Below are 62,750 nucleotides of genomic sequence, written 5' to 3'. Positions count from 1 at the left end.
TCCTGACCGCTGGTTTCATCGTCTTCTTCTTCCTCCTCAGTATTATCTCCATCAAGTTCTTCCTCAACTTGGGAGATGAAGTGGTCATCTAACTGGACCTCAGGTTCCTCAGCATCAGTACCTTGGCATTGAGTGAAATGAGAATCACCCGGTACAATAAAGTCGGTTGGTATGACGTCCAGAGGTGCCAGTGTTGAAGGCTTTTGCTTCTTCTGAGGTAGCTCAGCAGCTTCCTTAGTTTCAGGCTCATCTTGCCTGGTTCTCTTTTCAGCTGACTTTCCAGCTGACCTCTGTCTCTTAGCAGGAGACTCAACATTCGATGAGGGAGTCTCAGTAGACTTTCTCTTGCGTGAAGCTGGGGCCTTAGTTCTTCGCCCTTTCTTAGGCTCAGCAACTGTCTCCTCAGTCTGATCAGCTTGGCCAGCGACGGCAGCAGCAGTTTTTCCTTTCTTCAAAGGCTGCCCATATTTTAGTGCCCTCAGCGAGGCAGCTGTGATTTCGGTTCCTCTGAAAGATTCCTCACCTTCGAGGTCAATCTTGTGGTCAATAAGAATGCGTGTGATGATTGACCCAAGCCTCAGCGTACCCGTGCTGCGTAGAAACCCAGCAACCAAGAATACTGGCATGTTGATGGGGGTGTATGTGAGCATGTGCCATATGAAGCACTGTTCAAAGTTCGTTGCTGAGGTCGTGCAGTTTATCTTAGGGTAAATGAAGTAGCTCAGCAGGTAGTGAGCCATCTTTTGGTGCTGTCCCATTGAAGATGCTGAGATCTCGCCTGAGTGACCCTCAGGTTTGCAGAAGGTATGGACATAGTCGGTCTTGTCCTGATCTCCAGACTTCCTCAGCCTGACTCCCTCAGTTTTGAGCTGGAGGAGGTTTCCAATGTACAGAGGGTTGATGAAGATCGTCTTTCCTCTTACTTTAGTGCTTAGATAGTCAGGGGAGTCACTGGCAACCATGAGATTGTGGTAAAACTCCCTTACCAGGTCAGGATACGTCTCATCTTGGACAGAGAACAACCCAGTCCATTCGTTCTTTGTAATCCATTCGGCAAACAGTTGTTCATGTTGGACGAAGTGCTCAGAAACCCATCTGGAGGGCTCCACTTTCCATTCGAGGACACTTTCGAAGACTTTAGAGTAGGTCCGTATCTTCACAGCTTTCTCTTTTCCAGAGTTTTGGTCAGTTTTACCCTTGCTAGAGGTGGAAGGGTTTCGTGAAGGTTCATCGGAGCTGGACTTATTTTGGCCGGCACCGGAGACGTTGAAAGATAGCTTAGTCATTCTTCTAAGATGGAGAGAATAGAGGTATTTGAGAGAGAGAAATTTGAGTAATTTCTTAGCCTTAAGAATTTGTTAAGCGTAAAGAGTAAAAGATGGGGAAATGCCCATAATTTATAGACGAGTTGAACGGTGTGGATCTTAACCAAATCCATGTGTCAGTTTTGCCTTGGGATCATGTATCGACAAGGATCCTGGCATTTATGACACATTACGGCGAATACGTCATCCTAGGCTATACGCGTGCTTTGTATGTATGCTAACGGATTAATCACTCAGTATTTAGAATGTCAAGTGTTTGATATTCTGAGTGGTCAGTGCATTATTTAAGGATGATTTTAAGTTCAAGTTCTAAACTAATTTACTCAGTGTGCAAGTTTACTCAGTATTGTATATTCAGTCAGTTTCAATGAGATACTCAGCAAACAATAAATCATTCAGCATGTAATTCACTCAGCATTCAATATTCATTTAGCACAGGAATTTACTGAAGAGGATTAAACATACCAATTGCTTCTCTCAGTATGCTGAACTGCTCACGAGCCAGTGGCTTCGTAAAGATATCCGCAAGCTGTTCGTCTGTTGGGACAAAAGTCAGCTTGATCTCACCCTTGAGTACATGATCTCTAATGAAGTGATGTCTGATGCTGACATGCTTCATTCTGCTGTGTTGAATTGGGTTCTTGGACAGATCAATTGCACTTTTGTTGTCACATTTGACTTCAATTGTCTTCGTTTGAACACCATAATCTTCAAGTTGTTGCTTGATCCATAGGACCTGAGCGACACACTGACCAGCAGCAATGTACTCAGCTTCAGTGGTGGACAAGGCTACTGGCGCCTGCTTTTTACTGAACCAGGATACAAGGCAGCTTCCTAAGAAGTGGCATCCTCCAGAGGTGCTTTTACGTTCCAGCTTATCTCGTCCATAGTCAGCGTCAGTGTATCCGATGAGTATAAAATCATGAGTATTTGGATACCACAACCCTGCGTTCACTGAGCTTTGCAAATATCTAAGGATTCTTTTTACAGCAATGTAATGAGATTCCTTAGGGTTAGATTGATATCTAGCACAGTAGCATACTGAAAACTGAATGTCCGGTCTACTGGCTGTTAAGTAAAGTAGAGAGCCTATCATACCTCGATATAACTTGCTATCTACTGACTTACCATTCTCATCAGCGCAGAGGACAGTGTCAGTGCCCATAGGAGTGGATATTGGCTTGCAATTTTCCAAGTCATATTTCTTTAAGATCTCCTTGGCATATTTGGCTTGACTGATGAAGATGCCATTCTTTCCTTGTTTAATTTGAAGACCAAGGAAGAAGTTGAGTTCTCCCATCATAGACATTTCAAACTCAGTCTCCATTTGTTTGCTAAACTCCTTGCATATTGATTCGTTAGTTGCACCAAATATTATATCATCAACATAAATTTGGGCCAGCAGGGTATCTTTACCCTTTTTCTTAATGAATAAGGTTGTATCAGCTTTACCCCTGACATAATTTCTAGTCAGCAGGAAACTGGTCAGCCTCTCATACCAAGCACGTGGTGCTTGCTTGAGGCCGTACAGAGCCTTTTTGAGTTTGTAAACATGGTTTAGGAACTTAGGGTCCTTAAAACCTGGAGGTTGATTTACATAAACCTCCTCGTTTATAAACCTAGGTTCGTACTAAACAAAAGCATTGAGTCCTAACCCACAGGTCATCTCCATAATGAAATTAAAAAAGGCAATAAAAACGGGATAGTTGAAAATTTGACGAGAACTTGAACGTACACAATTAACCCGAAATTTTGTGAGGTAATTTTGAGCCTAAAAGAGTTCGTACGAGAACTCTATTTCTTTCACAACTTTTTGAGAGCTTTGACTTCACTCGACTCATAGAGTTTGCACCTAATACTGGGTTAAGTACACTTATTTTGGTTAAAATGGCAATAGATGATAAAACGAATCCACTTAGTCTAATTCTTTTCTTAAATTATTTTTCTCATTTTCATCAACCTCTAGGAAACCCCCTCGAGCATATTAACCGACTTTTCTTGTTAATACCCCTTTTAACAATTAACCCTTTTTCCTCTCGTTTAAATACCAACAAAATCAAATCGCACCCGAAATAAGCCAAGACCTTAATAAGTAAGCACCATAAGCTTTCGAAATTGTTTTTGTGCCGCTCTCCAAACAAAAAAAGAAAAAAAAAAAAGAAGAAAAACACAATAAAGAGCAAAAAGGCATTCTCAAGCTCCACCCGAGCAATTTCGAGTTATATTTTATGAACTTACTAAGGCCAAAATAAAAGCACGGTGCGATCATCAAAATGGTGTTTAAACTCGAGTTTCCAAAATTAACCACTAAAAAGCCACCCACATTACAACCCCCCTCCGGGTTCATTTTTAATGTTGCCTAGACCATATCATAGGAGGAAAAACCCGGATGAAAATGCAAACTCAAAGTGACTTCGAGTAAGTGCAAAGAAGAGTGCAAAAACACCGACCCACCAAAATTTGAGCGTAAGAGTGAAATCCCTTGGTGAGGTACTATCGGATTCTCAAAAGATAATCGACCCCCGTTAGTATTGCCTATTAAATTTGATCATGGAGGTTTCAAACTAGTTTTGGTCACTCATTTTTTTGCGTAGGTACTTGCCGAAAACTTTGCATAAAACTTTAGCTTCGGAATCACGCACTTGGTAAAACCAACCGACATTTTGTTTTTTAATAATCTCAATCCCTTGTCTTTCGATTTCTTTTACTTGAGGACAAGTAAAACTTTAAAGTCCGAGGAGGTTTGATAGGGGCGTTTCGTCCCTATCTTTTAGCGTGATTTACGGATTAATTTTAAGAGAAATAAATAAGTTTAATTGCAAAAATAAAGTGTTTTTAATAAAATAGCAAAATAAAAATAAACTCCGTACTTTCGGTTAATTTTCCTTATTTTTGATTAATTTAGAAAATAAAACGTCAAGTTAACTCGGCTCTCGAGAATTGTATTTCAGGTATGGGCAAGAAGTGAAAATCTACCAAAATACGCGGGGCGTGGAACACTTAGTCAGAAATAATTGCCCTATCCACAGGTACAACGTAGGATCCACTCAACAATACGCGAGGCGTATCAACAACCATGCGAGGCATGGAACATGTGTCAGAAATGATAAGCCTAATCCTGAAAGTCAGACTGCATGGTCTCCCTGAGTCAACTACCCTACGCGGGACGTACCACCTTACACGCGGGGCGTGTAAGGAATTTCTTCAGTACAAAAAGCTCAGAGACTCATTTACGCGGGGCGTGCCTCAGCTACGCGGTGCGTAAATGACCCAATTCAAGCAATAAAATCTAAGAAACTCAAACACGCGAGGCGCATCCCAGTCTACGTGGGGCGTGGTTGAGACAACAAGATCTGGATTTGGTCCACATGCAGAAGATTTCTGACGGAATGGGCAAATACGCGGGGCGTACTCCACCATACGCGAGGCGTATTATGGAAAATCTGCAGAAAATCATGTTCCTCCATGCTTGTATCTTATGAAATTACAATTTTGCCCTAGTTTGATGTGTATAAATAGGAGTGACTAGCACTCATTTAGACACCTTATCTTAGACCTTGTATACACTTTTGATATATAATTCTTAAGATAGTTCTTGTTAGATAGTTTGAGATTTTAGTTTACATAACAATTCTCTTCCACCTTGAGAGCTTGTTCGTTGATCCCGGCATTCCATCAAAGTTCCGTTCCATCTCCGTTCACCAAGCTCGAAAGCTCCACCTCCAAGTCCTAAGAGACGGCCTTGAGTCCGGTTAGCTAGTTCCGAGGGTGGATTCTTCCCTTTTCACTTGCTAATTAGCGTGTACTCTTCCTATGTACTAGGCTTGGTTGTATTTCACATTTACATCCTCCATATTTATGATTTATGATTCATAATCTCTTTCTCTATATTTGTGTTAATGTTTGCTACTTGTTTTGATACTCGTAATTGATTATTGTGTAGGAGAACGCGATTTCCGATGCCATTCGGGCTATCTTTAGGGATTCATATAGGTGTTGCCTTACCGGAAGTGACGCTCCGGAAACTGTAGGAATTGACAAACCACGGAACTTACGGGCCCTAATTTCTGGTCCCAAGCATTAGACACGCCTTGACTAGGAACCACATAGTCTAAGTACTTCACGGATCGGTCACACTACATGTAGTCCTCATTGCAAGAGTAAAACATTAACCGTTTATATATTGAGAGTCATTGTTTGTCATATTTATAACTTATCGCCATCCATATCATTTCGTAGAGTTTTGTTATATAAACTTGTCTCACCCGTAGTTAGGAGTAGTTTGTAGTTGTTCCCCGAATCAACTCAAAGTATTCACCGCCTAGATAACGTATAAAACCGAGTCGCCTAATACTTGTAGTTATAAATCCCGTGGATTCGATACCCGGTCTTAACCGGATTATTACTTGATACGACGGGGTACACTTGCCCCTAAGTAGTGGCGTCTAGTAAAGATAGAGCATTTAGAAAGATCACATCCATAGTCGTAACACACTTAACATAAGACATATTTCGTCGTTAAAGAAGCTCTACCTAACCGCACGCCCCATCACTCCCCCAAGTGTCGGACTTGAGTTTATTTTATTTGCTCATCTAAGTTTATACACTTCACAAGATCATTTCTCATCACTGAGTTAGTCATCGAAGTGGGATCGTCGATTCTTAGATCCTCTTTGACCACTTCTTTTATCTTATTTCATGCATCTTAAGAACTCGTCAAACTTGTTTCAGATTCCCTTTCTCAATTATATTTCTTTCGTACCATGTGTTTTTAATTCCACAAATTAATGAGGTTGTCCGGACTCGAACCCTCAACTGTTTGGTTCAAAAGACTCTGATACCATATCATGGAACCAATTTAAATAAAAGCTCAAGTTGATAGTTAAGGCTCAATCATAGATCTTATATTAATCTCTGACAACACGTGCATTTGCGTAACCGTTAGCATCCAACACCGTATGAGAAAGTAAAAAAAGGTAAAAAAAAAATTTGAATGTTTATGATTCCCCATTAAATGTAACCGTCAGAACCACATGAACCAGTAAAAAGAAGTCTTAAATGTAATGCATATTTTGACTCACATCCAACACCATAATTAGCGTAATCACATGTGTATCCGTTGTAATCGTCATTGACCTCTTAATTAAATGATACCACGTGCTCCTCTATTCATATTTACGGTACACATTCTACATCTTCTGTAAATACAAGGTACACAATACTCAAAAGGTATTCAATTCATTCTATTTTCTCACCTAAGTTTATATATTTCATAGTATCATTTCTCGTTACTAACTTAAATATCAGAGTGAGGTGACTGGTTCCCGGCTCCTCTTTGATTACTTTTCTCTCTTATCTCAAACATGTTGAAAAATCATCAAGCTTGGTTCATATTCTCTCATATCAATTATATTTTCTTGAATGCTAGTTACCAAAGTATCTCGCCTCTCATGATTGAAGCCCTAACCCCCTCGCCGGAACTGGTTTCGCAACCAGCTAACTCAGCTACACACAACCTGTATCACCCTACACCTCCTAACCCTTGCTCATCACCCCTCCTCAACACCCCAGCTCCACCTCGCTTGTATCGTGACTCAGTTGCAAAACCTGGCGGCGAAGAAACTAAACGCCCATTGATCGACCTCTGCGAGTTGGGGCTTGGCAAAATTGAATTTTTTAATGACAACCCGCTCCTCCCAAATATCACCATTGCCTCACATCTGGTGGATGAGTGGTCCACTGCCTGGTCGGATGCATTAATTGTCAAAATTTTGGGAAGAAACGTTGGCTTCATTTCCCTCCGAAATCGTGTTCGGGAACTATGGAAACCCAAAGGAACAATGGACATCATGGAGTTAGGTTACAGGTTCTATCTTGTCAAGATGGAACTGACTGAAGACAGGGAACGTGTTATCCAGGACGGTCTGTTGATGGTTCAGGGGCATTATTTGACAGTTAGAACCTGGACTCCTTCCTTCATCCCATCTGAAGCCACAGTGGACTCTTCGATTGTCTGGGCTCGATTCCCTGAGCTCCCATTACACTTTTACAATGAAGAGTGTCTCCTTCTCATTGGTAACTCATTCAGAAAGGTTGTCAAAGTTGATAAGAACACATCCTCTAAATCCCGTGGTAAGTTTGCTAAGGTTTGTGTTGAAGTTGATCTGTCCAAGCCCCTGGTAGCGCAGTTCTGCCTGAATGGAGAAACCTATCACATAAAATATGAAGGGCTATACATTGCCTGCGCCAAGTGTGGGCTGTACGGTTATATGATAGACACCTGTTCTAGTGCAATTGACAATTAGAAAGTCCATGTGAAGCCAGTCCCACATGACCGTGAGCCTCAAATTCAAGACACCACCATGAAAGCCTCGCATGACAACAATGCTAATGGAGAGAATATCCCCCTGGAGGGTACGGAACCTGCTTCAGTGAAGAATCTAGAGGATGATGAAACAGGTTATGGAGTATGGATGATCGTGCCCAAATGCCCGTATAAGCCTAGACAGAAGAAGCCTGAAATGCAGATCATGACCATCCCAGGGGATCAGAGAGCTTCAGAGGAAAGTCTTCAAAATACGACTGGGGGAGCCAACCCAAAAACTGGTCTATCTCGGGATCCTAAAGGCAAAGCACCTGATATCCCAATTAGCTCTTCGCATAATCCCTTCACTTTTATCTCGAACAAAGTCACAAGATTGGGCCCAGAGCGCAGGAAGAAACACCCTTAGGGGAAAGCAACAACAGGTTTGACAGTTTAAGGCTTGAAACAACAGAAAACTCAATGGAGATAGATGCTAATGACAGAAACAAAGAGAATATACACCTAGAAGGAGATCATTCTAGTAGACATAAAAGAAGATGTGCTGGGACCAGTGCCAGTGCCCCCCTTCAGCAACATTTTGGGTAATGTAGTTCCAACTACAGTCATAAACTCTTTGAGTAATGTGACTTGATTCAACTTGTTTCTCTTCGTTAACTCTTACTGTCTGTAATTATGTTTATTACCTAGAATTGCTTTGGAGCCGGTGGTAATAAGTTTCACCGGGCTCTCAGACACTTGATCTCGTCGTTTAGGCCGCAGGCTTTTTCCCTTCTTGAACCAAGGCTACCTCGTATGCGTGCTGAGGAACTGAGAAAGAAAATTAATTTTGATTCTATGGAAGTGATTGATACTGATGGGTTCAGTGGTGGGATCTGGTTATTCTGGAAGCAATCACAGCTTGACATCTCTATTCTGAGCAGAAATCGGCAATTTCTCCATACTAGAGTAACTTTTACTGGTGGTCAAAGGCATGGCTTGTCGTTCTTGGTCACGTTTGTTTATGTTCGTCCCCAGATGTGGTTCAAATGGGAATTTATCTCTGACATGTTAGCTCTGCAAACAAGTATTAATGATCCGTGGGTGGTCCTCGGGGACTTTAACTGTATCAAAAGCCCTGTGGAAAAATTTGGTGGCTCGTCTAGTGTGCTGGATAGATGCTCTTTCTTCCTCAATTGGATTAACAATATGCAGTTTATCGATATGGGTTTCTCGGGGCCCGCCTTCACCTGGTATAGAGGTTCCTCTCCCAGAACTCGGGTGGCCTGCCGGCTCGACAGAGCCCTGTGTAATACACATTTCAGAAGGCTATTTCCTAAGGCTTCAATCCGGCACCTCCCTCGGAATTCCTCAGATCACACCCCAATTGAACTCTCCCTGTTTCCGTGTGCTCCACGACCTGGTAACAGACCTTTCCGATTTGAAGCTGCCTGGTTTCAGCATAACCAGTTCCATCATTTCTTTAGCACTGCTTGGGATAAATCTCTTCCAATTGATACTAGTCTTCAGAAGTTTACTCTAAGCATCGGGCAATGGAATAAAGAAGTTTTTGGAAATGTTTTTTACAACAAGCAGCTGTTTGGAGTTTGTGGAAGTCTTGACTCTAAATCCTTGCAAGGTGATAGCTTGAGATTGAAATGAGATTTCTCTTAACCTATCTAATTGGAGTTGACTCGGCCAGAATAAGTAAAATGAACGTCTCGCTATATGTGACTTGACATCACCCATAGTCATAAGATTCAGTTCAAGGACGTAGTTGATAAAGGATCGAATTATACCGTAACTAATACGGAAAGGTCAACGACAGAATCAACATGTCTTCTTATAGCTCTAGGGGAATGATTACGGACTTGCTAATCGCATACTCTGTACATCATTCCGTTATGCAAAGATTAAATATAATTCTTTGAAAGTTATTTAATAACGTTGCATACGGCTAGAAGCGATAAGAACCTAATGGGTCATACATAAGACTTGGAACCCAAAAGAGAGACAGATGTTAATTAATTGATGGAAGCCCAACTAAGCCCAATAGGGCCCAGTAACCAAGGGGGGCGAAATTTATGTAGTGAAATACATAAATGATTAATTTGATTTTATCAAATCCTAATTAGATTAGGATTATGAATTAAATTAATTAAAGGATAAATAAGTTAGGAGTTTTAATTAGATTATATTACTCCTATTATTATCCAATAAGGTTATCATTATTATCTTTTATATTTAGATATATTAATAGATAATAATTAAGAATTCTATTCCGAATTGAATTCCTATTAAGTAACCTAATTCTATCTAACTAGGGTTTAGATACAAGTGATTATAAATACCCCCCTACTAAGGATTTTCGATATCCACTATCAATTCCAGGAGAGAGAATTCGAACCCCCCTATCCGAGGACGAGTTTTCACCGCTTCCATCCGTTCAATTGATTTTCATCTCTTTCTCTTTATCCTTGATCTTGTGTTGATTAATTAGAGACAATCTACTTTGGTTGTTATAAACGGTTGATTCTTACTTGATCTTCCTTTGTTTTGTCTTGTGCTCGGGAACTCGAAGTAAGAGTTGTGGGCACTTCGTTTGCAACGGTAGATAGAACATCTAAAAGGTATTTCTTCTTATCCCTCTTTGTATGAAATAACGATTAACGGATCTTGGGGTTAATGGAAATAGGTTAAAATTTTTATATTTTCGCTGCTATACGTTAGCCTATTTTCCTTCATTGGTATCAGAGCCTGCGTTAAATCCGTTATTTCATATATGAAAATTTAGAAGTTTTTTCAATCAGATTGAATAAATATTTATAGTTAGGTTGATTAACAAAACTGTTTTGATTAATTAGTTCTAAAAGATAAATAAGTTTTAATTAATTGTTAATTAAAATAGGTTATGCACATGTTCCTAATAATTTTGGTTGATAATCATTGTAACAAAATCTATTAGTTTTATGGTTAGATTGATAAAATCAATTTTATTCCTTCTAAAAGATAAAACTGAAAATCTATAATAGTTTTTCCTATTTTCTGAAAATCGTTTTAAAACTGATATATATATATATATATATATATATATATATATATTTTTTATAAAAAAAAATTACAGCAGTTCGGGTCACGCCATACGGTGCGACCCGACTACTGTCGCGGTTGCTGCCGCGCGGCAGCAACCGCGCGCGGCGCCTGGCCACCGCAGCGGCGGGTCAGACGCCCAGGGCTGCTGCCAAACGGCAACAGCCCAACCTCGGGCCCGGCCCGAGACCCACTTAGTTTTGAATCGTTTAAAAACTAGTTTTAAATATATATATGTATATGTTTCAGAAATTAATAGTTTTCTGTTTTGATTATCGAATGAAAATTTATTTAAAAGTTTGTTTTACCTATTTGTAAATCAAAAAGGTTTTAAATGAATTAAAATCAAAATAATTAGGACGTGCATAATTGAAAGTTTTATATAGTTATATTAATCTAAAAGTTTAATATAAAAGGATACGAAACTATTAGAAGTAAAATTGGATGAAAGTTAATTTGTTGAGTTAATGTGATTAACCTAAATATTACATAAAATACTTATGTAATCAACCAATTAAATTTATTTAATTGAGTCTATGCATGTTTGGAGTTATGGACATATTTGGACCCTCTTTAGTCTTTTGGTATTTTTGAAATAGGGCCTGCGAGTCATGCCTTTCTACTATCTATTGTAATTTTTCCTCTCATCTAATTCCCTTCAATTCAATTGAAGTTTTCTTTAGTAGTATAGAAATTAATATGTAATTTCAAGGCGCCACGGAGAAGACGGAGTACCTAAAGAGAAATATGTAATAGTTAGTATTTCCTTAGGTTTGCCCTTTTATTCCGTCTCTGGCTCGACGGAATAATTTAGATGATATGTCCATAACGCCAATGTATGTGTCTGATGTATGCTAAAGCAAATCAAGACTAAGTTAGATTATGAGACCTAAAATAAAATCCCTCATTAAAAAGTTAAGTAAATAAGCAAGTTATTAAAATCGGTTGCCCCTCCCTAATATTATAATTCAGCCGGCAGTACTGAGGGCCTTTGGGTTGTTGAGTAAACTCAAGCTCGGGGTCTTACGGTAACACTTGAATTATCGAAAATCATTTTTCATGAATATGGGGTAATACTTAAATTAGATTATGATAATTGGATGAGTAAACTCATGTTTTCATAAACTAATGGGCAATACGGTTGGGATTAATATGAATAGCATATTAGTTACTAATGTAGTTAGTAACCCAGTAACCTAGGAATCACATTAAAGATGTGATTGATTACATGAATCTACCTAACGAATGAGACTAGCTTGTTGAGTAAACTCAAGGCGAAATCTCAGGAGTTAGGATCCTGGCTCACTAAAGGATTTGTGAAATTCTTCGAATTAATATGGACGGCTATTAATTTGGCAAAATAGTGGGAGCAATCTAAAATAAACAAAAGACCTATAATTTTAGATTGATATACTTTAAAGCAAATGAATAACGTACGTTTACTCTTTCTCACTCTCAAGTTTTAAATTAAAACACTCCTAAAATCATGACTAACACCAATCTGCAAAATATACTTACCGATAACAAGTTGAACAGTTCAAACTTCACCGACTGGTATCGCAACCTCAAAATCGTTTTGAAGTTCGATAAGATAGGGTATGTACTTGATACAACGATACCCCATATCCCTGCTGATGATGCTCCCATCGAGGAAATTGATGCTTACCAGAAGCACGAGGCTGATGACGATCATGCCGGATGCATCATACTTGCATCGATGACACCGGAATTACAAAGGCAACATGAGGAAATGGATGTCTATTCCATCATCATGCACCTAAAGGAATTGTTTGGGAAACAGACTAGGTGCGAACGCTACGAGATATCCAAGTTATTATATCGTTGCAGGATGCAAGAGGGCACATCTGTGATGACACATTGTGTCAAGATGATTGGCTATATTACCAAACTTTCTAGTATTGGATTCGCGATGGATAACGAACTAAGCATAGACTTAATTCTTCAAATCCCTCCCAAAGAGTTATTCACAGTTCATCATGAACTGCCAGATGAATGACTTGCAAACCTCTTTTGAAGAGCTTGCAAATATGCTCAAGTCAGTTGAGCCCAATATGAGAAAGGACAAGGCAATATCAGCTCTTGTCATAGAGGGATCTAAGAAAAGGAAAGGGAATTTTTCTAATCCTAAATATCCCAAGAAAGGCAAGGGACCTATGCCCACTAGAGCTAAGGGAAAGGAAGTGAAGAAGCCCAAAGGAGAGTGCCACTTCTGTGGTGAAGACGGGTATTGGAAAAGAAACTGTTGGTGTACCTAGCCTTCCTCAAAAGGGGAAGAAGACGGGACTTCAACATCTGGTATGTTTTATATTGAAATTTCACAGTCTGAATCTTTTGGTACTTGATACCGGATGCAGCCTAAGGATATTCCAGGAATATCTAGAAATATTATTTCTATTAGCCGTCTTGTTGACGACGGCTTTCATATTTCAATAAAAGACAAACATTGCGATTTCTATAGAGATGGAATTTTCTATTTTTCAGGAATATCACAAAATGGGATTTATGTGCTAGATGACAAAATTTCTGTTTTCGCAATTGATACCAAAAGACATAAGCTAGATAATTCAACTTACTTGTGGCATTGTCGTTTAGGCCATATAAACAAAAGACGCACGCTTAAGCTACATCAAGATGGGCTTATAAATTCAATTGATCCTGAATCATTGAAAACATATGAATCATGTTTAAAAGGTAAAATGACAAAGACTCCCTTTAGCAATAAAGGTGATCGTGTATCAGACACTCTAGGACTTATTCATTCAGATGTATGCGGTCCTATGTCAGTCTAAGCAAGAGGAGGATTCAGATACTTCATAAGCTTCATAGACGACCATATTAGATATGGTTATATCTACTTGATGAAGCACAAGTCCGAAGCTTTTGAGAAATTCAAATGCTTCAAGAATGAAGTAGAAAATCAATTAGGAAAGAAAATAAAGACACTTCGATCCGATCGAGGTGGCGAATATCTTTCAGATGATTTTCTGAATTATCTAACTGAATGTGGGATATGCTCATAATGGACACCTCCCTATACACCACAACACAATGGTGTGTCCGAGAGGAGGAACCGTACCCTACTAGATATGGTACGATCCATGATGAGCATAGCATTACTTCCAAAGACATTCTGGGGCTATGCCTTAGAAACCGCCCTCTTCACCCTAAATCGAGTACCAACTAAATCCCCTAGTTCCACACCATATGAATTGTTCATTGGTAGGAAACCCGTGTTCTCATTCATGAGAGTATGGGGTTGTTCAGCATATGTCAAACGCATCGCGTCCGACAAACTAGATTCTAAATTTGACAAATGTTTCTTCGTTGGATACCCTAAGGAAACTATGGGATATTACTTCTACCATCCAGATGATGAGAAAGTAATAGTATCCAAGCATGCAACCTTCTTAGAGAAAGAGTTTCTCGAAGACACAAAAAAGGGAAGCATGATTGAACTTGATGAAGTTCAAGAACAAGAAACACCAACTGAAACAACAGAAGCGATTAAGGAACCCGATGAAGTCCCATTAGATGAGACTTAAGTGCCACCCCTTCGTAGATCACAAAGAGTTCGTGAACTCCCTATTAGATATGGTTTTCTAGTGGGAGATGATGATGAGGTTCCCGTGTTAGACGACGAACCCGAAAACTACGAAGAGGCTCTTAACAGTCCAGATTCTAAAGCATGGCTTGAAGCCATGGATTCTGAAATGGATTCCATGTATACCAACCAAGTGTGGACTTTGGTTGATCCACCCGAAGGGATAAAACCCATTGGGTGCAGATGGATCATCAAAAAGAAGACTGACATGGATGGAAAGTTTAGCACCTACAAAGCTAGGTTAGTAGCGAAAGGATATCGTCAGAAGCAAGGAATTGATTATGACGAAACTTTCTCTCATGTGGCTATGTCCAAATCAATCAGAATAATGCTTGCTATTGCCGCTCACTATGATTACAAGATTTGGCAAATGGATGTGAAAACAGCTTTCCTAAACGGAAACCTGCTTGAGGATGTATACATGATGCAACCTGAAGGTTTCATATCAAAGGATGCAAACAAGGTTTGCAAACTTCAGAGATCCATTTATGGACTCAAGCAAGCATCTAGAAGCTGGAACAAGTGTTTTGATGAAACCATAAAACAATTTGGTTTCGAACAAAATAGCGAAGAAGCTTGCATTTACGAGAAAGCAAGTGAGAGCTCTATTGCATTTCTGATATTATATGTGGATGATATATTATTAATGGGAAATGACATAGCTCTACTACAGTCGGTAAAAGTTTGGTTATCTGGTAACTTCTCAATGAAAGACCTCGGTGAAGCAGCTTATATACTTGGCATAAAGATCTACAGGGATAGATCAAGAAGGCTCCTTGGTCTTTCACAGGCTACATACATTGAAAAGGTGCTAAAGCGGTTTAGCATGCTTGAATCGAAACGAGGTAACTTACCCATGGTACATGGAGTAAAGTTAAACAATCATCAATGTCCTAAAACCGATGATGATAAGAAGCGCATGGCTATAGTCCCGTACGCCAGCGCAATCGGTTCGATTATGTATGTTATGCTATGCACTAGACCTGACGTAGCGTTCACGTTATCTATAACGAGTCATTACCAAGGAAATCCGGGAGACGAGCACTGGATTGCCGTCAAAAACATTCTTAAGTACTTGAGAAGAACTAAAGATATGTTCCTAGTGTACGGAGAAGGGGATCTGAAAATAGAAGGATTTTCAGATGCAAGTCATCTTACAGATGAGAACGATTTTAAATCCCAATCAGGATACCTGTTTATCCTAAATGGGGGCGCGGTCAGCTAGAAGAGTTCCAAGCAAGGAAGCGTAGCTTTCTCTACGACCGAGTCAGAGTATATCACTGCTGCGGAAGCAGCAAAGGAAACAGTTTGGATTAGAAAGTTCATTACTGAACTTGGTGTGGTGCCTGACATTGTAAATCCCATTACACTGTACTGTGATAACAATGGAGCCATTGCGCAAGCAAAGGAACCACGGTCTCATAATGCATCCAAGCATTACCTTAAGCAATACCACATTATAAGAGAAATTATGGCAAGAGGAGATGTGAGAATAGAAAGAGTACCTACAGAGGACAACGTTGCAGATCTGTTGACAAAGCCCTTAACCCAGAAAGTACGTGATCGTCATCTAACTTTTACTGGGATAAGTTGTAGAAACAATTGGCTTTAGTCCAAGTGGGAGTATGTTGGGGTTTAGTGTCCTATAGACAATTGTTCTAGGATACAAACTTAAATGTAAATGAAGTGTTCTTTATATCATTTGTTTTAATGAGATATATGTTTTATAACTATATAAAGGCAAACTCTTTTAAGCACTAAATAAAGTCTAATAAAAGGAAATCTGTAAGTTTGTTTAAAGTGATTATAAAGTGTTCATACAAGCATGAAGTGAAACAAAACTTTATAATAAACTAATAAACTTAAAACCACCCCAAGTCAAGCAATATGTTTAGGATTGACATATCGCGGTTGAGACTTGCATGTAACAATGTCTTTTGTTCGACAGAAAGCTGATCTCACAAGCTTCATATATATAGATATTTGGACAGTTACATGGATCCGATGAAAGGTAGTTCATTAGGATTGGGGACCCGACTTGAGATAACAGGATGGGTAGATTCTTCCTTGTCACTTGTTCATCTCATTGGTATTAATAGGTATAAATAATCCTCAGACTCAAAGGAATGTTAATTGGTATTCTGGATTACGGAATGTGACGCTTTGACTCTGGTGTAACACGATCCTTAACAGAGATGACTCTGGGGTGTGAACAGCAGACGTTGGGTATCACAGGAAGTGATTGCGGGATTGTTATACATTGGATTGAGCATTTATCACTCCCGATGATGAAATCCAGAAAGCTTTGTTTGACATGGCTCCCCTTAAAGCACCTGGCCCGGATGGGTATCAGGCAGGCTTTTTCCAGCGCCTCTGGTCCTCTGTCGATGCCCAGTTCTGCTCTGTTGTTATGTCCGGTTTAGCAACTGGTGAGCTCTCTCCTGGTTGGAATGACACTCTTATAACCACTATCCCAAAAGTTAGTAATCCGGAGGAGATCTCCCAGTTTTGCCCGATCAGCCTGTGTAATGTTCTCTATAAAACTATCACAAAATGCATAGTCTACCGTCTAAAACCTCTCATGCAGACCTTGGTGAGCCCGATGCAGTCTAGTTTTGTTCCTGGTCGTCAGATTACTGATAATGTGGTTCTCCTTCAAGAGGTAATCCATAATTGTAAGAGGAAAAAAGGTAAACATGGTTTTATGATTATGAAATTAGATCTTGAGAAAGCCTATGATCGTATTTCTTGGGATTTCCTTAGAGACACCTTGGTGAAAGTTGGTCTCAATTTAACTATGGTTAACCTCATTATGAATTGTGTTTCTGGTTCGATGTTGAGTGTCATGTGGAATGGGGAGAAGCTGCAGCAGTTTAAGCCTTCGAGGGGTCTGAGGCAAGGTGACCCCCTCTCGCTTTATCTGTTTATGCTCTGCCTGGAGCGGTTAACTCATATGATCTGTGAAGCGGTTGAGGATTCTTCTTGCAGAGCTAGTCGGCTTTCCCGTCAAGGACCTTTGCTTTCTCACATCTGCTTTGCTGATGACATCATCCTCATGTCGGAAGCAAGCACTGATCAAGCCATTATCATAAGAGACATCCTTCACCGGTTCTGTGAAGCATCGGGGCAAAAGGTCAGCTTTCAGAAATCCAGGGTCTTCTTTTCTGACAATGTCTTGGATTCTGCAGGAAACGGTATTTGTGATGTGTTGGGTATCTCCTGCATCAGGAACTTGGGTACCTATCTTGGGGTACCACTTCTTCACGATCATGTCTCTAAGGAGACCTACAAATACATCATTGACAGGGTTCACAACAGATTGGCTGGTTGGAAATCAAATTGCTTGAACTTTGTGGGAAGAGTTACGCTTGCGAAGTTAGTCTTAACCACAATCCCAATATATACTATGCAGACCACTATCCTCCCTAAGACAATTTGTGAGAAAATTGATAAATACAGCAGGCGCTTGATATGGGGCTCTTCTGTCACTAGAAGAAAAATGCATCTAGTGAATTGGGACACCGTATGTCGTAACAGAATGGACGGCGGTCTTGGAATCCACACAGCTCGGAAAATGAACTTAACAATGATAGTGAAACTGAGCTGGAGAATTTTGGTTGAGCAACAGCACCTATGGATCCGCACTGTCAGGGGGAAATATGGTGGAAGCCGGGAAGAAATGGAAATTTTCAAGAAAAATCCGACGAATTCTCACACTTGGAGAAGTATAGTGGCCGGGAGTGCCGTCCTTGAGCCGGGTATTGGGAAGCAAATTTTTAACGGGAGTAATACCTTGTTCTGGTCTGATGTTTGGTGTGGAAAATATAAATTGATTGTTGTTGTCCTTTATCCAGTCCCAGATTGGTGTTTGAGACTGAAAATTGCCGATTATTGGATCTTTGAGTCGGACTGCTGGAATTGGGAGGCCATCCGCCCATATGTAAGCACCTCAACTCTCTTGAAGATTGCCGCTTTTGCAGTCTGCCCCTCAAGCAGCTCGTCGGATGTGTGGTATTGGACAGAAAGCGCCATAGGAGATTACACCATCCGCACTGGTTATAAAATGCTGAACCACTACTCTCAAGATAATTCTGAGCCAGTATGGGATCACATATGGAAGCTCGACGCCCCGAAAAAAGTAAAATACTTCCTTTGGCAATCGGGGCACAATAGCATCCTCTGTAATGAGAATTAGACTCGCCGCCACATCTCGTTGAACCCGTGTTGTGACCGCTGCGGACTGGTTGAGTCGGCTATTCATTTACTAAAAGATTGTCACAGAATAAAAACAGTCTGGACCGGAATCATCCCTGAATCGATCAGAGCTCGGTTCTTTCAAGCGGATCTAAGTGCCTGGTTGTTGTTGAATTTAAAATGCTCCGAGAATTTCCGTTCTGTCCCGTGGGCGCTCTTCTTTGTCTGCTGTGTGTGGTGGATCTGGCGCTTCCGGAATGAGAGGGTCTTCAAAGACAGGGAGCTACCTGACAATTATATCAATACTGCACAGAGTTCATTAAAGCAAAGAAATCTCTCATTGGAGAGGTGTATAGCAACAGGCAGACCGTGTGGATTTCCTTGAATCCGCCGAATGATGGATGGGTAAAACTTAATACGGACGGCGCCTGTAAGGGAAACTCGGGCCTAGCGTCAGCAGACGGGATCATTCGGGACAACCTAGGAAGATGGTGTTGTGGTTTTGGAGCTAATATTGGCTATTGCACATCCTCCGTGGCGGAACTTTGGGGACTGTACTTTGGGCTTCAAATGGCGTAGGCTAAGGGCTTCAGGAGAATAATAGTTGAGCTCGACTCAAAAATTGTCCCCATTTTCATGACGGGTACTACTGATATTCACCATCCCTTCTCGTGGTTAATTCATAGGTGCATATCATATCGGGACATAAATTGGGAGACCATTTTTATCCACTCTTATAGGGAAGGCAACCGTGCTGCTGACTGACTGGCGAACTTCGCAAGTTCTTGTTTCTTGGGCCACCATGAGTTTGGTGCGCCTCCTACAGGCCTCCAGGATATCCTCTCTAATGACAATCGGGGACTAGCACTCAATAGAAATATTCAAGTTTAGTTAGCTCTTTCAGTGTCTTTCTTTTTCCTTTGTTCTCTGGGCTCCTAGCCTTCCTATGTTCACCAAAAAAAAATTATATTTTCTTGATGTAAACGTTAGAAACCTAGAATAAATATAAGGATAAATATAAAGATTCCTAAATTGACTTAAACTATAACTCTAACAATATGTAATCCAAAAATGTGTATAATTTTATCCATAAAAATAGATATTTTCCAACCATAATACAACTTGTAAGGAAAGTTTATTGATATTTTATTATGATATAAATAGAAACTTTTTAGGTTTAAAATAAATTAAAATTAAAGATAAGGGATTAGACCAACCAATCAAAATCAATTGAACCTTATTTTTAATTAGTGGACCTATCAACAAATTGTCCTATTATAATCTGGGGAAAATTACAATACTGGATTAAATTTGGGGTTCATTTGTATATTTAGATCAATTATCCAACATATTATATATTTAGACTATTTATTTGTGATTTTTCCAAAATACCCTTAGTATATATATTATGACTTAACCAAAATATGTTATTAATCTGATGGGTTCGCAGTTCTCGATTTTGCTTCGCAGTGGAAGAAACCATTGGTTCGCAGTTCACACGATTTGTTTGGTCCAGCTGTTCGTTAATAGTCATTATTGTTGTTAGCTGTTTGCTGTTGTAATTAGCTATTTATTATTAGTTGGTTAGTTATTAGTGTTTGGTAAAATACGAAAACGTAAAAAATGCTAAAACACAAAAATGTGACAATACCTGAAAAACGCGATAAACATGAAAATGCAAAAAACGCAAACAAAACACGAAAATGTGAAAACAATATGAAAACACGTGAATAATACGAAAAGTAACAAAATGTGAAAAATACAAAAACACGAAAAAAAACGAAAAAGGGAAAAACCGAAAAACTAAAACGTGAAAACGAGAAAAAAAAATACAAAAAATACAATAACGTGAATAACACGAAAAATACGACAATATGAACAAACGCAAAAAACAAGAAAACTTGGAAAACACGAAAAAACGTAAAAAAAATGCAAAAAACATGAAAATATGGAAAAACGCAATAAATGCATTTTTTATATTTTCATGTTTTTAACATTTTTTTCAAGTTTTTGTTTTTTTCGCTTTTTTCACATTTTCATGTTTCCCCACTTTTCATGCTTTTCTGTTTTTAATATTTTTTTAATTTTCGTGATTTTCGATTTTTTTCACTTTTTGTGTTTTTACGTTTTCGTATTTTTAACAAATTTTCACTTTTTTTTTGTGTTTTTTTGTTTTCCATATTTTTTGAGAGTTTCTTGTTTTCCACATATCTTTTCACATCTTTTTGTGTTTTTTTTACATTTTTTTTTTGTTTTCATGGGTTTTTTCTACATGTTTTTCCCATTTTTGCGTTTTCATAGCTTTCCACATCTCTACATTTTTTTTTGTGTTTTTTCATGTTTTGCATGTTTTTTTTGTGTTAACATGTTTATATGTTTTTCGCGTTTTCACCATTTTCCACTTTTATTTCGTTTTCTTCTTTTGTTTTTGTGTTTTTAATATATATATATATATTTTGCACTTTTACATTTTGTGTTTTTACTGTTTTCCACCTCTCTTTTTCGTATTTTTTATAATTTTTCTGTTTTTATTGTTTTTTCGTTTTTAATATTTTTTTTCTATTTTTCGTGTTTTTTTCCGTCTTTCATGTATCCGTTTTTCTGTTTTTTTATATATTAAATATTTGAACAATTTATAGTAATAATTAAAATTTTAACAGAAATAAGTCATTACACTTTGTCTTTTGAATAAAAAATAATTTATTCCATTATATTTTATTCCACCAACCAAACATAGGAATAGTTACTCCTAAGAATTTCTATTACATTCATTGCTATTCTATTCTTTTATAATACCCATTCTATTCCATTCTATTCGCGAACCAAACGACACCTCACTCTTATTAACCTCCCAATTGGACATTTTGAACAAGTTGAGAGATTTATCGGAATACTTTAAAATTTTAGGGGCTCAATTAAGATTTTTGGATAAGTTCAAGGGAGAATAAACTATTAATCCAATAGAAATCCATAAGAAAATCTCATTCATATCTAGATGCCATTTTGAATTTATTAAACTGAATCACTTTATCCCGTATTTTTATACTTTTTAATATGTCAGCGGTTTAATTTCAAAAAAAAAAAAGAAAAATATGTCAGCGGTTTATAAATTTAGAATTGTATATATAATTATTTTGGCCAAAAAAAAAATTATAAGACGTGAACATAATTCTAATTTGACATATTACACGTGTCAGGGAACTAATTAATGAGGTTGTCATGATTCGATCGGTCGTTTGGTCCAAAAGGCTTTGATACCATATCATGGAACCAATTTAACTAAAAGCTGAACCTAATAAATAAGAAACAATCATAAATCTTATATTAATCTTTGGTAACACGTGCATTTGTTTAACCGTTAGCATCCAACACCGAATTAGAAAGTAAAAAAGGTAAAAAAAACGTTTAATGTTTATGATTCTCCATTAAATGTAACCGTCGGAGTCACTTGGACCAATCAAAAGAAGTCTTAAATGTAATTCACATTCTGACCCACATCCAACGCCGTAATTAGCAGAATCACATGTGTAGCTGTTGTAACTGTTATTGACCTCTCAATTAAATAATACCGCGTGCTCTTCTATCCATATTTACGCTACACAACCTAGATCTCCTATAAATACAAGGTACACAATACGCAGAAGGTATTCAGTTTATCTATATGCTCACCTAAATTTATATCTTCATATTATCATTTCTCGTCACTAACTTAAATATCAGAGAAAGATCGCCGGTTCCCGACTTTTTTTTTTACCACTTTTCTCTATTGAGAAATCATCAAGCTTGGTTGAATTCTCTCCCATCAATTATATAATTTACATAATTATGAATATGTTTATCTTAACTTTTGTTTTTAATTTTACTATTGATTTTTAAAATAATTATTTTATTTCTTAATCCTTATAAAATATTTGCTTGACTTAAAAAACAAAAATAAGTAAAAAAAATCAAATGAACACTATAGGTTTGTTTAATTCAGCTGTTCGTTAGTCATTATTGTTGTTAAATGTTTTAGTTAACTATTCATTATTAGCTGGTTAATTACTAATATTTAGTAAAATTATGATTAGCTATTAATACGTAAAATATCTAATATGAACATGTTTTTAAATTAATCAATAAATAAATTAAAAAAAATAAAAATTATATATACAAAATAATAAAAATAAATATAACTAAACAAAAATTAAAAATAACAATTTATTTAACCGAGTAAAACTTTATTCTTTATGCAGTAATATTATAGATAGGAATAACGTTAAGAAAAAATGTGTTTTATGGAAATAAAAATGATAATTTTATCAACATCAAATAAATACAAACAACTATTCATAAAAAGTTCTAAAAATGAGTATTTCATGAAAAGCTCTATGAACTAAAAGTTGTTGTTGTATAAACCTAACCAAACATCATATTTCATACGATTGGGAGTGAAACGTTAAACACTGTTTGGAAAAGCTGAAACAAACACCCCATATATATATATGAAATGCAATAAAATGATGGTCGAGTTTGTATTGTAAATTGAACTGATACTCATTGAGGTTTAAGATTAGTTTCAAAAAGGTCATCAAACTTTGTTTTGTTTCAATAAAATCATTGAGTTTCCTAATAAGTTCTTTCCAATGTGATTGTCATATCACTATTCTAGTATTTTTTTTTTCCTTTTCAATTTGTTAGAATGATTGTTTTTTTACAATAAAAGAAACCAATAGATAAAGAAGACTACACATTAGAGAATTAACCACTCACAAGAAACAGTCAGCATAAGAGTCGGGTACCCAAACATAAGAAATGGTTATCGAGTTCGCTGTTTGTAGAAAAAAAGATACTTTAAAGTATCGAGACACAACTAACCAGGATCTAAACATGTCATACAACATTCCAATAACAGATTTAACATAAAATATATAATAATAAAAACATACCCACCAAATTAGGAATGATTTACTACATCATTCACTCTGTTAACTTGTCTAAAAAGTTTGATTGCACCTCTAAACTTTCATAGTATTATGATAGCTCATTTAACTTGCTTAAAATGCACCGATAGAGCCCTCAACTTGTTCAAAGTTTAGTCAGTTAATCACTCGATTGAAAAGAATTAAGCTGCATACTGCACTCGCCATGAAAAAATCAAACGACAAAGATCGGGATATGTAGTGTTCGGATTTAGGAGTAAGTGCAGGTCGAAAGGACCAAAGGCCAAATCGAGAGAGAAGTTCCAACTAGTAATCATCTCATTTTTCATCGGTATTATCAGAAATGGTGTGGTTGAATGTAGAGTAGTCCTTCCCTACAGTCTAATGAATTTTTTTTAATGAAAACTAATATTTTAATTTTAATTTACATTTTATCAACTCTCAAATAAGGTTAAATTTTAACTTTCATTTTCATCACTTCCTCTCTAATTTCATTACCTCATCTAACTCTCACTCTCATTAACCTCCCAAATTGGGGGTAATTAGCATAGTTGGTCACAAAAGTTTAGACAATGCCTCTGAAAGGTCACAAAAGTTTAATTTGTCTCAATAAAATCACTTAAGTTTGTGTTTGTCCCAATAAGATCACTTTGAACGTTTTTCAGTCATTTTTTTTATCGAAATTGCTGACGTGGAATCTCAACATTACGTTAGCACCACTTGCCATATTAAAAAAATATAACTACACATTTTAATTGATAATCGATATGCCACGTGGATTAATTTGTAGTTAAAACTTTAATTGAAAATCCTTATTTACTTCAATTAATTTGTAGTTAATTTTTTTATTATGCCACATGACGTTGAGACATATGATTAGATGTCACGTAATCAATTCCGGCGAAAAAATGATCGGAAAACGTTTAAAGTGACTTTATTAGAACAAAAACAAACTCAAGTGATTTTATTGAGACAAATTAAACTTTTGTGACCTTTTGGGAACATTATCCAAACTTTTATGACCATCCGTACTAATTACCTTAAATGAGCATTTTGAGCAAGTTGAAAGATTTATCAAAATGCTTTAAAAATTTAGGGCTCAATTAAGATATTTAGATAAATTCAGGGGCGAATAAAGTATTAATCCAATAAAAATCTATATGAAAATCTCATTCATATCTAGATGCGATTTTGAATTTATTAAACTGAATCACTTTATCCCGTATTTTTATACTTTTTTTAATATGTTAGCGGTTTATAAATTTAGAATTGTATATATAATTTATATATAATTATTTTGGCAAAAAAAATTATAAGACGTGAACATAATTCTAATTTGATTACAAGTGAACTAAAAATTTAAGATGATAATTAATACCAATACAACTTCGTTCCATCGTTTGATCCAAGAGGTTCTGATACCATATCATGGAACCAATTTAACTAAAAGTTCAAGCTAATAGTTAAGATACAATCATAAATTTTATATTAATTTCTGACAACACATGCATTTGTGTAACCGTTAGCATCCAACACTGTATGATGAAGTAAAAAAAAAAGAAAAAAATGTTTAATGTTTATGATTCTCCATTAAATGCAACCGTCGGAGCCATGTGGACCAGTCAGAAGTTCTAAATGTAACTCACATTCTGACCCACATCCAACGTCCTAATTAGCGGAACCATATGTATAGCTGTTGTAACCGTTATTGATCTCTCAATTAAATGATACCCCGTGCTCCCCTATTCACATTTATGATACATAGCCTACATCTCCTATAAATACAAGGTACACAATATGTAAATAGTATTCAATTCATCTATTTGCTCAACTAAGTTTATATACTTTATAGTATTATTTCTCGTCACTAAATTAAATATCGGAGTAAAGTCGCCGGTTCCGGTTCCTCTTTGATCACTTTTCTCTCTTGTCTCGGACATGTTGAGAAATCATTAAGCTTGGTTGAGATTCTCTCCCATCAATTATATAATTTGCATGATTATGAATATGTACCTTAACTTTTGTTTTTAAATTTACTATTGATTTTTTTAAATAATGATTTTGTTTCTTAATCCTTATAAAATACTCTATACTTACTACTTGAACTAAAAAGACAACAAAAATAAGTAAAAAATAATAATTAAATGAACATTATGGTTTGTTTAATTCAGTTGTTCGTTAATAATCATTATTGTTGTTAAATATTTACGGTTTTAGTTAACTATTTATTATTAGCTGGTTAATTATTAGTGTTTGATAATATTTTGATTAATTAGTACGTAAAATATCTAATATGAATATGTTTTAAATTAATCAATAAATAAAGTAAAAAAAATAAAATTTATAATATACAAAATAATAAAAATAAATAACAAAAATTAAAAATAACAATTTATTTAACCGAGTAAACCTTTATTCTTTCTGCAATAATATTATAGAGATAGGAATAACGTTAAGAAAAAATGTGTTTTGTGGAAATAAGGATGATATTTTTGTCAACATCAAATAAATACAAATAGTTATTCATGAAAAGCTCTAAAAATGAGCATTTCGTGAAAAACTACAAAATATTATTATTTTTATTGAAAAAACTAAAAGTTGTTATTATAAAACCCTACCCAAAGAATTAAGTTGCATGTGGAGGGTGTTGCGCTCGCCATGAAAAAGTAAAACAACCAAGGTCGGGGTATATGCTGTTAATATCAAAGAGGATACGTTTTATAATTGAGTAAGTAAAAAAATTATTTTTCTCTTCCAAATGAAAAAATTCCTTTTAATATGTTTTAATATATTTTGTGAATCCTAAAATAACATTTCAAAGCACATGCAACTTACTATTTCTTATTAGGGAGAAGGTTAATGGAATGTAAAATTTAATTAACTTTATTTAACCTGAAGTAGGAGTCTGCGGATTTAGGAGTAAGCGTAGGTCGAAATGAGCAAAGGCCAAATCGGGAAAGAAGTTCCAACTAGTGATGATCTTATTTTCTATCTGCATGTCAGAAGTTGCATGGCCGAATATAGAGTAGTCCGTCCCGACAGCCTAATGGAAACATTTTAATGAAAACTAACATTATTTTCATCACTTCCGCTCTCATTACATTATTTCCTCTAACTCTCACTCTCGTTAACCTCCCAACTGGGCATTTTGAGTCAGTTGACAGATCTATCAGAACGTTTTAAAAATTCAGAGCTCAATCAATGCTTTTGGATAAATTCAGGGGTGAATAAGGTATTAATCCAATAAAATCTATAACAAAATCTCATTCAAATCTAGATGCCATTTTGAATTTATTAAACTGAATCACTTTATCAAAATTAAAAAGAAATTAAAAAATTTAATGTAACTTCTTAAACTAACCTTAAACTTGAGTTACCATTAGTGCATCTATAAACTGAGATATCAACACCAATTATTAGGGGCAAATCCGTCAGTTTACCAATATCTAGAAGGGTAATATCGTCCAAAAGAAGAAAAAGTTCTCTGGAACGAACAGCCACATCTCAAAATCTCATGGTACAATAAATTTCTGGATTCTTCTTCTTCTCAGTTTTGGGCCAGTACCACACAAACCCAAAAGAGAAAAATCTCAGCTTCGTCTCGCCATTTGGAAGCAAAGCAAAGCAAAATCATTTTCACTTTGCCCTATTCATCAAACCTTTTCAAATTCCCTTTTTCTTTGTGTAATCGATAAAACCCTATTCGAGGACTCTTTCAACCAGTTTCATCTTCTTCTGTATCGGTTTCCCTCTGTTTCTTGTTGGATTCTTCTACAATGTCGGGTTCCGGTGGAGTTTCGATCGCCCGAGCCCGCGGTGAGAACCGATTCTATGTTTCTCCGGGGATGCGGAGGCAGCAGCAGCAGCAGCAACAACAACAAAAACAGCAGCATCAGCAGCAGCAGCTGCAGCAGCAACAGAAGCTGCAACAGCAGCAGCAGCAGAGGGTCTTGGTTTCCAAGAATTGTGCTCCCGAGATTGAGAAGGGGGCGGAGTCCGATCAATGCGGGTCTTCGGGTTCTTCGTCGTCAATATCTAATTGCTCGGTTTCTTCCCGCTCAGGGAACGAAGGGACTTCAACGAATTTAGATCGATTCTTGGAATCCACTACCCCTGTAGTTCCTGCTCAGTTTTTGCCCAAGGTAATCGAGAGTTTCGAATTTTGATTTCTTTTCTGATTGCGTTTATGGAATTTCCGAACTCTTCACTATTTTTGGTGTTTATCGTTTTAACTTTGTCAACTAATATCCCGCCGCCTCAGTTATTAGGTAATTAAATTAGGTTTTGGAAGCATTAAACCATTCATATAGCTATACTGGCCTTAAAATTGATGAACAAGAAAGTGTTCGATATGTTGTTTATTTAGCAATATTTAGAAACCCTACGCTTACACATTAGAATTTGTGGTTTTGTAGACAAGCATGAAGGGATGGAGGACTCGTCAATCAGAGTGTCACTCGTACTTTTCACTGGGGGATCTATGGGAATCTTTCAGAGAATGGAGTGCGTACGGAGCTGGTGTTCCTCTTCTGTTAAATGGTTCTGAAACTGTTATGCAGTATTATGTTCCGTACTTGTCTGGCATTCAACTGTATATAGACCCATCTAGACCCTTGCCGAGGCTAAGGTGAGCTATTATTGTACTTAAATCTCTTCTTTTATCAATTGCTTTGCCTTATTTTGCAGTTATCATTTCTTGACATGAGCTGATTTATTGGAATGAAGTGGTCTTTGTTATGTTCAGTAGATAACATTTCACCCTTATATGTTCAGTATATAACCTTGTCTGATCTCTGATGTTCTTTTAACTATAATTGTAACTGGATTTTGTGATCGTCGTACCGAAAGTAAATTTTGGCATATGGAAACTGAGAGTTTGCTATGATTATGGAAATCATATGTTTTCGAATGTTCTACGGGTTCCTCAAAAGTTGCTATTTTCTAATAATAGGTTTTAAATTACGAATTTTTCTTTTGTTAAATGGATTTTACGTCCAAATAATATTCCTTTGGAAGATAGAGACAAACTGCTTTGACTTATATCTTTTCATAGCATCACGTGTTGATGTCTGACATCCGTAGGCACTTTAACCTCGTTGTCTGATACGTTACCTATTAATAGAATTTAAAATCTGAAGTATATTGATATAGATAAGATAATGCTAAAGGTCCAGTAATCGATCAAGTGTCGTTATGGGCCAAAAATATGGAGAGTAGATTCAAGGAGAAAGGAGGGGCACGTGGCTAATGATGATAATAGAAGTTAAAAAGAAGGTTATATTCTGCTGGTGGGCTGGCAGAGGGGGTTTCGGAAATGATTGCGTTAGTTGTTTTTGGGACGGGGTAATGATGATACTTTTTTTAATTTTTCGTTATGGCACGTGGCTTATGATGATGAAACATTTTTACATTTAGCGGCGAAATGATATGTTGTAGGTGATCTATTGACCTATGGAATTTTTTGTTTCATTTACCTTTCTCGGAGTCTTTTTTTTTTCAATGATTACCAATTTTTTCTGTTGTTAAATGTCTTTTACGTCAAAATAATATTCCGTTGGAAGATAGAGACAAACTGCTTTGACTTATATCTTTTCATAGCATCACGTGTCGTGATGTCTGACATCCGTAGGCACTTTAACCTCGTTTTCTGATACGTATACCTATTAATAGCATTTAAAATCTAAAGTATAAAGGTCCAGTAATCAATCAAGTGTCGCTATGGGCCAAAAATATGGAGAGTATATTCAAGGAGAAAGGAGGGGCACGTGGCTAATGATGACGATAGAAGTTAAAAAGAAGGTTATATTCTGCTGGTGGGCTGGCAGAGGGGGTTACGGAAATGATTGCGTTAGTTGTTTTTGGGACGTGGCTAATGATGATGATACATTTTTACATTTTTCGTTACTTTTCTATCTCTGTTTGGCTGTGGTTTGCTCTTGATAATATTATACAGACTGTATCCTATCAATATCTTATTGTTCTTCTTGTGTTTTCTCTTGCTGTTTTGTCATTTATCTGTCATGTGCACAGATTGTGAGTTGCCTTGAAAGAGGCACTGACCTTTTGCACCTAGGCAGTTGCCTGGTTAAGAAAGCCACGCGCTAATGGCGTCTCTTGGGCTTAATGTTGGCTTTTTCCTGCTCACTCATTTAATTCGACTTTTTTTTGGATTAAAAGTATATTTAATTTTGGAATCTGATTGGATAAATTTTAGTAATTGGACTTGTTTAACATGATTATTTTTCCTTTTTTAAGTGACGTTTGCAGGAAAATTATATTTAATTTAGGAATCAGATCAGATAAATTTTAGTAATTGGTTGAAGGTATTTTAGGAAGTCTTAAAGTCTTCTTAGGATTTTTTGAAGCTACAACAATTTACAGATACATATCAATCGAAACAGTATACAAAGTTCCAGAAAATAATTTTTTTTGCCATATACACAGATTGTGAGTCGACTTGAAAGAGGCACTGACCTTTTGCACCTAGGCAGTTGCCTGGTAAAGAAAGCCACACGCTAATGGCGTTTTTAGGGCTTCATGTTGGCTTTTTCCTGCTCACTCATTTAATTCGACTTTTTTTTCGGATTTGTGTGCTGAAAAAGTATGTTTAATTTTGGAATCTGATTGGATAAATTTTAGTAATTGGACTTGTTTAACTTGATTATTTTTCCTTTCTTAAGTGACGCTTGCCGGAAAAGTATGATTAATTTAGGAATCAGATCAGATAAATTTTAGTAATTGGTTGAAGGTATTTTAGGAAGTCTTAAAGTCTTGTTTGGAAGTTTTGAAACTATAACAGTTTACAGATATATATCAATAAAAAACAGCATACAAGGTTTCTGAAAATAAAATTCTCATTCAAGTATATCTAAAAGTGAAACCTGTTATGTTGCACGGAAATTCTTTTTGAGTAGCGTTTTTGTGTTTTGTGTCTGTTTCTATTACTGTTTCCTTGCTAAATTTTTATAGAAATAACGTTTCCGGGTGTCCGTTTCCGTGCAACATATGATTGTTCCCAATGGGCACCACCTTCTTCGTTGAAACAATCTCAACGAAGAAGAAGATACATTTGACGCCGGCGGGGCGGCAGACCTTCTTCCTCAGCTTTCGCCGGAGATGGAGGGCTGTTCAGAGCTTGCCGTATCCGAGTGTTGACTCACGAATCCGACACGGATTTCGTACCCGGACCCGTGTCGTGTCGACACCGGTACGGCGGCATTTTTACCGAGTCCATGTAACATAGGTTCCCATCTATGTTACATGGGCTCAGATACGAGTGTCCGACATGGGTGCGGATCCGAGTATCTGGTACGGCAAGTTAAAAAATTTTGGACATGGGGACTCTGTCCTAAATTTGGACATGGGTACGGGGATACGAGAATAATTGTTTTTATATATTTATATATATATATAAATTCCAAAAAGAACCCAAAATTTAAAACCTCCATCAACTGTATTAATTAAAAATTAAAAGTTGGGATAGGATGGGAGAAGCAATTAATTTTAAACATCCATCAACTGTATTGGAGAAAGGAAGAAGCAATTAATTAGGGATAGGATGGGAGAAGAAGAGTCTGAGAAGAGAGAGGCTGAAGCTTGTAATTCTATTTTGGATTTCTAGGAGTGTTTTTAATTCCCAATTAAGTTTAATTTTCTTTTTCATATAAAAAATTAATCTGCTTTTACTTTAATTAGATTTTTTTTTTAAATACTCTTTAGGCGGGATTTTATTTTCATTGGTTCTGCACTCCAAAACGACGGGCGTGCAGAATTAATTAAAAAAAACTGGGCCCAGATTAAACGACGTCGTTTCGTCTGGGCCCAATTTTTTAAAAAAAATGGTAGGGTTGGGCACCTTCTTCGTTGAGATCTCAACGAAGAAGAAGATACATTTGACGGCGGCAGGGCAGCAGACCTTCTTCCTCAGCTTTCACCGGAGATGGAGGCTGTTCAGAGCTTGCCGTATCCGAGTGTTCACTCACGAATCTGACACGGATTTCGTACCCGGATCCGTGTCGTGTCGACACCGGTACGGCGGCATTTTTGCCGAGTCCATGTAACATAGGTTCCCATCCCAAAGGCATTAGCAATGAAAAAAGACATAAGACAAAGAGGAAGATAAATAAGATGCTGCATGCCATACTACTAAACTCTGTAACCGTCTTTGTTTTCCCCTTTTTTCATTGCTTAGTGAGTTGATTTTTGCTTTCCTGTATTTTAGACAAAATTGTGCCTCGATCTGTTTGGGCCATCGCCTTTTTTCACCACTTGAGCCTAAGGCAATACAGGGATGCAATGCTTTAGTTATGCCAATGCTTTTAAATACATTGATATTTGGTTCAAAGAAAAGTTAATTATATGTACTGGCATTAGCTTTTCCAAGGGATATTTCCTATATAGGCGATGTGCCTATTTACTCAAATAGGGACGCAATTACAATTTTAACATTTCTTAGTAGCAGTAGAAAAGTTCTATTCACGAATATCCAGTTTTACTTCATTTTCCTGGTTATTTGTTTGTGACGCAATTGCTGCCTCCTTGTTCATGGTTTGTGAACTTGCATGTAGAAAAATTATTGAAGCAATATAACAAAAAGTCCATAGAAGAGAAGGTTCCGGCCTTTCTAATGGCTGCACGAGAAGTGCATAGTATTTTTTGCAATATCTCAATAATCATTTGGAGTTTAATGGCATTATTTTCCCTAGCTGTGTGAACATCATTTACACGACTTAATATACTCGTTGTGTTATATTCGATGCTTTTATTCCTTGACAGGAGACCTGGTGAGGAAAGTGATGCCGAGTCATCTAGGGAGACTAGTAGTGATGGTAGCAGTGACTTTGGAGCAGATAGAGCTGTAAATAATGGTGTTTCGGGGCCTAGAGCCCAGCAAAATGTTATGGATGCAAATATTCAAAATTTGAGTAAACTCTCACTGAGAAATAAGCCCTTAAAAGGTTCGTCAAGTGATGAATGTGAGATTTCCAATCCTCCAGGTCGGCTTATTTTTGAATATATGGAGCATGCCTCACCGTTTACACGGCAACCTCTCGCTGACAAGGCAAGTCCAAATTATCTTCTAGTTTAGCTTTCTTTCTTTCTTTCTTTTTTTATTTTTCCGGGACTAACATTTGTTATTTAACACCCTGCAGATTTCAGTTCTTGCATCTCAGTTTCCAGAACTGAAGACATTTAAGAGTTGCGATCTGTTGCCCTCGAGTTGGGTTTCTGTGGCGTGGTATCCTATTTATAGGATCCCAGTCGGTCCAACACTACAGAATCTGGATGCCTGCTTTCTGACTTTTCATTCTCTATCAACCTCTCAGAGTACGTCTGTCTCTCCCTTCCTCGTTTAGCAAATTCTCTCTGCATGTGTTTTTTGTGTCAGATTGTAGCTGCTTTAAGCAGATCGCATGTGTGGTCTTACGGGTTTTATGTGGTTGTTTACAGGTCAGAACACTGATGGGATGCAACCTCAGGGCTCTATCATTAGAGAGGCTCCCTGTGCTGACACTCCACTCAAGCTACCTTTGACGACGTTTGGTCTTGCTTCCTACAAGTTTAGAGTCTCGTTTTGGAATCCGAACGGCGTTTATGAAAGTCAAAAGGTGAATTCCCTGTTGCGGGCTGCTGACAACTGGCTTAGGCTTCTGCAAGTAAATCATCCTGATTACAGTTTCTTTATCTCGCACAACTCGAACTGGAGATAACTGTGAGTTTTCAGTCTGCTATAAACCGAAAAACGAAGGATTAGACGCATGGTGCTAAATGTCTTCTACTATTGATTGTTGTTTTAACTCCAATGAAGCAATGTATGATGAGGATTCTCTGCCTATAGTTATGTTGGCTCCATAAACATATATGCCTCTCTAGCAAAGGGCCCGAGACTGGTCTAGTGTCCGCTTTCTCGCGTGTCAGAGAGATTTACCGGTCTTTGTTGATGAATGATGATGTCTTTTATCTTATATCCAGTTTTGTCGGCCTGAGTGAGAACTTTCAGTTGCTGCTAATTCTGAATGACATTGCAGACGATGATGATGATGAAAAAAAAAATTCTGTAAATAGTTGTTTTGTTGTGTTCATTATGTACCCGTAGTTTCTGTGAACTATATGTTTATATGACAGTGATGACTTTCATATATCTATCTGCTGCAGCCGATAAGAACGTCGGTCTGTATAAACCCGACCAATGAAAAATGGACGCGTACCTGTGCATGCCTTCGTGTCCATTTTTCATTTTTTGAGTTTTATATACTGACTGTTGTAGAATTCCTTGTTTATGAGGAACAGCTTTTCACAGAGTTTTGAAGTATGTGGAATGGAAGTTGTAGGCTGCTGCAGCCTATAAACCTGACCGGTGAAAAATTGATGTGCAACTGTGCACGTCTTTTGCTTCCATTTTTCATTGATGAGATTCTATATGGACCGAGACTGTTGTAGAATTTCTCGGTTATGAGGTGCAGCTTCTCGTTGAGAGTTTTTGAGTATAAGAAATGGAAGTTATAGAAGGCAATGATTTGTATAAACCTCGACTAGTGAAAAATGGGCATGTACCTGTGCACTGTGCACGTCTTGTGTCCATTTTTCATTTTTTGAAGTTGTACATGGAATGACACTCTTCAGAATTTTGTATGGGATAAGGTACAAAAATAGGTCTATAGTTTTTTGGAAGTATCAATTTAGGTTTCAAGTACAAAATAGCACTAATATAGACTTAACGTTTAAAAAATGTTCAATTTAGGCCTCGATAATAATAGATTGGACACGTCATTCTTATTACTCCGTTAAGTTCTGATTTCTCCCTTCACGTACAATTAACAAAACTTAATAGAGTAATATCAATGACGTGTCTCGTTCCATTATTGAGGTCTAAATTGGTATTTTTTTTAAACGTTAAGTCTATATTGATGCTATTTTGTATACTTCCTCGAACACTGTAGGCCTATTTTGGTTCCTTATCCCATTTTTCATTTATGAGAAGCAGTTTTACTCTAGTTATTTTGGGAGGAAAATTAATGATTGTTGTAGAATTTCTCATCATTCATGAGGCTTGGCTGTTTCACTACCTCTAATTTTGAGATGAGAATTTTTCGTATGGATACTCAACCGAAACTTAAAAAAAAAAAAAAAAAAAAAAAAATCTGATATTGATGATAATATAGCTGACAGATTATTAACGATGTAGCTTTTATTTCTAAGATTCTCTCGTATTAACTTTTCTTAAAAGATCAGTTTAATTCCTTTTTTTTTTTTATTTATTACTGGGTGCAGCTAGGGATGTAATAGAGCCGAGTTGAGTTTTGGTCTGTTCAAGCTCGGTTCGTTACAATGTTAACGAGCTTGAACCGAACTTCATTTGAGCTCGGCTCGTTTAGAAGCTCATTTATTCATGAGCCTTTATCTTGTTCATACACTCAGATAGCGAGTTGTTTATATTTTGTTTGTGAGCTTGCTTACGAGCAGATCGTTTCTTTTATTCATGAGCTTACTCACGAGCATCTCGTTTATTTTGTTCATGAGCAATTTATAAAGCATATTCATAAAAAATTATTTTGCATGTATAAACATTAAAAACCTCATTTTTAGTCATTAAATAAAAAATATTGTGAAGAGAGGAAGGTGAAAATGAAAAGGGGATTAGGGGAGAAGTGAACTTAATTTATATTTTAGAATAGAATAACCACTTAGGATAACGAAAGAGATTATATTTGTCGAGAAGTGCAAAATCGTCTGGATACGATCCTTATTGTGTATCTTGATCAATTTTATCGTTTGTTTCTGGATTCCAATAGGAAACTTTTGTAGATGTATTTCCGGATATTCTTTTATCATTTCGTCCAAGCGAACGAGCTCCTCGAATTCTATGAATTTTTCTAAAAACTTTTTTCTTGGATATCATTTAAAAAAATTTCGGATTTACTAGTATTGCACCAATTAATTACCCAAGATTCAAAACTTTTTTTAAATAGATAAGGCGCAATTTTACCTTTAACGTTGACAAGTTAAATCAATTTCATAATTAATTTATCAAACTGTCTTCTCGGTCATGAATCTTGCCATCGACACTGCACATGTGCTAGGAATGTAAATGGGGCTGGGATTCCCCGTCCCTATCGGTGGCCCGCCTCGACGGGGATGAGAGATCCCCGATAAGGATCCCATGGGATGGAGATGGGGATAATTTTATCTCTCGTGATGGGGATGGGGCAGGGATGGGGAAAGGTATCACCGCCCCATTAATCCTCGATTATTCCCCGTCAAAATTGATTTTTTGGATGATTTAAGTACATTTTAATTAGGTGGTTGGTTGTTTCAAATTTTAGTTTTTTTTTATTTGAAAATTTTGAAAATGATTATTAATACTTGGTATTATTAGCCATTGTTTCTTAATCGTTTTTGTCTTTACTGATTTTTTTTAAACATAAACGGTGGTTCCCCGCGAAGAATAGGAAATGGGGAATGTGGATAGCGTTTTTGGAGCGTCTGTAAATGGAGAATGGGGATCTCCGTGGGGACGGGGATGGGAATAAGTTTGTCCCCGTTTAGCTCGTGGAGACGGGGATGGGGATGGGGATGGGAAATGCATTCCCCGCCCCGCCCCGTTACATCCCTAACATGTGCGTCATTTACCACTCATTAGTAACACAAATCACAAACATATGATTAAACGTGAAAGAACAAAAAAAATATATTGTATTTTTGTACGAGTTGGATAAAAAATTCAAACATTTCACCGAGTTTAAAAATATTAATATCTAATTCTATTATTAATTCACAAAAAATATGAGATCTTTTTTTAGAATCAACAGACGTGCAATTGATGCAGAATAAGGAATAAAATATCTGAAATTTATAATAATGTTTGAAATTGATCCAGCTTGCCAATGTTAGGAGTAAAATTGCTATTGACTATCAACATTATGGGTAAAATTGTTCATGACTATAAACGTTAGACTTTTAGACTAAATTATAATTATTACTCCCTCTATTTTTTATTATATGATATTTTAGACTTTTTGATTTATTCATTTTTATATATCGTTTTGTATTACCAATGCACTTTTGGTAATGCTTTCTCCAATTTACTCTTATCTAATTTATCCTTATTTATAGCAAGAGAGGGGTATAACTATTAATATAAATAATCTTAATTAAGCCACACAAATTAACAAGAGAGAAATTTTGCATGAGAAAGAAATATTAATAGTAAATTAGTCATTTTAATAGTCATTAATATTGCATTGGTTTTGATAAAAGAAAAACCTTAAACGATATATAAAAAAAAACGGAGGGGGTAAATATATAATAGTCATTAATCTAGGTACCAAAGTGTAAACTATGTACCTGAACTTTACATAGTTTACACTTTGGTACCTAGATTATATTTTGTCCCAAAAATATACCTGAAGTAACGATGACCGGACAATTTAGTATATTTTTACCGGTTATGACCGGTCAACATGAGTTTCATGAGTTAATTACATTAATGGTACCCAAACTTTACCATAATTCACACTTCGGTGCCTGGATTTTATTTTATCCTAAAAGCATAATACAAGTAAAGGTGGCTGAAAGATTTAGTTCATTTGATCGGTTAGTGACCGGGTAACATGAACTAAACATTGGGACTCACCATACACTCAATTAACATAAAATTATAATATTGTGATTTATGAACTAAATGACAATATTATAATTTTATGTTAATTGATTGTACAATTGGTCTCAATTTTTAATTTAAAATGGTCAAACTCGGGTTGATCAATCACTGATCGGTCAAGTATACTAAAATATTGAGTCATATTTACTTGGAGTGTATTTTTTGGACAAAATGAAATATAGGTTCTAAAATGTGAATTCGGATAAAGTTCAGGTACCATCAGTATAATTTACTCGTCAAAATCGCATTGATCGGCCATTAACCGGTAAAATATACTTAATTGTGTTGAAATAATGAACTTATAATTAATAGTCTTTAATTTAATTCAGTGTATTATCCAAGAGTCATTTCTGTATCTGTATTTATAGGGTGTCCAAGAGTCATTTATGTACCTGTGTCTGTAACTGTATTTATAGAGAGTTAATGTGGTTTACTAAGAGTCATGTTTGTAATCTATAAATACCTATCAATACAAAGTAGTAAGGCAAGAGAGTCAGAAGAGAATTTCTTCCAGCAATTATACTCTTCCTCAGTACCTCTGAAAGTTTATTTATTTGATCCAACAAATTGGTATCAGAGCCAGCAAAAATTCTCTACAATGTTGAATGGAATGATCTCATACAAATATCCACAATTATCAAAGGAAAATTATGATAATTGGTGCATTAGAATGAAGGCTTTGTTGGGTTCCCAAGATGTATGGGAAATGGTAGAAACTGGATATGAGCAGCCAGAAAATGAGGAGGAATTGACGAATGCTCAAAAAGCGAAAAGGAAGAAAGGTGTATGTGAAGGGTGTATGTACGGGAAGCAATTCAGAAGGAGTTTTCCAAAGGAGTCTTTGTCAAGCACCATTAAACCACTTGAATTGGTGCATGCAGATATTTGTGGTCCCATTAATCCGAGTTCACATGGAGGAAGCCGGTATTTCTTATTATTTATTGATGATTATACTCGGAAAACATGGGTTTATTTTTTGAAGGCAAAATCTGAAGCATTTGAAGTGTTTAAAAAATTTAAAGCACTAGTTGAGAATGAAAGCGGTTTGAAGATTCAAGCATTGCGAACTGATCGAGGAGGAGAATTCACATCTGAGAAATTCAATCAGTTCTGTGATTATAATGGTGTTCGTCGATTGCTTACTGTTCCAAGATCTCCTCAACAAAATGGTGTCGTGGAACGGAAAAATAGAACCATTCTTAACATGACCCGAAGCATGATGAAGTGCAAAGGTATGCCAAAAGAATTTTGGGCAGAAGCAGTAACATGTGCAGTCTATTTAAATAATAGAAGTCCTTCAAAGAAGCTTTTGCAAAAGACCCCCAATGAAGCATGGTGTGGAAAGAAACCAAATATTTCTCATGTAAAAGTATTTGGTTGTCTTGGTTATGTTCATGTTGCTGACGAATTGAGAAGCAAATTGGATGATAAAAGTGAGAAGATGGTGTTTATTGGCTATGCAAAAAATTCCAAAGGTTATAAATTTTATAATCCTCGGAATAGAAAAGTTGTGATAAGCAGAGATGCAGAATTTCAAGAAGAAAGCTCTTGGAATTGGAAGATTCCAGAAGATGAAAATTATGATTTTCTTCCTGTATATGATGATGATTTTGCAGGTCAAAATGAAGATGTAATTATCACACCACCAAACTCACCTTCCACATCTCAGACAAATGTGACAGACTCATCCCCAGAAAGTTCATCAGAGAGGCAGCCTCGAATGAGAAGTTTGAGTGATATTTATGCAGAAACTGAAGAAGTAGATAACGCTACTTTATTCTGTTTGTTTGCTGATACAGAACCTGTACAATTTGAAGAAGCTGTTCAGGAAAAGAAATGGAGACAAGCAATGGATGAAGAAATAAATTCCATAAGAAGAATGACACTTGGGAATTGGCAACACTGCCAAAGGGAAAAAAAGCTGTAGCAGTGAAGTGGATTTTCAAAATAAAGAAAAATGCCAAAGGAAAAGTGGAGAAGTATAAAGCTCGCCTTGTTGCAAAAGGTTTTTCTCAAAAGGCCGGAATTGATTATGAAGAAGTTTTTGCTCCGGTGGTTCGAATCGAGACAATCCGATTAGTTATTTCTTTGGCAGCTCAACAAGGATGGAAAATTCACCAAATGGATGTCAAATCAGCATTCTTAAATGGAACTCTTGAAGAAGAAGTTTATGTCAATCAACCATTGGGTTATACTGTGAAAGGGCAAGAAGATAAGGTGTTGAAGTTAAAAAAGGCTTTGTATGGCCTTAAGCAAGCTCCAAGGGCTTGGTATTCTTGCATCGATGACTATTTCCAGAAGAATGGTTTCACAAGATGTCCATATGAGCATGCTTTGTCTATCAAGGAGAATGAGGATGGAAAAATAATGTATGTATGCTTGTATGTTGATGATTTAATTTTCACAGGATCTAATCAAAAGATGATTGAAGAATTTAAGAAGTTGATGACAAATAATTATGAGATGACGGATTTGGGGCTGATGTCATATTATTTGGGCATTGAAGTTAAGCAAAGTGATGAAGGTGTCTTTTTGTCTCAGAAGTCATATGCAGAAGCTATTTTAAAAGAATTCAAGATGGATAAATGCAATTCAGCTTCTACGCCAGTGGATTGTCGAAATAAGTTGTCAAAGCATGATAATGAAGAAAAGGTGAATCCAACTTTGTTCAGAAGGTTGGTTGGAAGGCTGAGATTTTTGACATGTACAAGGCCAGATATCTTATATGGAGTTGGACTCATCAGTCGTTACATGGAGGTTCCAACTTTGACTCATATGGAGGCAGGAAAACGAATACTTCGATACATCAAAGGTACACTGGATTACGGTCTATTTTACTCTTCCCAGAACAATTTCAGATTGTATGGATTCAGTGATAGTGATTGGGGAGGAGATGTTGATGATAGAAAAAGCACAACTGGTTTTGTGTTTTTTATGGGAACTGCTGTTTTTGCTTGGAGTTCTAAAAAACAAGCAATTGTTACACTTTCAACATGTGAAGCAGAGTATGTTGCAGCAGCTTCTTGTGTTTGTCATGCAATATGGTTGAGACGGATGTTAAAAAGTTTGAAGTTTATTCTAGATGGAGCAACTGATGTTTTTGTTGATAATAAGTCAGCTATTGCGTTGGCTAAAAATCCGATCTTTCATGATAGAAGCAAACACATTGACACCAAGTATCACTTTATTAGAGAATGCATTGGAAGGAAAGAAATTCAACTCAAGCATGTACCATCCAAAGATCAAGTTGCTGATATTTTTACTAAAACTTTGAAGTTGGAAGATTTCAGCAGATTGAGAGCTGTTCTTGGTGTAACTAAGGGATAAATTATAAGTTTAAGGGGGTGTGTTGAAATAATGAACTTATAATTAATAGTCTTTAATTTAATTCAGTGTATTATCCAAGAGTCATTTCTGTATCTGTATTTATAGGGTGTCCAAGAGTCATTTATGTACCTGTGTCTGTATCTGTATTTATAGAGTTAATGTGGTTTACTAAGAGTCATGTTTGTAATCTATAAATACCTATCAATACAAAGTAGTAAGGCAAGAGAGTCAGAAGCTTCCAGCAATTATACTCTTCCTCAGTACCTCTGAAAGTTTATTTATTTGATCCAACAAATTGTCCGGTCATCGTTACTTCGGGTATATTTTTGAGACAAAATGTAATCTAGGTACCAAAGTGTGAATTAGGGTAAAGTTCAAGTACCATTGGTGTAATTTACTCCTAATTCACGAGTCTTTATCGAAGTTGGTCATGAACATTATAATCGAATTTATTCAAGAGTCTATAATCGAGTCTGCTCGTGAATTTTCAAACCGAGTTTTGCCATGCTTAAACTCGGTTTGTTTACAGATCAAGCCTTTAAATCGTGATCAAGAGCGACTCGTTTATAAATCGAACTGAGCCGAGCTTTTGTTCATGAGCGGTATGGTTCATTTCCAACCCTAGGTGCAGCTCCTCAATTACATATAATGATCCTTAAATTTTATTTTGAACTTTATATTATACCAAAGTCCAAATAAAAACAAATTCATCAAAGAAAAAATTAAGAAAGAACTTAAAAATATAGACGTGAAATAAAGAGTCAATCGTGAAAAAAAAGTCAATAGACACAAAGCGGCGGAAGCGAACCCAGCCCAGATGAGACGGACTTTCACCAATGGTGGCAAAAGGCTATACACAGCAATTCGCTAGAGGAAGCAGGGGCCTGGGCCACACTGATGTGGTTCGTCTGGCAGATATCGCATAGAGAGGAGCTCACTTCTTGTCTTCGTGGCGGCAGGCGCAGAGTAGCAACAAACCAGCAGCCTATGTGCAACCAGTAGCCCAACACCGAAGCTGGACGCCACCAACGACAGGAATAAAGATTAATTTTGACACCTCAGTCAGAATGGGGGAAGAAAAAATCGGGATTAAAAAATCGGGATTGGAGCAGTTATACGAGAAGCAAATGGTTCATTCATTGCGGCAATTTTCTGCCAACATTAGCTGAGGCGATCTCTTACCGCGAAGCACTTAGCTTGATCAAGCACCGAGGGGACACTGTGGTCAATGTAGAGGGAGATGCACAACTAGTTATCAATTCATCAGTACAAAATGAGGAAAATGATTACTCGAGTACCGGACTCATCCTGGCAGATTGTCGGGAACTCGCCAAGACCGTAGTTTTCATTTTATTCATATAGAGGTCAACCGTGCAGCTGATAAAGTTGCAAGGCTAGAGCTCCACGCATTATCGTTCATTGTATCTCCTGTTATTCCCACTTCGCTTGTAAGCGTGATGGCTATTGATTAAATTATATTCAATTAATTTATGTCGCTGCAGCTGAAAAAGTTGCAGCAGTTGTTTAATCAGTTGACATCCGTGTTCAAAACACCAGTTTCAAATGTTAGATGCCACATCTGTCATTAAACGCGGTGATTAAATCATCGGGTTCTTTGCTTCCGAAGCCGATGTTTCAAACAACAGACAACCCAAACACGAACATGAACATTAGACCCGGGAAAATTTATAGATAGATAGAGAGAGAATCGAGAAGAGGCGGGTAGATATATAAGTTCTTCCATCTTTCATTATGCGCATAAAGTTGTAAATACAGCGATAATACAACGTTCATCTGACCTACCGAATTATCAGTTTATATAAAAACTGAACATCTTATCTTGCTTTTTAGCTCTGCTCCCATTCCCTACTATAATATTAACAACTCCTCTTTTACCATCCCCCTAAATTCATACCTCATCATCAAGAATGGTGGACAGCAACAATCCCTGCACGAACTTGCACCTCCGCGTTTTCTCTTCTTGATCCTTGTCCGATAGCACTGATTCTTCGACTTTTCTGTCACCATTAAACCTCGAATTAGAAAAAAATCATAACCAATTTGAGTTTGTCGTTGCACAGTTGTTCACACGAGTTTTGAGTGGAAATAGGTAAGAGTTTGAGCAGAGTTCGGTACCTTTCTCGAAACTCCTCGTTTGTGCTCCCTTTGACTGATGATCCTACTTCAACTGAAGAAGGAGGTTTTATGCTCAATGGCTCATCCATGGAAGGTGGATTGAATATGAATGAAGAAAGCAACGGATCAGGTTCTGCATTGGATGAAGAAATATAGCATGAAGATCCACCGAGAAGGGATTGCAAACTTCCTTCTCGTAGCTCTTTCCTCAATAAAGAAAATGCGGTATTACTTCCGCCTTTGCGCAATCTCCTTCTCCTCTGAATGTAATCACTAGTCAAGGAAGGAACCAAATGGCATAAAACATATATATAAGAAAAATTTGAAGAAACTCTTTGGATATATAACCAATTTTTAGAACTCCAAACAAACAACTTTTCCATGAATACAGATGCAGGAATATAAAAACATGACAAAAACTGAAGCAGAGTCGAGTCGAGTAAAAGGATATCTTAAAGAAGTTGCCGTGTTGCACAGTAATGTGACCAACAATATCCATTCCCACCCGTTTAGCACAGACTGGGCAAACCTGTAACACATAATGCAAACTAGGAGTGTCAAAACACGGGTTGTCGTGTTATATAATCTATGTATTAGAATTTCACATGATTATATATGACATAAATATAACAAAACTGATACTTGTGTCGAACAAGTTGCTTAAGGCGGATTTATTTCTCTAAATCGTGTTGTCATGTCAGAAATTGACAGCCCTAATTCAAACAACAGTATCTTAAAACATCTTCATTATACGAAATGAGTAGCATCATTAACTAAATCAAGCATTCAAAATCTAGAGTTGAACCAAAAAGAAAAAAAGAAACACATGCCCTGAAAAGTACTAACTATTAAATCACTTTACTAGCAACTAGGAGTGGCAATTTCTGTAAGCGAGTCGAGTTCGTATCATCAATTATCAGATAGTGTCAAATGAGTTAACCCTAATCCAACCCAAAAAAAATTCGTGTCACAATCGTGTCAACCCAATCGGGTTCGTGCCATTTTCGTGTTGTGTTCGTGGGTCATATGTAATTTTAATAACTCTGTTAATGGTGACATTTAAATAAATTCAAGAAAACAGTGATACTTCTAAATATTTATGCTATTTTTGGATTTATCTGTTAACCCTACTATCCAAAAGTTTGTCCCAGAATCTATTTAATAAACTTCCCACCCGCTGATATATAATGTATTCACAGGTAATCTTTATTTTTATTATCTCTATAGGGATGACATACAAAAAATATGGGAAGTTCGAGTCTTGTTCTTGGGTCACTTGTAATTTTGTGACCTCTATTAAAGTGAGGTGTCAAAATATGACAGGATATAATAATACTTTTCTATATTCATGTCATTTTTGGTATAGTGGGTAAACCCTAACCTATGTTGCACGGAAACAAAAAGGGACAACGGGAAACATTATTTTAAAAAAAACATAGCTAGGAAACGGAAACGCTAATGAAGAAGAGTTTCCCTGCAACATAAACCCTAACCCAACCCAAGAATTTGGGTGTGAATTCCATGTCAACCCAAAAATGACACGTTACTATCCAAAAGTTTGACCCAAAATTTATTTAATAAACTTCCCACCCGCTAATATCATATTGGCTTGTATAATGTGTTCACAAGTAACGTTTATTTTTATTATCACTATTAGGGATGACATACAAAAATATGGAAAGTTTGAGTCTCGTTCTTAGGTCACTTGTAATTTTTATTACCTCTACTTAAGGTGAAGTATCAAAATATGACAAGATATAATAATTTTATATATTCGTGTCATTTTTGGTTTAGTGGGTAAACCCTAACCCAACCCAAAACTTTGGGAATGAATTTCATGTCAATCCAAAATGACCCATTAATTCTTCAGAGTTAGCTTGGACGGAGGCTATGTTGCACAAACACTCCTCTTTAGTAGCATTTCTGCTTTTCGTGTCCGTGACATGTCCGTTTTTGTTGTCGTTTCAAGGCTATTTCATGAAGGTTATGTTTTAGAATAACGTTTCCTATGTCTTTTTCCTAAGTCTGTTGCTGTTACGGTTTGCTGTTGGAAAAAGAAAAGCAGAGATTCCTTGCTTTTGTAAGAGACTACTTTTCAGGTGTAAAAGGGCAAAAAGGATGTCACTAAACAAACACCTAAAACTCTCCATTTTGAAGCGAAAATGAAAAGGCAGACAGGAGCATGAAAAGGAGCAACCAAACACCCCCTAAACAATCAATCATACTAGCATGTTGGAAGTGAAGATTTTTGAAGGTTTTATAAAGATATATACAGAAAAACCTCCCAAAACCTCCAATTTGATGGTACTCAAACTAACTAACCATCAATTCAACTCCATTTAACATTTAAACTCCTTCCTAAGCAAGGTTAAACAATGTTAGTTTGTTTAAACTTCATCCAAACAGAAGGTTAATAACACTAACACACTAAACTCGCGTGGGGTTCATCTCATGTTATATACACAATTGTCATATCTACTATCAACACAGTGAGAAGTTCAAATGATTCTCACAAACAGTTGGACAAAACTAAACCAGAGAGTTCCACATTGCAACAATGGAGTAAGTAATCATCATGTTTTCCTAAATTGATTGCAAAAATTACCCAAACAATCTCGAAATTAAACAAATCCTCAATGGAAGACCAATAACACAATCAAATTAAAATCCAAAGCGAGAAAGAGAAGTACAATACCCCATTCTTAGCCTCAACAGGATGTTCTTCATCGATGTGACAACAAAGTCCAACCACATCAAAATCCTCAGCGCAAAACGGACATAGAAACTCGGCTTTCAAATCCTCATCCACCTCAGTTTCTTCATACAGATCTGAATTCAACAAAGTAATTAACAAGTCAAATTACAATTCAATTAAAACAAAAACAAAAAAACCCTCACATTATCGGAAAACCGAACCAGATCGAGAATGATAACGCCTAGAAGAAGTCGAGAGACGAGAAGTCCATGAATCAGAAGACGCCATTGGATTATCGCAAAAGTTAATGAAAACGTGTGAAAAGTTAGGTGAAATTGAATTGAGAAGATGTGGGACTAAAGATGGTAACTTTTGGGAGAAAAGAAACCCTAGAAAGATGGAAGATAAAATAGATAAAGGGGAAATGAAAGCAGAGAAGAAAGGAAGAACAGAAGAGATGGAAGGGACGAGGAAATTGTTAGAGAGAGAGAGAGAACAGAAGAGGAACAACTCTTCTCCACCAAAACTACTTCTACGTGTTCACCCTTTTTCTTTACTAAATTTGATTTTTTTGCAAAATGGGGCTTCTTTTTTACTATATTTGCATATTCATCTTTTACTTTCTTACCAAACTAGTCCCCCAAGCACGGGTGAGCAAGATAACCCGTAAACGATGACTAAACAGATAACCTGATGTGAGTAAAGCGTAGCGATGCACTCGAGGTGATCACTACTCCAACTCTACAACTAAGGGGTAAGTGTACTCTGTCGTTATCAAGTAATAAATCTGGTTAAGTCCAGATATCGAATCCACGGGATTTATACCCACAAGTATTAAACTACTCGGTTCTACATGTTATATAGGCGGCGAATACTTTAGATTGGTTTGTGACAATTATAACTACCTCTAAACTATGGGTGAGACAGTTTTTATGTATTTCAAACCCTTATGGAATGATACAAGTGGCGATAAGTTACAACATATGACAAACAATACTTCAGAATGTATACGAGTACTAATTTACTCTTGCAAAGACGATTATTTATAAACCGAACAACTTTGTAAGGTTCTTAGATCGTGGTTCCTTTTTAAGGCGACTCTAATTTTTAGGTTCAGAAAATAGGGCATGTAAGTTTTGTGGCTTATCAATTCCTACGGTTTCCGGTTTGTCAATTCCAGTAAGGCAACACCTATGTGAATCTTATTGGATTTCGAAGTTCGTAAGCGACCTACACAATAATCAATTATGAGAATCAAAGCAAGGAATAAATATCAACAAGTATAGTGAAACTGAAAACCGTAATCATATATTATTATTGTGGAAAACATAAATGCGGAATACAACCGAATCTAGCACATAGGAAGAGTACAAACTAGTTAACAAGGTAAAAAGGGAAGAAGAATCAACCCTTAGAACTAGCTAACCGGACTCAAAGCCGTCGCTTCGGATTTGGTGGTGGAACTCTCGAGCTTGGTGAACGAGGGTGGAACGTAACTTCGTCGGAGGAACGATAGAATTACAACAAACTCTCAAGGTCTAAGGATTTTATTACACAAAAATTGAATATAAACTCTATATAAACTTTATTCTAAACTTAATATAAAACTTCATATCTCTCCTCCTTATAGTTGGATTTTAAGCTACTTTATACAGAGAAAGTTATAAGTCATAGTGGCAAAATTGAAATTACATAAAGTAAAACGACTTTGAATGTTGAAAGAAGACTTTGAATTTGAAGGAAGACTTTGAATGTGTATAAAGGTTGTAAGAATACTTTGAATTTGATGTAGAAGATGGGCCCCACACGAAATAATGAAGCATATGATGTCTCAATATTTGTCTCTTTTCTCCCTTTTACACCTTGTCCCCTTTGCTTGTCTTTTCCTTTGACTTGGGTGTCTTTTTCTCCTTGGTCTAGAAAGGTGATTCGTCATCGCTAAAGGTCAGTATTCTGTCGCTGAAAATCAACATGTCATCATCGAAAAGAATTGTGTGTTGCCAAAGATGGAGCTGCTGCAGCAGAGAGCTCAGAACTTAATCAATTTTGGCAGGGGCATACCCACACGTCGCGTCACTTAAGTGGCACACCGTGTGAGTCAGTTTCTGACCTTAAAAGTGTATTTTCTTCATGTCAGCTCCTCGTGCCACTTCTCCGGATCAGGCCCTACTCCACACGATGTGTGGAATGATTGGCACACCGTGTGGAGCTGTTTTGTCCCTTTTCTCGCTTGATTATCCATCTCTTGCATCTCGCGTGCATTCTTTGAGCCTATAAAATACAACCATTGGACTGGAGATTACTTGATTTATATATTTACTTTATTTATAACAAAATGAGATTCAAAATGACTAAAATTAACTAAAAGTACATAATTTATTACTTCTCGTTGATTTATTGAAATATGCATAAAACTAAACACTAAACTTAATTATTTAACTCAAGAATAAACCGTAAATTATCCCAAAAGATATGGATAAAATGTCCCTATTATAACCGAACTGAAATTTTAGCTCGTTTCGGTTATTTTTACTTATTATTTGGGTTCCGTTCGGTTTTAATTTAGACAAAATGTGGTCATCGGTTTGGTTATCTGTAAAAAAAATATCGGTTTAACCAAAACTGAACCGAAGTTTATATATAAATAAAAAAATCACAATCTTATTTTTTATTCCATAAATCGAAGTGCATGTACAATGTTTTTTATCATAAAGAAATGTATTTTTTTGCATAAAAAATTATAATTTTAAATATTTAAATTAGAAATTTATATATTTCAGTTATTCGATTGGTAACCGAACCGAACTAAATTTTTTTTATTAATATTCGACTATCAATTCTATTCGGTTCGGTTTGATTTCTGAAATATAACTTATTTCGATTTGGTTAACTGATAATTGGATTCGATTAGTAATCGAACCGAACCAATGTTCACCTACTCTCAAGTAATAAATTAGAGTAAAACCAACATATTGGATAAGGTTCAATGCAATTGTTTGTGAGAAAGTGTAGATTTGATCTTAATTTCAAAATGGGTAAAATCCTTAATATTTTTAAATAAATTCTATTAAATAACAGAATTTGAATAAATGTGTTACTTCATCCCTTTCAAAATAATTATGACATTTAATCAGTACTAAGAAAGAAAGAAATGACTGATTTGCATTAAACTTATAAAAAATTAACTAAAATACCTTCCACTTATTAATATCACAATGGAATAGTTAATGTCAAACTCATTAATAACAATCAAATAAAATTTTCTCTATTTTATCATTATTAATGAGTTTGACACTAACTACTCCATCATTATTTCAACTAATAAATGGAAGGTATTTTAGTCAATTTTCTATAAATTTAATGTAAATCAGTCATTTTTTATTTAATGCATTTTGATCTAAGTGTGATAATTATTTTCATTTTTTATTTAATGCATTTTGATCAAGTGTGATAATTATTTTGATAAGAGGGAATAATGGATTTGTTCAATCATTTTTATTATATAGAAATTATTTAACATTAAATTTACACTTTCATATTGAGCAAATTTTATACCATTTCTCTAAAATAAATTATATGTTGGTAATAGAGGAATAATCAAATATGTCACATGGACAATCACACGTCTCGACTAGGAATAATGATGGAAAAGTAGCCATTTGGAGATGTAGACCAATCATACGTCTCCACTATAAACAATGATGGAAAGGTAACAGTTTAGACACATGGATCAATGGAATGGACACACTCATCTACCTTTCGAATTGGCACAGTTTGCACACCATGAATCAAAGTAGTCTTGTAAGGTGACATACTCCCAATACCTTTTTTACACATGCATAAAGGGTCGGTTAGGATACAGAAATTGGTATTCTGAAAAATACATATGAACCTTATAAATGGGAAATGATGCTAGATAATCAAGATATCTCATCTCTTAATCCTTAGAATTATTCCCATATTCTTTCTCGAGACTCTGTTAACTTAACCATTAGAATGAGGTTGCCAAATCGCCACCCCTCCTTTGACTCATTATTTTCATCTTAGTGCATGGTATCTCAACCTTGTACCACATTTCAGGAAATCTCTCCTAAGTTTTTCCACATCAAATTGGTACGATGAGCATAGATCGAAAATCGCATCCATGATTCGCATAAAAAATACAATAACTCCTACTAGCTTTTGTCTTCCTCTACCTTAACCCCCGATAAATACCCCATCATCTAAACCTAAACTACTTCTACGTGTTCACCCTTTCCTTTACTAAAATTGAGTTTTGCAAAATGGGGCTTCCTTTTTACTATATTTGCATACTCGTCTTTTACTTCCTTACCAAATTAATCCCCCAAGTAATAAATGAGAGTAAAATCAAAAAATTAGATAAGGTTAAATTTTATTTTATTTTGAATTGTTTCTAAGAATCTGTAGATTTAATCTTAACTTTCAAAATGGGTCAAAATTTTATCTTTAACTAGTCGAAGACTAAAGTATTGCGCTTAATATATAATAATATTTAATTAATTTTAAGATTGACAGTTTTTTTATGACAGGGAAGAGTTATCAAGCAACCCCGAAGACAGAAAAGAAAAAGACAAACTAAACTAACTTCTTCAGCCCGAGAGGGTGCCTATTCCGCTCTTGTCAGTGTTGAGGATGTCAAGCAGGCCTGCAGGAGGACCGTCACACTCGTGATTCCCAAAGGATAAAGATCCTGCGAAGTTCGTCAACCAATCGGCTGCTCTATTTCCCTCGCAAAGGGTAGGAACAACCATGACTTCCCACTTGCTTTAACAGATTCCGACATTCCTCAATCAACCAGTAATGTTTATGGTTTACTTGGCCAGGCTGATTGATAAGTTTCATTACTGATAACGAATCAACCTCGAACACCACTTTCTGCCTTCCTTTCCTCCACACTAGAACAATTCTATAATAAAGCCCATATAACTCGGCCAATGTTGTTGTGCATATTCCTAAGTTACAAACAAATCCGCCTAACCACTCTTCTTCTTCATCCCGAATCAGCCCTCCACATACAGCCATACCAGGATTTTCCTTGCTCGCACCATTGCGATTCACTTTAGCCCAAGCTTTCGGCGGTCTGATCCAGGAAATGATCTGATTCTACTGAACACCCCTCGCCTCCTCGCTCCGGCCTGCTCTCTCACTGCTCGCAAAGACTTCCTTCACCAATCGACTTATAAACTCTGGGTTATTGATGTTTTGTACCACCGATTCCTCAAAGATCTGTTCGTTTCTCCATTTCCAGATCCACCAACAGCAAAAACCGTAGGCCATGGCGTCCCTCCCTAACTCGATTGAATTTTCAGATTCCGCCTCAGCCACGTCTTCAGATCACCTGCGTAGAAATCCCTCTACTAGCTCCGCGGTACAAAGTGATTCCACATGGCTTGAGCAGTTTCGCAATCCCAGAGTAAGTTAATTGTCGTCTCTTGTCTTCCACACGCTAAATACCTTTGATCAGTGTTGATTGCCTTCGAACTCTGTTTACATTTGATAGGATCGCGTTGTGACCCACAGTCCAAAGGAAATACCGAACCCGTTCTGTTGCCTTGACATTCCACACTATGCTCCAATCCGTATCCTCTCCTCCCCCTTCTCCATTCTCCATATTCTTCATCAGCAATTGGTAAGTCGTGCTAACCGAAAAGATCCCTGAATCTGTTAGTCATGTCCAACCATCTACTCTGTCATATTGCGGAATCAACACCATCGAGGCAAGCTTAAAAAGAGTTTCATTTGGTAACTTCCATTGGAGGCGCTCCCAGTCCCAACCATTCGCAACAGACCAATAATCAGCTACCTTGAGGCTTCTCTCTGTTTCCCTCAAAGGGGCTAAGGCTTCGTCTTGAAGCCATGTATCGTCAAGCCAGAGTTCACTCTAAAACATTATGGATTTGCCATCAATCACTAGTCTATTTATCCTTTGCTCGAGGAGCTTTGCACCTGTAATAACACTTTGCCAGGTGTTACTCTTCTCTCTTTTATTCCGGGACATCTCCATACCTTGTCGTTTACCGGAATAGACACCTTTCAATGCTCGAACCCATAAGCTTCTCGGCTCCGTTAGCATTCTCCACCCTAGTTTCGCAATACTAGCGAGATTCACCTGTCTGGTACTCATGATGCCCAGCCCACCCTGCTTTCGCGGCTTACAAACTGAGTTCCAACGAATCAGATGAACTCGTTTACCCCTATCCAATCTTCCCCCAAAGGAAATTTCTACTGATGGCGTCTAATCTCTAACATGTGGAGGCAGGGAGCAACGTCGTTTGTATAGTGTAAACAGGAAGAGCCGAAAGAACGGATTTCACCAGGGTTGCACGTCCAACAAGAGAGAGGCTTTTCTCCTTCCAACCTACAAGACGACAGTTAACTCGATCCACAACATATTCATTGGTCTGCTTATCAACTCTCTCATGAATCAACAAGACCCTAAGGTATTTCCCTAAGTTTTTCATTTTTCTGATCCCCAGTTCGCGGACAATTTCCCCTTGAATTCTTGCTTGAGTATTATTTGTAAAAAGCACACATGATTTATCCAGGTTAACTTTCTGCCCCGAGCAATCACAGAAGTAACCTAAAATGTCATTGATTATAACCGCTTGTTTATGAGAAGCTTCTGCCATAAGGATGATATCATCCGCAAAGAAATAATGGGAGAGACTCATCCCCTCTTTTGATAAGCAAACAGGTTTCCATGAGCCATTAGCCACAGCATCCAGAATTAGATGGCTTAAACGCTCAAGGCACAGGACAAACAAATATGGGGAGAGGGGATCACCCTGGCGGAGTCCCCTAGATGGGGAAAAGTCGGCTCCCTTATCCCCGTTCCAAAGCACGTGCATGAACGCAGATGTAACACATTTCATTATGATTGCAATCATACCTGACGGTAACCCCAGCACTGACAAAGTATCCTGCAAGAAACTCTAGCTAATTCTTTCATATGCCTTCTCCAAGTCTAATTTGAGTAACATGAATTTCTTTCTCCCCTTTTTTCGCCTGAACAAGAAGATTGTCTCCTGAACCAAGACAACATTATCAGTAATTTGCCTCCCCGGCATAAAACTGCATTGCATAGGTCCCACAATGTCAGTAAGAATTGTCTTTAGACGCTTCACAACATATTTGCTGATCATTTTGTAGCTGACATTACAGAGGCTTATAGGTTTGTACTGTGTCAGGCTCTCTAGATCCTTTATCTTAGGGATGAGAGTGATAAGGGTAGTATTTAGTCCCTCATCTAGAGTTCCTTCATTCAGAGCTCTTAGCACACATTCACAAGTCTCAGGCCCCACTGTATCCCAAAATTTCTGGAAGAAGCCCGCCTGGAAACCATCAAGCACTGGCGCTTTCCACGAAGCCATGGATTCAATAGCGTTCTGAACCTCTTTGGCATGATACGGCTTGCCTAGCAGCTCAAGTTCAAAGTCATCAATTCAGGGGAAAACATGCTGAGTAATGAGTTGGGCACAAATCTGAACATCCTCGTGGTAGAGCTTACTAAAATAAGTACCAGCCATTGTCTTCAATTTTTCCTCCTACCAAACCCATGAACCATCATCATCACTAGGGATGGCAACGGGTAATATACCCGCGGGTACCCGACACTACCCGATTCTAATGGGACTACTTGTACCCTATATAAAAGGGTATGGGACGAGTATGGGATCAAAACCATTACCCGTTAGGGTAATGGGACGGGTATATGAATACCCCTTAAGGTACCCGGTACCCGTTACTCGCCATAATTTTTTTATATATTGATAAATATTGTTTTTTAGATGTAAGACGTGAGATTTGAACTGCAATCTTTTATTTTTCATCCATTGAGTGATACCACTAAGCTACTTTATTCTTATTAATTAAGGTTCAATTTGTTCAATTTTTAGACAAATGATTAATTAAATTTATACTTTGTTAAATTTATAATATTTTTGTTTTATTTATTGATTCTTAACGGGTAAGGGTACCAACGGGTACCCGCGAATTAAATTGGTCGGGTATGGGATGCAAAAACTATACCCGTTAAGGTAATGGGACGGGTACGGATAATTAAAAAATAAAAGGGTAAGGGTTTGGGATTGGCATTACCCGCGGGTACCCTACCCGTTGCCATCCCTAATCATCACGGAGGCCTGCAACAGTATTTCTTCTTTGGCGAATCACTGTAGACATGTGAAAGAAAGCAGTGTTGCGGTCGCCATCCCGGAGCCAATTAATTCTCGATTTTTGGAGCCAATACATCTCCTCTTGGTGAAGAATTAAATCAAGCTTCGCTCCCAAACGCTTCTCAAGCCGCAACAACCCTCTCGTGCAACATTCTGGCAGCTTCCGTTGGACTCACACCAACCTCGTACAAATATAGAAATCAAAAGTAACCAACAATGGAGAGGATGAACATTAGTCTTCTTTTAATCAAAGGGTTTAATATATTTATAATATCCTTACATGTAATTTTTGTAGCTGATGTGGAATTTTCTTATCAACTGTGTGTTTCACTATAATAGATTCTATAATTTTTACCTAGGTCTGATGCTCTATTGTAGGGAGCGGCTACGGAAATTGCCAGCCATGGAATTTATTACTCCTCAAACATTGAATTCTTTTATCTGGATGGCCAAGGCTCGAAAGCGTTTAATGAATTAGCCTAGAGTTTCCCCTTCGATTTGGACCATTCTGTTTAAGTCTTGCATTATTTTTCCTTCAGGAATGGAGGTCACATAGTGATCTACAAAAGATGCAACCATTTGATTGAAGTTATGAATAAAACCTAGAAGGATCTCTTCGTACCAGAAGGTGGTATTGACTAAAAGTGGGGATCTAAAATCTTGTAGGGATCGACTGGAGCTAGATTTCAAGGGACAAAGGTGTATATATATCTGTCAAGGTCGAAGTCCCAGTGTTTGTACTGGGGGTATCTTTGTTTTCCCAGCCTTCCCTTTGGATGATCTCGTACATCTCCTTTTTACTAATGGGTTTATCCTTATCCTTATTTTTGTGTCTGCTCTTTTCCCCATGTCTTCTATGGGCTAATCGATACTTATGGAGAGCCCTCTTATCATTTTTTCCTATTCCCTTCGAGTGATGTCATGACCTTTCTCTATAAGCCTCGAGTCCTCTCTTCGTCTAGATGGACTACGCGATCTAGACTATTTTCTCCTTCGGGATGGGCTTCGGGCATACCTTCTAGATGGCCGATGATTGGATTCTTTAGTGTTGTTTTGCTTATTCTGCATGATCTCTTCTGCCTTTTTTAGTTTCTCTTTTCACTCGGTCATCTTTATTGCGTGTGTTGTCCTGATATCATCCATCTCTTTATGGATTTCCCCCAAATTTTGGCAAAATCGACCGGTGATCTCATCAACGTATTGAGGCTCTAGTGGCTCTTGGTGTCCAGATTATGGGTCAGATTCTTCCTTATCCTCTCAATGGATTTTAGATAAGATGGACATGTTGTGCGTGTGATTTCCCGTTGGAAACATTTTTTCTGAAAGTTTACGTGTTTGTTCTTTCCATGCTCGCCGCACCAATGATAGCTTTGTTTGCAAAGCACCCTTTGCGTCCTTCTTTGAATTACATAAAAGATATACTAGACAGTCAAAGAGGGGCTGGATCCAGTGAACCCACTCTGATGCCTAAGTAAAAAAGGGCTTGAAGGGTTGAGGTAATGGAAATGATGAGGGCATCCCTCATCCAAACGCGGACCGAGAGCCAAGGGACGCAGAGCGCAAAATAGAAGGCGCGAGGCGTGACCTCAGGACCTGTGGAGACAACGAAGAGCCAGCCAAGGATGAAGAAGTTGGTGAGGCAAACACGCGGAGCGTCAAGAGTCCCAAGCAAGGAGGAGAGTCTAAAGAACCAGACACGCGAAGCATATCCACAAAGGCGCAGAGCATGTCTACGAAGGCGCGGAGCGTGGATCAGGGAGCCAAAACGATCCAGGTCCAGTATGTCAAACACGTGGAGCGTGTCTCCCAGAACACGGAGCGTGGACCAAATGAATGAGACATCCCAAGTCCAGGAGCACACTCACGCGAAGCGTGAGGACGAACACGCGAAGTGTACCTGGGCGAGGAATACTTCCTCCCCAAGTTCTTCCTGCAAGGAACAATATCTGCCACCCTCTATTTACTGTTGTACCACTACCCTTTTATTTACCGGACTTCCATTACTCTTTCCTACCCCTATTCTACCCCTAGTGGTTAAACTATCCTTAAAACCCTAGTATGGGCTTTTTAGTCATTTGTTATGTAATTTAGGGAAGGTATAAAAGCTTCCTCTTTTGTAATGAGACATAACTTTGATATTATTTGAAATACAAGCCTCCATTGAAGCAAGGAGATATTCCTTTGGGTTAATCCAGCCTTCAAGCTAGGCTTGAGAAGATTGTGTTCTTTGTCGGTTTAAGACTAAAACCGTCCTCATCGACTTTAATCTACATCAGGAATAATATGAAGTAGTGATGTTAACGTCCCTCTAGGGGTTGCCATACCAGTCGATACATATTGTTCCGTTGAATCCCTCTTTTTCTAGGAATCCTTCCTTTATTAGGAACCCTTCTTCTATTAGAAGAAGTATTCCTTTAGGAGAAGTCTTCTTTTAGGAGATGTCTTCTATTAGGAGACGTCTTTTGGATAGTCTCATCTAGATAGCATGAGGGTTTTCCTTAATGGAAAACGATTCCTGGAAGCCTACTAGATTTGAAGGCCCTTGTTGCTCCTTGGTGCTCCATGTGACCGCTTGATCCGAAGTCTCTTGATGCTACACGTATCGTTATTTTATTTTCAATGGTATCAACTAATATTTATAAAATTTTAGTACTTATTTTTAGTATTATCAAACCACTATACTATTTACTTCTATTATTATTATTATATTTAATACTTAAAATTCAAAATTATTTTTTGTAACATTTAATTTTTAGTTTTATCAAACACCATCTTATATTTATAACCGAGTCATGTTTATTAAAGAAGTTTTTAGACAATGTAAATAACTAAAACATATTTGAAGGTTGAGAAGAGCTCCATATCTTTTTTTTCTTTTTTTCTTTTTTTTTTTTTGAAAGGAAAGGAGCTCCATTCCTATTAAATGCATTTGCGGAAATACACAATTAGCTATAATTATAACTATGAATAAGCAAGCGGGAACAATAAAGCGTCTTTAATAATAAAAACATTTGGGCCCCTCCAGCTTTGGACCCTAGGCCGGCGCATCCCGAGTCTAGGCCCAGGACCGGCCCTATGAATAAGCTCTAAAATAAATCCAAAAAATAAAAACAGAGTCAAACAACACTATAAATATTAGAGTTAAGGTACAAAAATACTCCTAACGTTTTTTTGTAAAGAGCAATTTTACTCCTAACGTCTAAAATGATACAATTTTACCCCTAACGTCTAAAATGGTACAATTTTACCCCTAATGTTGGAAGCCAATAGCAATTTTATCGTAACATTGATAAATTGGGTTAATTTTACCCTTATAATAAAACACAAATATTTTTGTTTCTTATTCTGTACCAATTGCATATCAATTCATTCTATAAAAAAATTCATATTTTTTATAATTTAATAATAGAATTGGAGATTAATATTTATAAATTCAGTGAAATTTTTGAATTTTTTTTGTCCAATTCGTACAAAAGACAGTATATTTTTATTTATTTAATTTTCACATCCCAACATATTTTTGTAATTTGTTACTGATAAAATGACGCATGTGTGAAGTGTAGATGACAAGATTGATGACCAAGAATATAGTTTAATAAATTATTTTTCAAATTGACACAATTTATCAACGTTAGGGGTAAAGTTGCTCCTGGCTTCCAACGTTAGGGGTAAAATTGCACCATTTTAGATATTAGGAATAAAATTGCTCCTGAAACATTAGGTGTATTTTTGCATCTTAACCTTAAATATTATTTTTCTAAATTTTATTTTGTTAAAATTTAGTGATATAAATTTTTTATTTGACATTAAAATCCTCATGGCATAAAAATATATGACTTTATAAAATTTAATATTATAGTTAAAATTAAAAAAAAAACTAATAAAATGATAGCCTCAACAATTTGAGTGCATAATTGGATTTTTATTATTTATTGTCACTATAAATTATGTCAAATACTTATTTTCATCATCATTTTGCTATTTTTAATGGATATTTTTATTTAAACTTTAACATTATATAATGTAAATTTTAAGAATTTTTATGTCATAAAGTTTAAAGGTTTGTATAATGTAAGTAGCCTTTTAGGTGAAGGTGCGATAGATGTATGCTAGAAAACCAATATATAAACTTTTACTTTATTAAGATAACAAGAAAGCTCTCGTAGCTCAGTTGGTTAGAGCACCCGTTTAGTAAGCGGGAGGTCTTGAGTTCGACTCTCAATGAGAGCATAAAATTATTTTTTTCCCATTTTTCGTCTGTATATTAATATGGGTTTTGCAGGGAAGCAAAACTAACTTATCAGGCCCTAAAATGTTGCGTTTTGGGCTCTTATTTGGGCCTCTTTATAAATCTTATTTTATGGATCTTCTGTAAATTTCTATGGGATATTTTTTCCAAATAAAATTAAAAAATCAATAATAAAAAAATGCATACTTAAATATAATAATTTCCACCTCAAAAAAAATAATTTTTTTTAACAACACTATGTATAGAAATAAAGGCTAATTAAAACAAACATTCCAAAAATACAAAAAAAAAAAAAAAACAAGAAGAAATATAAAATATGCACTATTATCCTTTACACAACTGTTGAAACTACATTAAAAAGAATTACTTTGATTTTAATTATTTGATTTTTTTGTTTTGTGAAGCTGATTTTGTGATTATAGAGAGATTAAACCTTCAATTTATTTTATTTTTACAAAATGCTTTTTTACACTAGTTTTAAACAGTTGAACTGACTGAAATTTCTAAAAAAAAAAAAACACACAATTGAAATTCGTTTAAAATTTTGTAGATTAATTAGTTTTTATTTTTTAAAATTGAATTTCTCTGTTTAATTTTTATAAAAAAAAAAACTATTTTTGGATGATAAATTAACTCTTTATCTGCTTGGCCACGCTCTCTATCTAATTTGGAAATTCTCATCGAAGATTTTCTAGTTTGTGTTTCTTCTTGTATTCAGGATGATGTTATGTTTCTCGTTTCGTAATACAAGTTTTCTAGTTATCAAAAAAAAAAAAAACTCTTTATCTATAAAATATTGTTAACTATGTTTTAGAATTTTTTTTGTATCTTAATTAGATTTCTGGTTAATAAAATGGAAAACAAACTCAATAATATTTTTCATTTAAATGATAATATAATATCGTTTTCAAAGAAAAAAAAAACATCCGAATATGGATGTGGACATAGCAATGATGTGTATAATATTGGCAAGTGCTATCAATTGGGCTGACTGTCTAATCCTTATTGTCCTTTCCTTTTTATAAAATATGTTAATAAAAAAAAAAAATTTTGAAGCTAATATGTTAATATTATACTCTCTCCGTTTTATATTCTAGATATTTTTTTGTTTCATAATACATGTTATATTATATGATTAATATACATTAAGTCATATTTTTTCTGCTATAAAAACGTGAGTTTATGAAGATTAATTAGAATAATATACTTATTATAAAATAAATAAATAGTGAAATTAATAAATAAGGGGTAACAAAATCTTTTTCCTAATATTCTTAATTTCTGTATAACTCTGCAGAAAGACATGTAATATGAAACGGAGGAAGTATACTTATTCATTCTATTATAAATATAAAATAAAATGATTTAAAAGAATTTGACCTGTGATCTATGTAAAATGTGCCAATTGATTATACAATAATCTAACAATTCCCTAGTGAAATTTTCTCAAAATAAAATAATAATCTAAATCTACATTTTTCATCTTCTCACGAAGCATAATGTTTTTGGAAATGTACATGGGTGATACATTGTCACAAACATAGAAATTTTCTGTTTATGCTCCATCCTAAGATTGTTAAGTAAATATTTTAACCATTGTAGTTCATAAGATGTAGTTGTCACATTGCATGGAACTCAACTTATATAGATGACCCTACTGGCTGTATTTTTCTTCTTTAACTTCCATGAAATGAGTGAATCGCCTAGAAACGCACAACAACATCTAATAGATCGTCGTGTACTTTTAGAATTTCTCCAATTTGAAATTGGGAAGACTTTGAGCTGTAACTGTGATAAAACTGAAAAAAAACACACCTTCGGCTGAATTCCTAACATATCTTAAAACCTTATGAGCTGAAGCTATATGAAAATTCGTGGGTTCATCAAGGATATCTCCAGTCTTGTATTAGTTAAATACATAATTTTCCAATCAACTTTCTATATTCTGAATTGTTGTAAATGACTTGTTCTGTTGAAGTAGATATGTTTAAATTAATCACTACCATAAGAGTGGAACTACACTTACTCGGTAGAAATCATGTATTTGTTAACAAGTTTAATGCATATTTCCTCTGATTTAACAAGATTATTTTGAGCTACTTCAAATCTCCAGAAGAATTTCAACACTCCCAAATCCTTTATCTTGAACTGATCACGTAAGAAAATCTTGACAGTTGTGATCAATTCGTTGTTTTTCACTTGCTAAAATGATGTCATCAACATAAACTACTAGGCTATAAACCATTAATATCTTCTCTAGTAAACAAAGAAGGGTCTACCTTGGATTTGGGTTCCAACGTGCCACCTGTCTCCATCCCAATGGCACAGAATAACATGTCTATTAGAAGCAATGAAGGCGCGAGCATGCGCGGAAGATGAAACCCCCTAAAGGGCTTAATTGAAACTTTGGGGGAGGGGGGCCTTCTGATAACATCCGAATATTATCCACGGGGCAAAACTACGAAAATTCATAAATAAAAGGCATTTTAGCATATAGTACAACTGTGGTGCATCATCTGCCAAGTTAGAGGAGTGACGTATGTCAGAAGTCACTTGTAAAGGGAACCTTGCCACGTGGATACGCCACGTAGATGCAACATGTTAGAAGTCATTATATTTATTGTTCTTTTCTGTTAATTATTTCAAACATTATTCACGTTAGCTTTTCAGTGATTCAGATCGTCCGATTCAGCTATAATGACTTTATTAACAAAAAAAAAAAAAATTTATCTTTTATTTTCTTTAAATTAGAAATGATCAATTAAATTATCCAATAGTCAAATGTGATGTGATACTCTAATAAGCAAGAACTAAACATGAGGATGCTTCTTATATATAATATGGTCCATGTGATATTAATTACATGTGTCTCATGTAAACCAACATCTCTTCTTCTTTACTTTTTTATGCTTGCTTCTAGTTCAAGATAATTAATTATTTATCAACAAAAAAAATTAGTTTTTTTTTCCCCAATTTATTTCTTATAAAAAATATACTTCAACTGCAAATAATTTGTTCTAGAAATTAACAACTTTTTCATGCTATATATTATGATTTTTATCATTTAATCCAAACAAAATAAATGACTGAAATTAAATTTTAACACTTTGAAAATTAGTTACATAATTGTCAAAATGGTAATTAAATTTGCTGGTTGAAATCCATTTAAATATGATTGGATATATTTTTTATTAAAGAAACATGATTGGATATAAATATGAAAAAAAATCACGATTTAGAATTTTTAACCAATTAAAATTGATTTAGGTAATTAAAGATTCGTTTAAGTTCAGATTCTAGTTTATATGAAAACTTCAATTGAGAGAATCCATAACATTTGACGAATTTATAATCAAACTAGTTTTTGACCCGTGCGATGCACGGATTCATCTTAATATATAAATATTAACAAAAATGACAAATTTGGACAAGTTAAGGGGGTGAGAAATACATTTTTATGGAGTTTAGGGGGTTAAAGGGTTGTCCCGTAAGGTGAGGGGGTTAAATGAACAAAATGGACAACTTTAGAGGGCTGGGTATGCATTAGGCCAATTTAATAATTACAATTAATGATATAAATGTGCTATATAAATTAAATATTATTATTTTATTTTCACATTTAATTTAAATAATCTTTTTATAGATAAATATAATAATATAATTAAAATTAATATATTATATATTATATTATATTTTTTATCAGTAAAAAATAATGAAGTGACACCTCGGCTCCATCGTTACTGTTTTATATTATATATAGATAATAGTATAAATTATTAAAAAGAAAAACTTTTATTTTGTTGTAATATAGGTAAATAATTTTCTTTATAAAATCTGTATTGTACTCAGTAATTTTTTATACAAAGAGAATTATTTTTTTTTTATTTTTTTTTAAAAAAATGTAATTATTTCATTTATAAAAGAATAGTATAGCTTGACATAAATAATTAAAAAATTACAATCATGAAGTACATAGATGAGCTTGAACCTGCATCTTTAATATCATAGATAATAGAGTAATAATAGACGGTGTTTGAAACTATTTTTTTGCATAACGGCGAGAAACAAACTCCACCCAAAATCGACTTCAAAGGTTTTTTCTCCAGAAATGACTCGTAATCTTTCAATGAACTAGATTTATATGATTGTAGACAAAACTCTTCTGTTTTTCCACGAAAGAAAATATGATAATACTCGTATAGGGGGACAAATCACAACAACTTATATAAGCAGAAAGACCACAATCACATATATAGGGAGAAATATAAGAAAGAAGAAAAAATTTCAAATAAAAGAGAAACTATCAAACCTACCATGGTAGTAGATCCAACAGTTTTGATCACATGCACCTTAATGAGCATGTAGAATTTGCTCATTCACCGTTAGATCTAGGCTTATTAGAATCCTAAGGTGGAGATTCAAAGCATCCTGAGGCTTAGATTTAATAAGCTTATATCTAACGGTGAATGAGCAAATCCACTTGCTTATTAAGGTGCATGTGAAAATTCTTGGTGGATCCAATTATCAGAAATAAAATAGAACCCAAGGGATGTGGTTAAACATTAGGGGCTCTTCCACCCTTAACCAAAGCAGGGCCGTTCCTGGCCTTTTAGAGGCCCGGGGCGAGATGATAAATTTGGGCCCCCAATATAAACATTTTTTAGTTGGAGGCTGAATGATTTTTTTATTACAAGAAATAAGGTACTAATTTAGTCATATGGTTATTAGGAGAGATCAATTAGCATTCATAAACAAAATAGTGCAATTTTTAGCCTAACGTTTATCAATTGGTACATTTTTAAGCTTAATTGATGAAAATGAGGTCTTTTATGTATAATTTCTTGTTCTATCCTCACTCAACCTCCACCGTTCTGGTCACTCAATATGAAAATAACTCATTTTTAATGTTAATGGAAAAAACTCATTTTTAATCAACTAGGTTTAAAATTGCACCAACTCGTAAACTTTATATTTAAGATTGCAATATTTTCTATATGGAAGTTAAATTAGTAGTGTAGTAGTAACGAATATAAT

At 36.0% G+C, this 62,750-nt stretch overlaps 2 protein-coding genes and 1 non-coding gene across 3 annotated transcripts; 2 read left to right on the top strand and 1 right to left on the bottom strand.

Annotated features, from left to right (window-relative positions):
- The first annotated feature begins 26,991 nt into the window (after positions 1 to 26,991).
- On the top strand, positions 26,992 to 33,595 carry LOC136220041 (uncharacterized). Its single transcript, XM_066007707.1, has 5 exons — positions 26,992 to 27,596; positions 27,870 to 28,081; positions 32,230 to 32,515; positions 32,607 to 32,781; positions 32,905 to 33,595. The coding sequence occupies exons 1-5, from the start codon at positions 27,231 to 27,233 to the stop codon at positions 33,162 to 33,164; spliced, it is 1,299 nt and encodes a 432-aa protein (XP_065863779.1). The 5' UTR covers positions 26,992 to 27,230; the 3' UTR covers positions 33,165 to 33,595.
- An 8,571-nt stretch (positions 33,596 to 42,166) lies between these two features.
- On the bottom strand, positions 42,167 to 45,795 carry LOC136220040 (protein DEHYDRATION-INDUCED 19 homolog 4-like). The gene is made up of 5 exons (XM_066007706.1): positions 45,494 to 45,795; positions 45,273 to 45,406; positions 43,029 to 43,106; positions 42,578 to 42,843; positions 42,167 to 42,459 (listed from the first exon to the last, which is right to left on the bottom strand). The coding sequence occupies exons 1-5, from the start codon at positions 45,558 to 45,560 to the stop codon at positions 42,351 to 42,353; spliced, it is 654 nt and encodes a 217-aa protein (XP_065863778.1). The 5' UTR covers positions 45,561 to 45,795; the 3' UTR covers positions 42,167 to 42,350.
- Positions 45,796 to 57,623: 11,828 nt separating this feature from the next.
- On the top strand, positions 57,624 to 57,697 carry TRNAT-AGU (transfer RNA threonine (anticodon AGU)). The gene has a single exon. It is a non-coding gene; the product is annotated as a tRNA-Thr (tRNA).
- Positions 57,698 to 62,750: the final 5,053 nt, after the last annotated feature.

Source organism: Euphorbia lathyris, chromosome 2 (assembly GCF_963576675.1).
Source record: "Euphorbia lathyris chromosome 2, ddEupLath1.1, whole genome shotgun sequence".
Taxonomy (NCBI): domain Eukaryota; kingdom Viridiplantae; phylum Streptophyta; class Magnoliopsida; order Malpighiales; family Euphorbiaceae; genus Euphorbia; species Euphorbia lathyris.
The sequence above is the reverse complement of the archived record's forward strand: the minus strand, read 5'-3'. Positions and strand labels throughout refer to the sequence as shown.

Bases quoted from the DNA above. Each gene is read 5' to 3' on its own strand.
- LOC136220041 (XM_066007707.1), top strand. From the start codon at position 27,231: ATGTCGGGTTCCGGTGGAGTTTCGATCGCCCGAGCCCGCGGTGAGAAC. The intron at 32,516-32,606 runs GCAAGTCCAAAT...AACACCCTGCAG, and splicing joins GGCAACCTCTCGCTGACAAG to ATTTCAGTTCTTGCATCTCA. The intron at 32,782-32,904 runs GTACGTCTGTCT...GGTTGTTTACAG, and splicing joins TTCTCTATCAACCTCTCAGA to GTCAGAACACTGATGGGATG.
- LOC136220040 (XM_066007706.1), bottom strand. From the start codon at position 45,560: ATGGCGTCTTCTGATTCATGGACTTCTCGTCTCTCGACTTCTTCTAGG. The intron at 45,407-45,493 runs GTTCGGTTTTCC...TGTTGAATTCAG, and splicing joins GCGTTATCATTCTCGATCTG to ATCTGTATGAAGAAACTGAG. The intron at 42,844-43,028 runs ATATCCTTTTAC...ACTAGTGATTAC, and splicing joins AACACGGCAACTTCTTTAAG to ATTCAGAGGAGAAGGAGATT.